The sequence below is a fragment of the Pistacia vera genome, unplaced genomic scaffold (assembly GCF_008641045.1).
Source record: "Pistacia vera cultivar Batoury unplaced genomic scaffold, PisVer_v2 Contig133, whole genome shotgun sequence".
Lineage (NCBI taxonomy): Eukaryota > Viridiplantae > Streptophyta > Magnoliopsida > Sapindales > Anacardiaceae > Pistacia > Pistacia vera.
In genome coordinates, this window is record NW_022195391.1 from 266,959 (window position 1) to 335,562 (window position 68,604).

The 68,604-nt window shown below is 41.0% G+C and overlaps 1 protein-coding gene, 1 long non-coding RNA gene and 1 pseudogene across 2 annotated transcripts; all 3 read right to left on the reverse strand.

Annotated features, from left to right (window-relative positions):
- Window positions 1-27,287: 27,287 nt before the first annotated feature.
- Window positions 27,288-41,254, reverse strand: LOC116122281 (annotated as a pseudogene).
- Window positions 41,255-43,696: 2,442 nt separating this feature from the next.
- On the reverse strand, window positions 43,697-45,737 carry LOC116122262. Its single transcript, XR_004126871.1, has 5 exons — window positions 44,824-45,737; window positions 44,656-44,725; window positions 44,364-44,465; window positions 43,952-44,216; window positions 43,697-43,815 (listed from the first exon to the last, which is right to left on the reverse strand). It is a non-coding gene; the product is annotated as an uncharacterized LOC116122262 (long non-coding RNA).
- A 237-nt stretch (window positions 45,738-45,974) lies between these two features.
- On the reverse strand, window positions 45,975-49,920 carry LOC116122282 (putative disease resistance RPP13-like protein 1). The gene is made up of 3 exons (XM_031408152.1): window positions 49,760-49,920; window positions 46,113-49,260; window positions 45,975-45,994 (listed from the first exon to the last, which is right to left on the reverse strand). The coding sequence occupies exons 2-3, from the start codon at window positions 49,243-49,245 to the stop codon at window positions 45,975-45,977; spliced, it is 3,153 nt and encodes a 1,050-aa protein (XP_031264012.1). The 5' UTR covers window positions 49,246-49,260; window positions 49,760-49,920.
- Between the last annotated feature and the right edge of the window lie 18,684 nt (window positions 49,921-68,604).

Here is a 68,604-nt window from a genome sequence, read left to right on the forward strand (position 1 = left end):
ACCACGAAATTGGAGACCACTAAATAAACAACAACAAAGCTACGGACACCAAAAAATTTGCACCGAAAATGTGTATCGGCCTACGTGTACCAGGCGCCTGATTTTTTTATCAATTTTTTTTCTAGTGAACGGCCGTCCATCAAATTTGGACGGCCGTTCACTCACATGGACTCCCGTCCATATTGTTAGTAAACGGTCCCATATATGCAGCGGAAACAAAAAAAATATAATACAAGGATCGTTTACATGAGCCAAGATCAAGGGTATAATTTTACAATTCATATTAAAGGAAGAATCTGCAAAAATTAATAATTTGTTTTTAGAAACCATATGCACGTTTGGAGGCTCCACCACGATTGTCTTTAACGTTTTGCTATCGATCCAAGTGTAGGATCGAACCCACGTAGTCCACACGAAGACAATCTCAAAAGAACCAAAGAGGGATTTGCTAGATCCTCTTTGGCTTCAAGATTAAGAAGAAAAGAAAAATCAATGAAATTGATTTTAGGCAAAAGTGTTTCTGCCGTGGGAGAAGAAAAATAGGGCTACTGTGTGTTTTGGTTTTACAAAGAAAAATCAACTAAATGAAAAACTTACTTTCTTTTACATTTAACTTTTCTTTTATAGTAAATCTTTAATGCCCTATTCCCATATGGAATAGGTTTGGGCTCCAACCCAAACACCCCCTAATTATATATTTTATTAATTTCATCATTATCTCAATTAAACTCAATTAATATATATATTAACATTTAAATATAATGATGATTTAATTAAATATATGCGAATACATATTTAAACGTAAATTCACTTATTTAATTTTTCTAATAAATTAAATAAAGGCTACGACCTCAACAAATTTAATTGCACTGTAAAATTACCAAAATACCCTTTCGCCTAAAAAGACAAAAACGCCGTTCTTTCTTCTTGGATCTTAAATTATCTTCTATGTGTGTGACCCATAGGCTCCTCATCATATCGGCAGTGTATAGTATCACGATTAACACCAATTAATCATCTCACTAATACACAGACCAAGATTGGCCCCTAGCAAGGCATCATGGCCACCCAATAGATTCAGATTCAGCAAAGTAGCTACCTGTCAACGATATGGTTACCGTGCAATTCGANTCACTGGCTACCCGAGATGAAATACAGAAGGTAGTGGATCAATACGCACTTAGCGTGGACATCTAACAGGATAGAACATATACAGCTCAAAATCCCCTAGAGGGAATGGTCATGATCTCTGAGGCAATTTTCAAATGTAGGGCGTTGATACCTTTCCACCCCTTCATTAGGTCGATCCTCGATCACTTCAAGGCCATACCTCTACAACTGACGCCCAACACTTATATGATAGTTGTTGCTATGTATATTGTGTGGCTTTAGCTAGTTGACTGCGCTGGAGCTTGCATGCTCCTATCACTTGAAGAAGAGCAAGGACAAAGACTCTTTTTACCTCTCAAAATGATATACGATCGAGGGAGACATATTTGGCTACCCCAATAATGTCAAGGCCTACGAAACCAAATTTTTCTTTTTTTAGTATGATGGTGTCTGCCAATTTAGGGAACCAAATAGGTTTTCCCCTCTTTTGCTTTGCAGATTTTTTCTTTTCCTTTAGTCTTTGCTTTCTAACGAGTTTTCTCATCTCTTTGTAGGAAACAAGATGACCAGGTTGTTAGCTCTAACTGATTTCAGCCGAATATTAGCATTCGATAATATGCCCGAGTAGAGTCGCGATGCGAGATTCTTGTGACTACCGCCAACCTAAGGAATACAGTTTCTTCAATTCTGAAGAGTCTCTAGAACCCTTAGTTCAAAAGTGTCCACGGACTTGAAAAGTTCTTTCTTTTGCATGCACTGAACTTTTTCACTAACTGTACTTTTATGCAGTGACCATGCCACCCAGAGTCCCAAGACTGTCAACAGGCAGGGGGTTTATTTTTCTCCAGGTTGCCCCCACTGAGCCAGTCGAGGTGATCTCTTGCGACACCCCATCGGAGGAGCATAGGTGGGAGCGCGAACACCTATAGAACGAGCAGGGGAAATTTTTTGGCCTGCGGCTACTCGCCCTAAGCAAAAAACCATGGGCAAAAAATCTAGGAAGAGAAAGCAGCTATAGGCTAAGGAATCAGAGTTCGAGCTAGAGGGTTGAGGGGTGTAGCCTTGGAGGTCGCAGCCTTACTAAGCCTTTCGCTGGGGGGCAACCATGAAGCGTAGACCTGGCGTTACAATAGTCCTAAAACATTCACGTAGGGGATAGGGGGAGGTCGCGACCCCAAAAGGAGAGTGGTTAAAAAGCCGGTTGGCACACGTATTGGACTCCATAGGACAACTTTCGGAACACTTGCAGCTGGTGGTGTATATCCTATTGGAGTGTCAACTTGCTAAGGCTTTTGAAGAGTTTATGGCATTCGACCTGCGGACTTGATTACTTCAGCGCTCCAGCTGCAAAGCCAGGTAAGGCAGCTCGTCTTCATCGAGGATTTTCCAATATCAGTTGGTTTTCATATCCTTTATGTTTTTTCAGAGAAATGGAGTTTAACTCTTAATTCCTTTCTCATGCAGTCTGTGCTCGCCCTACACTTGACCCAATAGAAAACTGACCTAGACACTGCTGAGGGGCTCCACGATTTGAGAGAAGAAAATGCGAAGCTGAAGCAGGACCTAGCGGCTATGGATACAGAGGCAAAGGCATACCAAATTCAGGCAAATCAATACCTGTTAGTGAGGAACTCTACGCTTTGCATAGCAGAGTTCTAGAAGATCAAGTTCAAGAAGAGAAGAGAAGAGATCAAGGAGCTCTCGAAGACAGTGGCCAGACTCACCAAAGAGTGTGGTAAGAAAGAGTAGGAGCTACAAGCAAACTCCAAACGAGCCATGAGGGTAGAGGAAGAAAGAGCTTGGTTGTGGGAAAACACCAAGAAGTAGAAAAGAGCACTGGAGGCAGACCTCAAATTAGCCAAAGGACGGGTTGTTTCATTAACTTATCAGATGAAGCAACAAAGCCTAGAAATTGAGAGGAAGGTCATTGAATGGGTGATTCAGGCAATCTATAGCTTGCGGCCAAGGAACCTGGGGATGGACCTTTTCGACCTCCTAAATGACTACCAGAACATCCTCACTTCCATGGCGAAAACTGATGATGACATCGAGGAGGAGGGACAAGAAACTTATCTAGACGGTGATCAGCTACAGGAATATGTCCCTCCCAGAGGTCCCAACAGCTAACCAGAGGGTTAGGACCAACTGGGGGATACTAAGGTCGCACCCTTAGGGTCTGAAGGTGGGCACCAGTGATCGCTTCTTCCTACTTCTGCATAACCTTGCTTTAACTTTATTTTTGTACTTCCTAATTTTCTCCATACTTACTTCTATTACATGAATAAAAGAAATATTTTCTAGCCATTTGTGAGAGCACTTATAATTTTACGTACTCTACAAATGTTACATATGCAACCAGAAAGCTTGTAAAAACATTGCAATGAACAAGATCATACAAGATAAATTTGCTTAAAAGCGATCATATTTACAAAGTTTAAAAGGAAATTTTTTACAAGGAAATTAAAAATTAAGAGCGAGTTCAGAATCACTAGTAATAGGGGTGAAGATACTCAGCATTCCAAGCTCGCGATATTTTGGAACCATTAAGTCTTTTGAGGTGATACGTCCCTGGCTATATCAATTTGGCAATGCGGTATGGGCCTTCCTAGTTCGGCCCTAATTCTCTCGTGCTCGGTTCCCTTATACCGAGAAAGACTTTTTTCAAAACTAGGTCACTGACCTGAAAGTCTCTTCTTCTTACCTTAGAGTTAAAGAACCTTTTTGTGTGCTGCTGGTAGGATGCTATCTTTAACTGAGCCTTGCCATGGTACTCTTCAACTAAATCCAGACTTGCACACAGAAGTGCTTTATTGTCTATTTCATTGAACAGGTCTCTCCGAAGTAAACTAGTCCCTACTTTTACTAGGATCATAGCCTTGTAGCCATATGCTAACGAAAGGGTGTTTCTGAAGTAAAGGTTCTCGAAATTGTCCTATATGTCCATAGGACTTCTAGTAGGTCGTCGACCCAATTACCCTTGGTAGCGCCAAGCTTATCCTTCAAAGTGTGCTTAATGGTCTTGTTGATAGCTTCAACCTGACCATTAGCTTGTGGTCTTGCCACTGAGGCAAACTTTTTATGGATCCCCAGCTCATCGCAAAACCGCTTGAATACCTTATTATCGAACTACTTCCCATTATCAGAGATGAGTGTATGAGGAATTCCGTGTCGGCACACTATATTTTTGAAGATGAAGTCTTTGAGCTTCTTGGTAGTGATTGTGGCTAATGGTGCAGCCTCGGCCTATTTGGTGAAGTAATCTACTGCGACCACAACATACTTGACCCCTCCCTTTTCAGCTATCATGGGTCTAATAAGATCAATTCCCCACATGGAGAATGGGCAAAAGCTGGTCATGGTTATTAGCTCGTGGGAAGGAGCTCGCGGTATATTCGCAAACCGCTGGCACTTATCATACTTTTTTACAAAGTTGAAAGTGTTTTCATGAAGTAGGGGACAGTAGTACCCTTGACAAACAATTTTGTTGGCAAGGAATAACGCGACAATGTGATTACTGCAGATCCCTTTATGTATCTCCCTCATGACATAATCTGTTTTCTCATCAGTTACACATCGGAGGAAAGGGGCGCTAAACCCTCGCTTGTACAACTAATCTCCTATGAGTGCGTAACGAGTAGTTTTGGTGCACAGGGTTTTTACCTCAATCTTGTCATTGGGAAAGGTCCCATCTTAGAGATACTGAATAATTGGAGTCATCCAGGAAATTGACTTTGTTGTGCCCATGGCCTGTTCTAACGAGCTGATACTAGGGATCTCTATGTATCGAACAAGAATACTTTCTGGCGCATTTTAGTTTAGCGACGAGGCTATTCTTGCCAAGCCATTTGCGACATAATTACTATCTCTAGGAATCCATGTGATTGTGAAGTGCTTGAAAGACTCGAGTGCAGCCTTAGCTTTCTTCAGATAACTGATCATGCTTTCTTCTTTGACATGATATTCTCCCAAGATCTGATTGACAACTAGCTATGAGTCACTGTTAATACTTATCATGCTTGACCCCATCTCTTTTTTTTATCACAGACCAGCAAACAGCACTTCGTGTTCGGCCTCATTGTTCATAGCTTTGAACCCAATTCGAAAAATTCCATGGATGCGAGTCCCTTTAGGACTGATAAGGAGAAAGACTGCCCTGAATCTCTTTTGGTTCGAGGAAACATCGACATAGAAGCTCTAGGTCAATAAGTTTTGAATGGTTTCCTCAGTGACTTTGCTAGTTTACTGCTCAGATTCTTGATTCAGTTGGTGTGAGAACTCCAAAATGAAATCTGTAATAGCCTGCCCTTTATTGGTTGTTTTCAATCTATAATGCATATCAAACTGACTTAGTTCCATTGCCCATTTGAGTAACTTACCCGAAGCCTCTGGCTTCTGAAGGACTTGCCTGAGTAGATAGTTGGTCAAGACACGAATTGTGTGGGCATGGAAATAAGGTCATAGCTTTCTAGAGCGATCAGCAAGGCATAAGCTAATCACTCCATTTCTGGATATCGCATTTTAGCATCCAGTAGTCGCTTGCTTACATAATATAATGGCCATTGGACTCTACTTTCTTCTCGAATGAGAGCTGCACTAACCAAATGTTGAGACACAGATAGGTAAAGAAGCAGAATTTCCTCGGGGAAAAGCTTGGACAGGAGAGGCAGCTTTCCGAGGTGCTCTTTTATGCTTTGAAAAGCCTGCTAACAGTTCAGAGTCCATTCAAACTTTTTCTTGGCCCTAAGTATATTGAAAAATGGCAAGCAACGATTTGTTGCCCTCTATATGAAACTACTGAGAGCCGTTATTCTCCCATTGAGACTTTGAACCTGTTTTCGGTTGGTCGGGCTTTTCATATCAAGGAGAGTTTGGATCTTCTTGGGGTTGATTTCTATCCCCCTCTAGTTAACCATATACCCCAAGAATTTTCTCGAGGATACTCCAAATGAGCACTTGAAAGGATTGAGCTTCATTCTATACCTTTGGAGTATACTAAACATCTCAGTGAGATGTGCTATGTGATCTAAAGCGACATATGATTTGACCAACATATCATCAACATAGACTTCCATCGATTTTCTGATTTGCTTGGAAAACATTTGGTTAACCAGCCACTGGTAAGTTGTCCCAGCGTTTTTCAAGCTGAATGGCATAACCTTGTAACAATACAATCCCCGATCTGTAACAAATGAGGTATGCTCTTCATCCGACGAGTACATCAGAATCTGATTATATCCTAAGTAGGCGTCCATAAAACTCAATAGTTCATGCCCGGAGGTGGCATCGACAAGCTGGTCGATTCTTGGCAAGGGGAAGTTGTCCTTTAGATAGGTTTTGTTGAGGTCAGTGAAGTCAACACAGGTTCGCCACTTGCCGTTAGGCTTCTTTACCAAGATTGAATTTGTAACCCAGCTCGGGTAAAGCACCTCTCAAATGGACCTATTCAAAATGAGTTTATCTATCTCGATTTTCAAGGTAGCATAACATTCAAGGTCCATTGCTCTTCTTTTCTAGCGAACCGGCTTGACCACATTGTCAATATTCAGTGCATGACATATGACATTTGGGCTAATCTTGATCATGTCAGCATGATTCCATGCGAACACATCGACATTTTCTTTAAGGAAACTTATCAGGTCTTTGATGAGCCGAGAGTTGAGATTACTCCCAATTCTCAAGACTCGAGTAGGCTCATTTTGGTCGACTGACACCTCGGATAAATCCTTGACCGGTCCACTATAAAGGCATTTTTGGATGCAAGGATCCATGTTATCCTTGACCGGGCCAGGCTGTGGCTCGATCCTACTGATCGCCATTGCTTGTTTAGAGATGCCAACTGATATTCCTCTTCCCTTGCACACCATTTACATTGCTCTTACATAATAGTCGCGAGATTTGCGTTGAGATCCATTTACTTCCCCTATCCCCAGTCAGGGTGGGGAACTTCATTTTCAGATGGTAGATAGAGGTGACTGCCCTGAAGCTTCTTAGGAAAGGCCATCCCAAAATTCCATTAAAGGCAAACAGATAGTCTACCACAAAAAATTCAGTCATTTTGGTCATTTCGTTGGTTTCTCCTAACGTGACCGACAGCGAGATCATTCCCTTAAGAATCATATATCCCCAATAAAACCATAAGAGGGATGGAGGCAAACTTCAGATTTGCCTCGTCCAATTGCATCTTCTCGAAAGCTCGTTGAAACAGGATATTCACCAACATCCTGTAGACTTCGCACCAGCCTATTTCAAGCGCGATGATGAGAGCATCCTTATGGGGATGATGCGACCGCACCGTATCTTTCTCAAAGAAGGTGATCTTCTCCTTTATGCAAGCCTTAGCAAGTTGCGGCACCGTGCTCATTACACATATAGGGTCATGACGGGCTTTCTGAGCATACTTCTCCTAGGCACCTTGAGAATTCCCCGCGAGGTGTGGTCCTCTAAAAATGATCCCCACACAATAGAGGCCTTTGCAACCACGACACTTCTTCCCTGGTTCCTTTTGATCTTTCTCCCAAACGGGAGTTGAGCCATCGACATATTCTTTAAAATGCCTCTACTTGATGAGGTCTTCAATTGCCTGCTTGAGAGCTCGACAGTCATCGATGTGATGCCCATTCTCCCTATGATAGCAGTAGTATTTTCTATTGTTTCTAGCTGAAGGAGGATTCTTCATGGGCTTTGGCTCTTCGAGCAAGCTTGCCTCCTCTGACTTATCCAAAATGGCTGATATTGAGGCGTTCAAAGAAGTGTATTGATTCCTATCACAATCGCAATGAGGAACTGAGGTATAAGATTTCTTAGGCTCAAACCACTGATTATTTCCTTTCCACTGATTGTCATTAGCCCATCTGCGACCAACCCTCTTAGTCTCCCCCTGGTCGAGGGTAATGCTCGAGGGACAGGGGTCATGGCCGATTGAGAGCAGCCACGGAATTTTCAATTCGAATGTACTTTTCAGTGAGGTTGTAAAAGTAAGTGAGGGAAACATCATCCTCGGATTGCAGTTCTTTCCACAAATCTATCTGCAGGTGAACTCCTGTGATAATAAGAGTCCGAACAAACTCTTCGGGAGTATGAGCCACTTTGTGGAGTTCCTTGTGAAATCTGTCTATGTAAGATTAGAGGGATTCATCCCTCTCCTGTCATATGTTGCTCAGATAGCTCAGCGGCATTGAAAACTTCTTGTTCACCTGGAAGTGTCTTAGGAATGATGAGCTCATTTGAGGCCATGACCTGACCGATCCTGTAGGGAGCAACTTGAACCAGCACTTGGTATGGACAATTAGGGTAGCTACTAAGCTACGACATTTAGCCAAGTCGGAGACTTAGTGGAGTTCCATGAGATTGTTGAATTCATATAGGTGATCCTGTAGATCTGAATTCTCAACGAATGGTCACATGTCGGGCATTCTGAATCTCTATGGGAGAGGAGTGGCTAACACTACTGGAGAAAAAGGAGACGCCTCTGTGAACTTCCCATGCTCATTTTGATTAGACTTAAGCTGATCCAATGCTCACTATAGTTCCTCAATCTAAGGTAATGGAGTTGCCTAGGGATCACTTTTCGCAATGTGGGTTCAACCCTCATGGTTGCGATTGAGGAAAGACAGTAAATTGGGCTCTTCCTTGACTTGGCTGGAAGCTCCGAAAAACCTTGACACACACTGGCTGGAGCCGAGTGATGGCATTGAGTGATTTGGGGAATTTTCTTGATCTTAGTGGTGGTACGAATCAATCCACAGACGATGGGGATATCTGGCATGACGATGATTGAGGTCGTCATTTCGGCAATATTGGGAATATCCCTGCCTTGCACTTTTATGGGAGTGCCCATGCGACGTGGCATGGAACGACTCATGCTATGACATGTCGCCGAGTCGTAGTGCTGCGGGTATTCTACCTAGTGCATGACTAGTGTTCGTTGGTCCCTCAAAGTCCTCTGGTTTGCTATTCCCCACTTGCTTTCCCTTTCTTTGACGCGCTACAGTACGCGCGGTGTGGGCTTTCGCCTTTTTCTGCTCTTTCACGTAACTTGCAGGCGTTTTTGGTGGTGGCACTGCCTCATTGGATTCAGGTGGCACGACCCAATCCATTCGGTCTAGCCTTTGCTAACCATTTGGAGAGTATTATTAAACCTTTCCAGGTAACTCATGATGGCTGGGTCGAGCCACGAGCTTGAAGGAATATCCACTATGATAATCTGTTGGACTAGCGGCACTTCAAGAGAAGTGTCCTCTTGTACTTGGGGGATTTCCTCATTGTCATAGTTGGTTTACTCATATTTGAAACCGTGAGCCATTTATTGATTGGTAGGATCAATTAGTCAGAGATTTCTAATGAAGAGCAGATACTAAATCAGGCCCTCTTTCTAGCACCAAATTGTTGATGCTTGATTTTGATAACAACGACTCCCACGCGTAAAGTGCTAAGCAGCCTTAGAAATCACACATGATAAGGGAATATGAAATGAATACAAAGAATGAGAAGCAATATTTAAAGTGGTTCGGATGCTCAAAAGCGAATCCTATGTCCACTGCTATTGTATTAATAGATGGATAAAATCAGGTCGCGTGCAACAAGATGAGTTATAATCTAAAGAGAGTATAAAGAGAGAGAGAGAGAGAGAGAGAGAGAGAGAGAGAGAGAGAGAGAGAGAGAGAATGTGTAAGCTATTTTAGACTAAGATTAGTCAATCCTCTAGACAAGAGGGATGTCCTCTATTTATAGTGGGAGAGTTCAAGGTAATGATTATAAGTCTGCAAGTGGGTAGGTGTCATGCAAATCCTTCTTTGCGTCCCATTAGTTATCGGCAAGAGAAATATCCTCAAATTGCGTAAGGCTTGGACAGGTGGATGATCTCTAACCACTAGCAAGTCTGGCACTCACCTACCGCGTTGAAAAGAACCATACCCCTTGCGTCACTGTGTGACGTGGCCGCGCCTGGATGGTATAAAACCTTTTTGAGCCCTAATTGGCTCTTGCTGACGAGAGTCCATGTCAGCCCTAACTTTTCAGGCACAACAACATGTTTCTAAACTTAAGTGATCCTCACAAAACTTTGTTTCTACTGCCAATGGTGAATCTAACTAGGTCATTGGGGAAGTATAATTAACCCTCAAAAACTCTTTACACTTTCATTGTCTTAGTTGTCCCATCCCTGAATTATAACTTGTTATCAGTCTCCAAAATAACCAAAGTCTTATCTTGTGTGGTGATTTTTTGGTCTGGATTTTGTGAGTTTAAGAGCATTCAAACAAAAATGACTATTTGTCCTAGTGTTAGACGGGTAACTATAACAGTTTAAGCATGATGATTAATTTTGAAGCTACTTTAAAATTATAAGCAATAATGATTGTTGTTATGCCTGAAGAATGCAGGGCTGAAGTAAGATCCAGTCAGCATGCAAAAGTCAGAACATGGGTACACCTGCAGCCGAGTCACGTGAGGAGAGGAGCAGCATGCTCCTGTCAGCGCAGTGGGTGCGCGCCAGACCAACCAGGAGCTGGAGAGCTTCCACGTGTCCAATTTTTGCACCAAATCACGTAAATCACTCTAGAAGGTGGGTAATGGGACATAAAGGAAGATTTGTACGGATAATCCCACTAACTCATAGATTTAGTAATCATAACCATAATCCATCCCACTATAAATTGATTCCTCTCTCAATTTGGAGATTAGCCAATCTCTCAAGAAACGACATATACTCTCTCTCTCTCTCTCTCTCTCTCTCTCTCTCTCTCTCTCTCATATTCTCTTGTAATCACTTTGTAAGTCAGCTCGTGGAACGCAACCTGACTGCTATCATTAATACTAAATTAGTGGACGTAGGACTTGCTTCCTTAAGCATCCGAACCACTTTAAAACTGTCTAGTCATTTCAATCGCTCTCATTTTCTTTCATTCAGCGTGTGCCTTCTGGGCCAGCTCAGCATTTCACATGTGCGTTTGGTTGATGTCAAAATCACGTATCAACAATTTGGAGCTAGAAGGAGGGCCTGATTTAGCATTCGTCCTTCATCAGGAGAATCTCTAACTTATCGGTCCTACAACAGCAAATGGCCTGCCGACTTGAAACTAAGCGGACCAACCAGGGTGCTGAGGAGATCCCCCAAATGCAGGAGGATACCTCTCCCGAGGTACCTTCGGTCCTGTTGAATGCCGTGGGGGATATCCTGTCAAGTTTACAACTTGACCCTGCCATCATGAACTACCTGGAGAGGATTAACGATACTCTCCAAACAATAAAGTAAACGTTGGACCATTTGGACCAGGGTGTGCCACCCAAATCGAATGAGGCAGTGCAACCGCCAAAAACGTCTGCAAGTCACACGAAAGCGTGACAAAAGGCAATAGCCCGTGCCACGAGCACTGCAGCGCACCGGAGGAAGGGTAAGCAAGTGGTGAAAAATGGGCCCAAAGGCTCTAAAGGGCTGGCGAACACCGACCACACCTCGAGTAGAATACCCGTTGTGTTAAGACTCGGTGAAAGGGTACAGCCCGAACCATCCCACGCCACGTCGTGTGAAAACCCCCATAAAAGTACTAGGTGGGGCGATTCTCATCACCGCCAGAGAAACAATCCTAATCATAGCCGTGCGGGAGGTTCCCACACTCTGCGGGGCAGTTCGTACCATTGCGGAGGTCAGGAAAATTCCGCGCACCAGTCATCACCATCACACGACTCTAGCCTGTAACGCCCCACCTAAGGTACGTAGTTATTGTTTCTTCTTTCGCTCTTATTTGAGTTGATTTTTGGTAATATTGTTTGATTGAGTGTTGTGTTGAATGCTTGCCCTGAAATTGGTTGAAAATAGAAGAAGTTCAGTGTACCAAGCTTCGCCGGGGCGAAGAAGAATCTTCGTCGCGGCGAAGAGGTGTTGAAACCACGGGGAAACTCTCTGGACAGTTTCACCGCGGCGACAGAAGCTTCTTCGCCGCGGCGACAGGCCGATTAAAATGTTTGTTAAGTTTTAGATATTTTCTTCCCTAAGGGCTATTTGACAATTCTACCCCCAATTAGCAGGAAAAGTGGGGAGTAAAATGTAAGGATCTTTCATGGAGAATATGTTGATATGGGGGTGTGTTTGTAATGAATCAAAGGATATAGATAGAATTCCCAAAGAAGAGTAAGGGCAAAATGGGAATGCTTGGGTATAAATTTCATTAAAAGGAATTAAGAGTTAGCAAACCCCTCATTCTTCTTCTCAAACGCAACTCTCCACTCTTGTTTCCTCTCAACTTCTCTTTCTTTTGATCAAGGAGTTCCAAGGGGTTTTTGAAGTGATTTGGGGTAGAAAATCAACCTAAGGCTTCCTAAGGTAAGGATTCTTACTTTGGTTGTGAAACTTTGTGAGTTTTAGCTTATATTGAAGTTTGAGGGTTTTTGTTCTTTTGGTTAAGAGTAGAGAAAAAGTCAAGCAAACCAAGTGAAAGGAAGAGTTGGTGAAGTCTCTCCATAACAAGGTAAGTAAATCCCAACCCAAGTTGAGATTTAAGAATTTTCTTGATTAGGGTTTTGATAGAAATGATGTATGTATGTGATATACATGTGATATGCCATGTATGGAGGCTTAAATAGAGATTTCTATGCCTTGTGATTGTTTATACCTTGCAAATATAAGAAATGAGTTGTGGGTTGGAAAGGTAGTTTGAGATGGAATTGAAGGGGTATTGTGGATCCCTTTTTGGAAGTGTTTTTATTTGGCAGGTTTTGTGGTTATGTGAAGGGGTTTCTCCCCATTTTGGATGGTTAGAAAAAGTTTTAGAATCATTGCTATAGTAGAGTTTTATAGTGCACATGAGTTGTTTGATGAAATGCCTAATAGAGGTTTGAGTATGAGTAGTGAACCTTAATTCTTGCAACATTGCATGTTGGCATTTCATAAGTGCATTGGTGGAGATGAACCATCCATAGGCACTAATTGTGCATTGAAAAGTGACCTAAGAAAGTGTAGGAAACTTGTGTATGCAATTACCCTATGAGTAGAGAACTTGGTGGATGCAACTACTCTAAGGGTAGAGAGAATGAAAAATGCTAGAATAGAGTGAATTAGAAGAGTAGTATAGATGGGTTGATGCTTTGTGATCATCACCCGACAGTTATGGGAATCGGGTTGATGCTTTGTGATCATCACCCGAATAGCCCTTAGAGATGGGTCGATGCTTTGTGATCGTCACCCGATGAGTAGTAGAAACGGGTGGATGCTTTGTGATCCCCACCCGGTTAGTCATTAGAGAAAGGGTTGATGCTTTGTGATCATCATCTGACATTTACTAGAGGTGGGTTGATGCTTTGTGATCATCACCCGACAGTGATTAGAGACAGGTTAATGCTTGGTGATCATTACCCAAAAGTCATGAGAAATGGGTAGGTGCTAGGTGGTCTCCACCCGATAGTTACGAAAATCGAGTATGTGCTTCGTGATCCCTACTCGGTAGTCACTAAGAATGGGTTGGTACTGTGTGAATTCCACCCGATAGTCATGGAGAGTGAGATGGTGCTGTGTGAACGTCATCCGGCCGTGCCTCCGGTAAGATAAGGCCATGACGTTTAGTAGAAACAGAAATAGTATAAGGAAAGAATTAAGTGTAATACATACGGGGACAGACAGATAGAGGGTTTTACTTACTGAGCATTATTTTGTGCTCACCCCGTTATTTTTCCTTTGTGGATGCAGGATCTAGGTGATGAGGCAGTCGGAGGGCGTCGGCAAGCGAAGGGCAATAGCTACACTGTTTCCCCTGTTTTGTCTTTTAAAATGAATTTTTGTAAACAATACTCTTTGTGTATAAAAGACATATGACTTATAATGAAAAGAAAGTTTTAGGCCCAATTTTCTATTGTTATTATGCATGCATTGTACTAGTTTGCAGCAGTTGTTACATAGCCAGCGTGTGTCGAGAGCCGTCGAGACTGCCAGTCGAGGCGAAGAGGAATCCGAACTCCAGACTTTTCTGAATCACAACCGCAAGGGTCGAACTCGTGCAGGTGAAAGCAATCCCAATATAACTCCGTTGCCCCAAATTGAGGAGCTGTAGAGAGCTCTAGACTAGCTAAACCCTCAGTAGAATGAGCAAAGGTAGGTCGTATCAATGTCTCCCTTTTCTGTGATAGTGTTAGCCGCCCCCTTCCCATCAAGATTCAGAATGCCCGACATACGGGCATTTGATGGAAATTCTGATCCACAGGATCACCTGTATGAATTCAACGACCTGATGAAGCTTTACCAGGTTTTGGATTTGGCCAAATGTCGTTGTTTGGCAGTGACCCTAGATGCTCATGCCAAACGATGGTTTAGATCGCTCCCAGCGGGATCGATCAGTTTGTGGTCTCAGATGAGCACGACGTTCCTGAGGCACTTCCAAGCAAATAAAAAATTCTCAATGCCTTTGAGCTACCTCAGTAATATAAGGCAAGAGAGGGATGAATCCCTCCAATCATACATCGATCGGTTCCACAGAGAGCTTAATAAGGTAGCTCACACTCCCAAGAGTCTGTTTGGACTCTCATCATAGCAAGAATTCATCCACAGACCGACCTGTGGAAAGAGCTACAGGCTGAGGATGATGTTTCCCTCACTCGCTTTTATAACCTTGCAGAGAAGTACCTCCATATTAAAAATTCCATGGCGGCGCTCCACCGCCGCAATCCCGACGCTTTAGGTAGTGCACCTGGTCGGGAGAAAAGCAGGAGAGTTGATCGCAAATGGGCTGTTGACAATCAACGGAAAGGGAACAAAGCGCGTTATGAGCCCAAAAAGTCTTACGCCCTAGTTCCTCGTCGCGATTGCGACAGAAACTAGTATACGCCCTTGAATGCATTTGTATCAGCTATTCTTGACAAGTCAGAAGAAGCCAGCCTGCTTAGAGAGGCCGAGCCCATGAAAAATCCCCCATCAGCCAGAAATAGTAAAAAATACTATCGCTTTCATCGGGATAATGGGCATCACACCGATGAGTGTTGAGCTCTGAAGCAGGTGATGGAAGACCTCATTAAGCAGGGGCATTTCAAGGAATATATTGATGACTTCACTCCCGCTCAAGAGAAAGGTTAAGGGGAACTAGGAAAGAAGTGATGTGATCGCAAGGGGGTATGCAGCCTTAATATGATCTTCAAGGGACCGTATTTCATGAGGAACTTGTGAGGCACCCAGGAAAGGTATGCTCGCATAGCCTATCACGACTCTATCAGTGTGATGAGCGTGTCGCAGCGACCACAAAAGGTTCGCAAAGAGGAGGAAATTACCTTCTCTGAAAAAGATGCAGTTTGATTGCATCATCCCCATGATGACGCTCTTGTGATCACACCCCTGGTAGGGCGCCATAACATCCACAGAATATTGGTGGATAACGGAAGTGCTGTGAACATTCTGTTCTAGATGACTTTCGAAACAATGAACCTGGATGAGGCTGATCTGAAACCCGCCTCTTTCCCTCTATATGGTTTTATAGGGGACCACCTAATCCCTAAAGGAACGATCTTGCTTCCAGTCACACTAGGTGACTTTGACGAAGTGACCAAGGTAACAAAATTCTTGGTAGTGGATTGCCCGTCTGCTTTTAATGGTATCCTAGGGTGACCTCTACTAAGAAACTTCAAGGCAGTCACTTCGATGTACCATCTGAAGATGAAGTTCCCCACCTCGATGAGGATAGGGGAAGTCAGCGGATCTCAACACGCATCTTGCGACTGTTACGTGAAAACAGTGCAGATGGCGTGCAAAGGGAAAGGTATTTCGCGTGGCATTCCCCAACAAGCGATTGCATTGGCGATCAGCCGGATCAAGCCACAGCCTAGTCCAGCCGAGGATAATTTGAATCCTCGTATTCAAGAATGCCCTTTCAATGGGCCAGTTGAGGATCTGTCTGAGGTATCAGTCGACCAGAGTGAGCCGAGCCGAATGTTAAGGATTGGGAGCAATCTAAATCCCCAGCTTTCCACCGAACTGACTAGCTTCCTCAGAGAGAACATTGATGCGTTCACATGGTCACATGCGGATATGGTCGGGATCAACCCGATTATAATATTCCATGCATTAAACATCAGCGGTGATGCCAAGTCAGTTCGCCAAAAGAGAAGAGCGATAGATCCGGAGCGGTATGCTACCTTAAAGCTTGAGGTGGATAATGTTAGAGTCATGAAAGCGACTCTATGTTGGTGATAAAAATACCCCATTTGTGATTAAATTGAAGTATATTGAGACAATTAAAGAATTTATGAATTTATGAATTTATTCATGAAAATCGCTTCCTAATATTTTTCTTATGAATTTAACGTGTTTGGAATGATTTTGGANGTTTCATTTGCTTTCCTTTTTAAGAATTTATTCTTTGTTAAATTTTATTTTGTTTTCTTTTAATTGCAAATTGCTCCCACAAATCCAAGATTTTCGGTTGCTTCAACTTGTTAACGTTAGGAAACTTAGTGCTTTGCTACCAGTCCTCGTGGGAACGATATCCTACCCATCACTTTATTACTTTTTGCGACTAGTATACTTGCTATTTTTGCATGTTGTAGTAAACACGCATCAGATTGCATCATCCCCACGATGACGCTCTTGTGATCACACCCCTGATAGGGCGCCATAACATCCACAGAATGTTGGTGGATAACGGAAGTGCTGTGAACATTCTGTTCCAAATGACTTTTGAAACAATGAACCTGGATGAGGCTGATCTGAAACCCACCTCTTTCCCTCTATATGGTTTTATAGAGGACCACCTAATCCCTAAAGGAACGATCTTGCTTCCAGTCACACTAGGTGACTTTGACGAAGTGACCAAGGTAACGAAATTCTTGGTAGTGGATTGCCCGTCTGCTTTTAATGGTATCCTAGGGTGACCTCTACTAAGAAACTTCAAGGCAGTCACTTCGATGTACCATTTGAAGATGAAGTTCCCCACCTCGATGAGGATAGGGGAAGTCAGCGGATCTCAACATGCATCTTGCGACTGTTATGTGAAAGCAGTGCAGATGGCATGCAAAGGGAAAGGTATTTCGCGTGGCATTCCCCAACAAGCGATTGCATTGGCGATCAGCCAGATCAAGCCACAGCCTAGTCCAGCCGAGGATAATTTGGATCCTCGTATTCAAGAATGCCTTTCCAATGGGCCAGTTGAGGATCTGTTTGAGGTATCAGTCGACCAAAGTGAGCCGAGCCGAGCCGAATGTTAAGGATTGGGAGCAATCTGAATCCCCAGCTTGCCACTGAACTGACTAGCTTCCTCAGAGAGAACATTGATGTGTTCACATGGTCACATGCGGATATGGTCGGGATCAGCCCGATTATAATTTTCCATGCATTAAACATCAGTGGTGAAGCCAAGTTAGTTCACCAAAAGAGAAGAGCGATGGATCCGGAGCGGTATGCTACCTTAAAGCTTGAGGTGGATAACCTTCTTTGAAATGGATCCATCCGAGAAGCACTCTATCTGACCTGGGTTGCCAACCCGGTTCTAGTGAAAAAGCCTAACGGCAAATGGCAGACCTACGCCGACTTCACCGACCTCAACAAGGCATGTCTAAAAGATAGCTTTCCCCTGCCTAGGATCGACCAGCTCGTGGATGCCACCTCGAGGCAAGAGCTACTGAGTTTTATGGACGCGTACTCAGGATACAATCAAATTCTGATGTACACATCGGACGAAGAGCATACGTCTTTTGTTACAGATCGGGGGCTGTACTGCTACAGAGTCATGCTCTTCGGCCTCAAGAATGCTGGCGCAACTTACCAGCAGTTGGTTAACCGAATGTTCTTTGAACAGATCAGCAGATCGATGGAGGTCTAAGTAGACGACATGTTGGTCAAGTCGCATGTCGCTTCAGATCACGTAGTTCATCTCACTGAGATGTTCGGCATCCTTCGACAGTACAGAATGAAGTTGAGCCCCCTCAAGTGCTCGTTCGGAGTATCCTCGGGAAAATTCCTAGGATACATGGTTAACCAACTGGGAATCGAGATCAACCCTGAGAAAATCCAAGCTCTCCTCTACATGAAAAGCGCGATCAACAAAAAGCATGTCATGAGCCTCAATGGGCGAATAGTGGCACTAAGTCGATTTATATCAAGGGCAACAGATAATTGCTTGCCATTTTTCAATGTCCTAAGGGCCAATAAAAAGTTTGAGTGGACTCCCGAGTGTGAACAGGCATTCCAAAGTATCAAAGAACACCTCGGGAAGCCACCTCTCCTATCCAAGCCTCTCCCGCAAGAGATCCTCCTCTTGTATCTATCCATCTCTCAGTTCACAGTCAGTGCAGCCTTAATTCGAGAAGAGGATAAGGTCCAATGGCTAGTGTATTACATGAGCAAGCGTCTGCTGGATGCCGAGATGCGATATCCAGAAATGGAACGATTAGTTTATGCCCTGCTGATCGCTTCCAAGAAGTTGTGACCTTACATCCATGCTCACACGATCCATGTAATGACCAATTACCCGCTCAGACAAGTCCTCCAGAAACCAGAGGCATCGGGTAAGTTGCTTAAGTGGGCCATGGAACTAAGCCAGTTCGATCTGAAGTACAGACCGAAAGCGACGATTAAGGGGCAGGCTATTGCCGACTTCATATCAGAATTTTCACATCACCCGGGGCATAAGTTAGAGCAACAACCCAGTGAAGTCATTCAGGAAACTGTCCAAAATTTATCAACTTGGAGCCTCTATATTGATGGATCATCGAACAAAAAGAGGGCCGGTGCAGGTTTTCTCCTTTTGAGTCCCGAGGGGGCTCACATTCATGACATTCTCCGATTCAGTTTTAAGACCACCAATAATGAGGCCGAGTATGAAGCTCTGCTCGCTGGACTGCGGTTGGCCAAAGACATGGGTGCAACCATGATCAGTATCCATAGTGACTCCATACTGGTCATTAACCAGATTTTGGGGGAGTACCAAGCCAACGAAGAAAACATGATCAGTTATCTGAAGACAGCCAAGGCCGCACTCGAGTCGTTCAAGCACTTCACGATCACACAGATTCTTAGAGATAGCAACTCTATGGCAGATGCCTTAGCAAGGATAGCCTCGTCGTTAGACTTAGAGGCAGCGGAGAGCATTCCTGTTCAATTCATCGAGACCCCCAGTATCAGCCCAATCGAACAGCCCGTGAATGTAATAGAATCAGATTCCTAGATGACCCCTATCATTCGGTAACTCAGAGATCGAACCTTGCAGACGACAATGTCGAGGCAAGAACAATCCGAACAAGATCTGCTTGTTTTATCCTCATCAGAGACCAGCTGTGCAGGGGAGGGTTTAGTGCCCCTCTCCTCCGATGTGTAAACAGCAAAGAAGTAGAACTACATCATGAGGGAGATACATGAAGGGATCTGCGGCAATCACACCACCGCATAATCCCTCGCTAACAAAGTTCTTCGTCAAGGGTACTACTGGCCCCTAATCCAAGAAGACGCCTACAACTTTGTCAAGAGGTGTGACAAGTGTCAACGGTTCGTGAACATACCGCGAGCTCTTTCCCACCAACTAATAACCATGACTAGTCCCTAGTCATTCTCCATGTGGGGAATCGATCTCATCGGTCCCATGCTAGCTGGTAAAGGGGGAGTAAAGTATGTCGTGGCCGCAGTGGATGACTTCACCAAGTGGGTCGAAGCAGAACCATTGGCCACAATCACTATCAAAGAGCTCAAGGACTTCGTCTTCAAGAACATCGTGTGCCGCTATGGAATTCCTCATACCCTTATCTCAGACAATGGCAAACAGTTGGACAATAAGGAGTTCAAGCAGTTTTGCGACGAGCTGGGCATTCACAAAAAATTTGCCTCAGTCACAAGACCACAAGCAAATGGTCAAGTTGAAGTTGACAACAAAACCATCAAGCACACTCTGAAGGCGAAGCTCGGCGTAGCCAGGACAATTAGGCCGACGACCTCCCCGAAGTCTTATGCACGCAAGTTTGGACCTAGTTGAAGAACATTGCGGCAAGGCTCAGCTTAGAGTAGCGGTTTATCAGCAACGCGCGAAGAGGTTCTTCGACTCTAAGGTTAAGAGAAGAGATTTTTGGGTCGACGACCTTGTTTTGAAGGAAGTTCTTCTTGGTACTAAGGAACCAAGTGCATGTGTATTGGGACCAAACTGGGAAGGTCCATACCGCATCTCCAAAGTGATAAGACCGGGGACTTATCATCTCAAAAGGTTGACTAGTTCCAAAGTACCCCGAGCTTGGAATGCTGAGCATCTTCGACCATATTATCAGTAATTCCGAACTCAGTTTTCCTTGTAAAGTATTTTTTGATCTTTGTAAATGTAAATAACAAGTGCATTATCTTGTTCATTTGTAATAGTCTTCGCATGTAATTTTGTTCATGTAAACATGTTAATTATGTTCGCATAGACTTATTCCAATGTTAAACAGTTAGAATGCGAACTTACGTATAATGAAGCGAACAGAAATTATAAAGGCAAAATTTCATTAATATGAAGAGTACAGCAGGCAAGACAATACAATTGATAGCCCTGGTCTAACTCCTAGAGGACCGACCTCATCGTCCTAAGGCTGGTCAGCCGCAGGCTTCTCCTAGGAGTGCCCCGAACCTTCTCCCTGATCGGATCTTCGGGCAGTCGCCGCTTCATCATCCTGCCATGCCATGGACATGAGAGTTTCCAGCCAGTACTCCGGGAGGTCGGACATATCAATATGCGGATTCTTCGGCCACAAGGCGTAGATGGACTCGATTGCCCATTCAGCGGTCTTCTCCTTGACCTCTGCTACCTGATTCTGCACCTCTTCGATCAGGGAAGTAACTTTTCCCTGACTTACTTAGAGTTCGGCCTTGAGAACCTGCATTTGCTTCTCGGAGGCCTCCCTCTTTTGTTCTGCTTGCAAGGCCCGAAGAGAGGTCGCTCTGAGCTCTTGGTCTCTCTCGTCGACCTCCTTGAAAAGTTTGGCTATGGTCCTCGAGCTCGACTTTTTGGAAGTCCATTGTGTGAAGAGCCGTTTTCCTTTTGCTCAGGTACCGGTTCGCCAACTCAGAAGATAGGTCTCTTTCTGCTTCGGTAGCTTCCAAGTCTCACCTGAGCTTTGCGTTCTCCTCCTTCAGCGCGACCTCCCCCTTAGCAGCTCCCAGCCGAACCTTCTGCAGGGACAGTTGCATGGAAAGCAGGGCCTGTGAACAAGAAAGAATGACAAGTTAGTTTTTCGAAAGGAGCAAAGAAGTCCTCGCCGAGGACAGTTCGTTTACCTTGCTTAAGTGTTGGAGCGATGTGGACATTAAGTCCACGTCACTGGAGCCCACGAACTCCTCAAATGTCTCCAAGAGTCTGCACTCCAACAAAGTGTAAACTATCGACTGCAGGTGTTCCGGTAGATCCCCCAGTGAGTCCATCTCTGGAGTTTCCTTCTCAACACCTTCAGCAGAGGTCGTGTCGCCTACCGGTTCCTTACCCGACCTCCTTCCGACGTCTGGCTGTGACCCCCTAGGTTGGTCGCCCTCAAGTTTGGATTCAGATTCCTTGACCTGAATTTTCTTCCTCTTCTTGGGTCGCTGAGCCATCGTCTTAAGCCTCGGGTGAACAGCCAAAGGCTGAGAAGCGCCCGAAGGTTGGACCGTGGTGCCCCGTAGCACCGGAATGCCCGATGTCGCCCCTTCAACTGGGGGAACGCTAGAGGCAACTTGGGTCGCCCTGGTAGTCCTCGCCCGGGAAAAGTTGAATTGCTTTTGTCGTGGCGGCTCTGACACCTTTGGAGGCATGGTCTCTGCATGCAAACATTGTTAGCAAAATTGGTTGCACGACTAGAAAAGACCCAGTTAGCAAGACTTATGCAATAGGGGCTCTAGGGATGCGTTTTCATTGAAGAAACCGTATTTTTGCAGGTTCGCGATCGTCACGAGCTTCCTCGCTTCACGGTTAGCTTTAGGCAGGAAGCCAAAAGCTACGATTCTATCTGGGTCGAAGAGCAGCCCCAGGTCGGTCAACTTGTTAACTGCCAGAAGAAAACAAGTCTTCAGAAAAAAAGATGTACAAATTTAATGAATTCATCAAGGGGAAAGAACCTACTCGGGTCTTGAAAGCGGCAATGGCTGTCATAACAAAAGAAGAAAAACTTCATTTTGTAGGCCCCCACGTTACTAGGGTAGCTGTGTATCCCATCGGCTATAAAAGGTCGCCTGGACAGGTAATAAGAATCCTTGTTCTTGCTCTTGCTCTTGCTCTTTTTTAAGTAATATGAGCAGCCGATCTACACCACGGTTAGCTCGCCTAGACCATTCTCACGACACGCGATGTACATGGCAACAACAATTACAATGTGAGTTGCATCAGCGCGATCCTGAAGTGATCCAGAATCGACCTGACAAAAGGGTGGAAATGGATCAACCCCCACCCTTGAAGATCTCCTCGGAGATCGCAACCATCCCACTTGAAGGATATCGCTATGAGCGTGTCCTATTGCAGAAAACCTCGATGCCGTACTGTTTTATTACCCTTTCGAGCTCTTCCCTGGTAAGTACCGAGAAGACCTCAAGAGGAACAGTCGTAGGAGCACCCTACGAAGACGAACCAGTTCCTTCCTCGGATCTGGTCGTTGAGGGGTCCATTCTACTGGTCTGCAAAAGCGACAAGCAGGGGGGTCATTTAGCCATTGTGCACTATTCCGTACGATGACGTGGAAGAAAACAAACTCCCTAAATCTTAAAGAAACCCTAATAAAATGAGTGGAGCAGCCATTCATGGCTCGAACTCGACATGAGCGTCTCATCTCCGATCAACTACCAGAAGACTAATGCCATTTACCAACCACTGGGAATAAGAAAATAAAAGCAGAGAATGATCCTCAACTTTCGGAATAAGAAAATGGCTTCTTCTACTCCAGATATTAGAAATGCGCTGGTTCGAAGGACAAAGAATCCAAGCTTGCAAAAGTCTCTTGCTCTCTCTAAAAAAGACGAATGTAGTGACATTGCCTAAGATGGATTTGAGCTTTTATAGCAAAGGAAATGGCGTTAGGTTTTTCCGAAATCAAAATGACGTTTGGGCAGAAAGATATCTCACCATTGATCACGGCCACGTGTCGCAGATTAGTGGGGAAGAGTGACCGTCATGACTCGAGAAAACCAAAACGTCATCCCTTTCCTTTGAAAAACTCAAGCGACGGCCCTCTCTCCCTTGGCATTAAATGCGCCTCAATCTGCATTTAATGTCCTGATAAGGGGTGTCGTTTCACCATATCACGCATTTAATGTTTTAATAAGCTGTATCGTTTCAACATGCCATGCATTTAATGCGCCTGGTTGGCACTTATTGTGCACTGGGCACGTCTGTCAGAGCAGGCGCTTTTCTTTATTAAATGTATCAATATTAAAAGTGCAACAGGTAACGCCTGACTAGGTCAAGTCGCTCGTCCCCAACAAGCGATAACCGTGCGAGGTCACGTTCACAAAAGCGTTACCTCGACCTCTTTTCAAACAGGTCGAATCACTAGAATTTCTCGAAGGCATCTAGTCACGGCATGAATTATAGTTTCCAAGGTTCAATCCTCAAACCTTAAAAACTAGGGGACTTTTGTTATGCCTGAAGAATACAGGGCTAACGTAAGATCCAGTCAGCATGCAAAAGTCAAAATATGGGTACACCCGCAGCCGAGTCATGTGAGGAGAGAAGCAACATGCTCTTGTCAGCGCAGTGGGTGCGCGCCAAACCAACCAGGAGCTGGAGAGCTTCCACGTGTCCAATTTCTGCACCAAATCGCATAAATCACTCTGGAAGGTGGGTAATGGGACATAAAGGAAGATTTGTACGGATAATCCCACCAAATCACAGATTTAGTAATCATAACCTTAATCCATCCCACTATAAATTGAGGATTCCTCTCTCAATTTGAAGATTAGCTAATCTCTCAAGAAACGACATATACTCTCTCTCTCTCTCTCTCTCTCTCTCTCTCTCTCTCTCTCTCTCTCTCATATTCTCTTGTAATCATTTTGTAAGTCAGCTCGCGGAATGCGACCTGACTGCTATCATTAATACTAAATTAGTGGACGTAGGACTTGCTTCCTTAAGCATCCGAACCACTTTAAAATTGTCTAGTCATTTCAATCGCTCTCATTTTCTTTCATTCAGCGTGTGTCTTCTGGGCCAGCTCAGCATTTCACACGTGCTTTTGGTTGGTGTCAAAATCACACATCAACAATTGCTTTGTTAAATTTCTGTACATTCAATTTTGAAAAGTGGCGGTGACATGAAGGTTGTTTTTCCTTACCTGAAATTTGTGATATGAGGGTCTTCTAGATTTCTTAACAATCGATTCTGCAAGCAATTAAGCACTTCTACAAAGCTTTACTGTTGCCAAACTGAATTTTCCCCCTTTTTTTATTTTTTTTGTTTGGATTTTAGTTTTAGTTGACCAATGATTTGGAAGAACGGATAATAGTATAAAGGAGGGTTAAGAAATGAAGAGATGGAAATTGGTGTTTGAGTTGTCTCAACTCTTAATAGTCAGGTGAATTTGTGATAAGAAATTAAAGGGGGAAATTATAGGAGACACAGAAATAATAGAAAATAAAAATAATTCAGCTCTCAACAACTTTGGTTTTAAAAGTCTTTGCTATTGGCTCCACCATATCAATAATTCAACTGCGTATTAAATGTTTACAAACCTAAAATCTTATCAATAATTCAACTCTCAAGTTATTGAACTGACCTACACATATAAGAAATTAATATCAATAAATAAAACAAGCAAAGAAAAAGACTTATATGGTTGGGCCAATAAGTCTATGTCCATTAACAATTCATTATGATGAAGAGACTTGGAAAATGAAAATTAAGTTGCAAATGATGTTCTCTCTTTAACATTTCATTATGAAGGATAAGGAAAAAAAAATGCCACTAAAGAGATAAAGGGTAAGTAACGAATAAATTAATCAACTTATAAATATTGTTCTACACTGAATCCCAAGAAAGAATGCATACATGTATGTATTTTTTGTCGATTTTTCCTTATACATGTTAACCAGACCCTTCAAAATAAAATGAAATTTGGTAAAATCATAACCTAAAAGTATACATTAGAGTCATGTGGTTCAAGCCAGTATGCCTACATCCACAAATTTAACGATGATTATAATCCACTATATGAAGAGAAAATACACACAAGTGCATAATATTCTCCCCATACACCCTCAAATATGCATGTATAAGGAAGATTATATGATACAAGAGCACACCCCCATCTTTAATTTTCTCTACTCATTTATATTTTTCGCTCCACTTACAAATAAAAAGAGAAATGACAATATATACGGAAGGTTACAAAATGAAAAAGACAACATTGTTCTTAATGAAGAAATTGACAAATTTAAGTTACAATACAACAGCGTCAACATTCCCACAACTTTTCTGAAAACATTTCTGTACTCACACCTCAGGAAGAACTTCAGGAACTAGTAACTAAGGAAGCCACTTGCTAAAACGCTTAAAAAAGCAACTGCGAGTACTAGGCCAGCATCTCAGAATCATCAAAACTCATCCCTCATGCAGTCTTTGTAGTGTCTACCAATACTGGTCTAAGATCATCTCAACTGTGCCGTATCAAGCAGAGTGTATCATTAACTGGAGAAAACTACAGCACATAGCCTTAAGGTCTAGAAAATCATACCTTTGAAAGGCTATAGTCGAATCTTCAGCAAAAATCCCATTACTTTCCAGTGGATACAATTCAAACACTCGAACACCAACTCCTCTGCTTTCTCTGACACTATCTGCAGAGTTTATGATCAACAAAATCAACTGGATCTTTTTTAGTAAGACCTAAAATCTTAGGCTGCTTGTTCACTGTCTTTGTTTTCCTTCATAGTGGTCCATAGTGTGTTTGGTTTAGAGAATTTCCAAGCACCAACCGCAAGTTATTGTACTGACCTACGTAATCCACCGCCAACTCTCCATGAAATTCACAAAACAGAATTCGGTGAAGTTCAAATCAATAATTTAATTAAAATTAATGACCTGGCTTCCAAGAATCAAGTGTTCAAATTGTTAAAAACTACTGAAGCAATACATATATGAATGTATGGATATTTTTAGTAAGGCCATCATTAGCACTAAAAAAATCAACCAATTTTGGCATTGAAAAGAAACTTAGCAAAAATAAAGTTAGACTTTTAGAGAGAGAAATTAAAACTTGGCAACAAAAATGGAAACTTTTAGAGAGAGAAAGTGACAATACCGACATTAATGAAAAAGAAGAGAGAGAGAGTTGGAAGAAAGAGAGATGTGTAATAGAGCTGTGAGTTATATATGACGGCTAAAAGAGAAAAATGACAGCGGTTTGGACAGAAGCCAAAGAGTTTTCTGTGATATAAAATTATAAAATTATAATTTCATAATTTTATATGCCAGATGATAGATCAAAGAATTTGACAACAAATCAGGATACATCTCCAGATCATAGATGGTCCATGTTGATCACAGCATTTTACCAATTTGAGATTAACTTAACTCTTCACAAGTTTGAATATTGCTCGGTACACTTCAGGCAAGTGGCTCCACCTGCATTTCTTTAAATGTATAATGGCCTAATGACACAAGCAGTTATTCTAAACTTCAATTTAAAACCAGAATTGCGTCTGATTCTAAGAGAAAATTGCATTGTCGTTGTCTCTTTGCTGCAAATTATAGCTGCCAAAACATTATTCAATCACCAGCAAGTTAGATCATCAAAAGTTCATATCAAAATACATTATTCAAACATCATCAAGTTAGATTCCATTATTCCAGATGAAATTGATTAATGGAATCTTTTCTACAATTACCAGAGCTAATCGAAAAGTCGATAATCTGAGTCAGAGCTCCTGATGTTAAAACATCAAAAGCAAAATCCTTTCAACAGGTTCTGTGATTCAAATGATTTTCAGAAATGATGTAGAGTGCACATCATCTGAAAAGAACATATAACAGATTAGTCCTGAAGTAAACAAGAAATATTGTGGAAAAAAGAATTAATCAAAGAAAAAAGGAGTATCTGACGAACCAAATAACAAGGCACTAGTGCTCCAAGTATATACTATGTGTGCTCAACCCAATTACATGGATTTTCTACTTGATCTGGCATTATTTTCTTCTCTTGTGACTAAATGATTTCAACTTTTGCAGCGCAATCATCAAGCCCTCATGCAAATGTTGAGTGCTTCCATCCCAATCCCAAGATATCATTTTCCTCTACTGTAAATTCTTTAAAAGCATTTCACCTTTTACAAAATTCTCCTCCTTGGAAATGGCATCAATGAGAACAGTATATGTGGTGGTATTGGGCCAAAGACCCCCTTGTTTAATCTCTTCATATAATTCAAGTGCAGCTATAACATCACCATGTGCACAAAGGCCCGAAATGAGAACATTGTATGCAACCACATCAAGCTTCACTCTGCAGCATTCCATTATGCCTTTCAACTTCAGGGCCTCTACAAAGTTAGCTTCTTTGCAGAACTTGTACATCAGAGTCGTAAAAGTAGCAACAGTTGGAACAAGTCTCATCCTTAGCATGCGATTAAGAACCAGCATTGCTTCTTCAACCTTCCCACATAGTGCAAGACCTCTTACGATTGCACTCTCAGCTACATCCCAGGGACTGACCTGAAGTGCCTCCACCTCATCTCTTAGCCTAAATGCTCCTTCTAGATCCCCCATTCTACACATACCATTAATTAAGGTAATACATTGCGTAAGTTTAGGTGTGAAACCCCTCTCTGACATGTCATGCACAACAGAATGGGATTCTTGGAAAGCAGAAACTCTGTTTAGTCCAGCTACGATAGCATCATAGGTATTTATATCAGGAAAAACTCCCAATTTATTAATAACATTCAGCAGATCAGAAGCCTTCCCCAACTCACCAGTTTTACAACACTCCATTATAAGCATGTTAAGAGTAAGCTGATCAACTACAGTACGTTATACTACCATCTTTTTCAAGAATTTAACACCTACTTCTAACATACCAGTCTCACAGAATCCAAGAATGAGAGAATGACACGTTAACTTGCCAGGCAAAAGGCCAGTCTTCATCATGATACTGTGCAACATAAAGCACATTAACAAATCTTTTTTCTTGGAAAAACCATGCAAGAGAATATTATATGTAGCCAAAGTAGGGCGCAGACCTCTGCTCCCCATTGTTGATAATCATATGCCTTCATCATTTTTCCCATCCTTGAGAATCCATCTATAACAGCATTAAGAGAAACAGTGTCAGGGAAGACACCTTCCTTCTCTATTGCATCATAGATATACAGAGCAGCCTTCGATTGACCAGCCTTGAAAAGGCCATTAACCAAGCAGGTAAGCATCACCCCATTTGGAACAGTACCTTTTGCCCTCACTTTGTCAAAGAAAAGAAGAGCAGAAACCGCTTTGCCCTTCCTACATAACCCAGAAAGAAGACTAGTATATGTATAACTATCAGGCAACAAATTATCCTGTACCATCTGATCAAGAAGGACCAGTGCCTCCCATAATTTTCCAGATTTGCATGCCTCAGAAATTGCTGTGTTGTAGGCAATAGTATCAACAGCAGAAGGAATGCAGTGAAGCCTATTCAAAAATTGTTTTGCCTCCTGCAAATTACCTCCTTTGCATAGTTCTTTAAGTAAACTACCATATGTGAAATGACTTGGGTGATGACCTAGTTTAATCATTTTGTCAAACACAGAAAATGTTTTTAACCCATTTCCCAACATTCCATGGCCATTTATAATACAATGATAAGTCACTGAGTTAGGGACAAGACCTATTCTGCTCATGTGATGCATAAAATCTTCTGCCTCACCAACTTTTCCAACTCTACATAGAGAAGCAACCAACACATTAAATGAAAACTTATCTGAATCATGACCATTGCAAAGACCTTCAATGCTTCCGCAACATTTCCCATCTTGCAGAAGTTATAGATTAATGTAGAGTATATGATGCCGTTAGGAACAAATCCAGCTCTATACAATTTACATAATAACTCCTTCACATTTTCAGTCTTCCCCACTCTGCAAAATCCATTTATAAGTACAGAAAATGTGATAAGATCAGGATTCAATCCATCCTTAAGCATATTATCGAGCAATTGCATAGCTTCATCAAGCATCCCATTTTTGCATAGTTCATCAATAATTGACGGCCAATAACCATTCCGTCAGTCCTTATTTTCTCCAGGAAACCCCTTGCTAAGTCAAACTTGGCATGTTTACATAATCCATTTAAAAGAGCCCCATAGCTGACTTCATTAGGTCTTAGTCCAACTGCTTCCATCTTAACCAAAATTCTCAAAGCTTCTTCAAAATTACCCTTGTTGCAGTGTCCATCAATTAAAGCATTTTAAGTAATACTATTTGGTGAAGGATTAAGCCTTGACATCTCATCAAAAACAAAAGTTGCAATCCCAATCTTTCCCTCCTTAACAAACCCATTAATAAGAGTATTATAAGTGACTTCGTTGGGAGATATCCTCCTCTTCCTCATATTTTTCAACAGTAAATAACCTTTTCAACTTCTATTGTTTCTGCACAAACCATCAATAAACATATTATATGTACATACATCAGCTTTGATACCCTTACACCCCACGTTATCAATCAGCTCAAATGCCGCTTTATACCTCCCCTTCTTGCAATACCAATTGAGCAAAGTATTATACGTCACTACATTGGGAACATAACCACCCTCCTCCATCTTTCTCACTAAATAATCGGCTTTCTTAAGATTCCCTTCCACACAAAACGTTTGTCAACACATTAAAAGTACCAACATTAGGACAAATCTTCCTAGCCAACATTTCCCTATAAACCAACCAAACTGACCCAATCCCACACTCTTTCTGCAAACATCCTAACATCACATGACAAGTAAAAATCGACGGATTAAACCCTCTAAAACCGATCAACCCAAACGTCTCAAACCCCTCCACAACCATCCCTTCTCTCATATAAACCCTAATCAACAATTCAAAAACAAAGGGATTTGAATTACAAAGAGGGTATGTGTTCATCAGAGCACCAAAAACGGAATTTTGACCAATATCTATGTGAGCTAACTGCCTAAATATCACCTTGGCATCATCATACATTCTAGCTTTAACAAGAACATTAGCTATTAAACAAAGTAAGTGAGTCGAGTGAGTTCCAAACCAGGGTTTTTCACGACCCAGTTGAGAAATCTCAAAGCAAGCTTCCCGTGAACCGGTCTGAGAGAAGCTAACTTGTAGTACACGTGGATAATATTACAATTATAACTTAATTTCACACACTTTTCTCACAATTTCAACATGTCAGCTTATAATAGAGTCTACTCAACTTGTAATATATCATACTTACTCAATTATAAACTAACCAATTATAAACTATCATATTGAGGTTGTGAAACGAGGCTTATAAGATTTAGTTGTGAGCCAAAATTTATTAATAACTATTATGACATCAGAATGTTATATAATTGTAACGATAGCATAACGTTAACTCACGATAACAGGAGGAGAACGTTTAATAAATTGCAACGGGCAGAAAAACGTCAATTAATGATAATGGGAGCATTGACTAACAGTATCAACTTTGTAATTTCAATTACCGACGATGGCAAATGAACGCTAAGTAACGATCATGCTAGTTAACAGGGACTTAACAGTTGCAGTGAATTAACAGGAATCACTAAATTGTAATAGTGAGTTAACGAAATTTCTGATTTAGGACCCTTGAGTTGATGTTTTCTAATTTAGAAATCATAGCATTTTCACAACTACACCTCAAAAGCTATTGAAAGCTTTAATTTCTGAAAATTATATAGCAGTTTTTGTTAGAAATTGTATTTGTCTTACATCACCACGTTGTTAGACTATTATAATAGATATACGTGATTAAAAGCTAATTTTTTGAAGTAAGTTCTATCCAAGTCCATTTATGAGTTTCAAACATAAAACACTATAGTAACAAAAAAAAATAATCAAAAAAACTATTTAGGAGGCCAGTAGAAGAAAGAGTGACTTTGACACTTGGCAGTAGAATCCAAGCACAATCTTCATTTAAAATTCAACAATTGAGCTGATGACTTGTTTCATTGCAAATATGTTCTCAAGTCTGATTCCGAAACTATTGCATAAATTTATTGTTCAAGTTTGTCTTTTTAGCATCTATCAGTGTTGGTTTAATGTCATTGAAGCTCCACCAAGAACAGTGTTTTACTGTCTTCCATGATCCGAATCAGTCCCTCATGTTTCATTTGGATTCAAGAGTTTAGGCTAACCTCTGCAGTAATAGCTTACAATAACTTCTTTGATCCATAACATAAACTGATACGGTTTAAGTGATGAAATTAATTGAAAGACCTAAAAATAGCAGAACGGTGAGTTGAGAAAATATTGGATTCAAGTCTCTTTTTTCGTTCATTCATTCTTTCTCGTCTGGATAATAGATGAACTTCGAACCTATATTAACACAAGTGATGCATGCTATCTTCAGCCAATGTAACTTAGTCTTATAACAAGAAGAAATATATATTATCAGCTTGTTTTCTGAGAAGAACAATAAACCATGGCCATAGGCATAGGCATAGCAAATCATAACCTTAGAAAGGCTTTAAAAGAATCTTCAGCAACAAAAATTCAGACATTTGAACCAATAACCCCAAAAACTACAAATCTTGATCAACAGGATTCCAGCATTTGAACACCAACACCAAATTGCAGAAAGTAGCAGCTAATGAATCCAATAATAGAAACTTAAAGAAAACAAAACAAAACTCTCATTACAAATAACTTCCGAAGTATTTATTTATTATTTTTATCTTCTTTTTTAGGGAACCTCGATGGTATGAGGAAATTTTATTAATTAAATATAAAAGATACACCTAGACAAGGGGGACATAATGAACTTACCCTTCTTGAAGAACCCTATTACAATAGGTAAATAAAGAAAATACAAATGCATGCAATTAGATAGAAATTAAAAAAATAAAAAGAAAAGAAAATATAATCCAAAGCTCTACCGAGAAGAGTGTATTGTTACTGTCCACGTCCGAATCAGCTCCATTTGTCTCATTAGAAGAAGGTCTACCTATCCACAAAACACAAACCAACTGGATGTTAATGAATCCTTGATAAAATTGCTCCATTTCTAAAGACATTAGACTACTGATATCAAGCGTACTCTTGGTCCCAAAACAAGACTAGAACATGTCCAAATATAAATTTTGTTAAGCTTGGGAAGAGTATATTGGCCCTCCAGAGTTGATCCAAGAGACTTGTAATTGTCAAAACTCTCTACCATTGACTCTGCCCTAGGTGATTGTCCTCCAGATAGTAACGTCCTGAGATTTCGACAATACCAAATTGTAAGCTCTTTGAGTGTTGGAGGTAACTGGTATGTCGATGGTAAGTGCGTAAGAGAAGCGCAGTGATATATTTCCAATTTGCAGAGAAGAGATGTGGTGGTATTGTCCAATGCATAAGAAGAAGATGGAGAAGAAGTGCCAGTATCCTCCCAAATGCACACCATTTTTTCACATTCGGCTATCGAAAGGGTTTTTAGTGATGAAGGTAGTTGGCCTTTCACAATGAATGATAGACAATTGCAACGGTAGACGCCCAAGTGCTCAACACGTGCATTGTTGTGCTTCAACCCCCCGTGTAATGATGTGATAGCATGACATCTACTAATTTCAACTTTTGTCGGAATGGAAAGCAAACCATCTGGAAACAAAACAAGATTCGGAAGCTCTCTCATGCATAGCTCTTTAAGAGAGGTGAAGCTCTGGGAACCTTGTAGTGGCTTCTCAAGAAAAATCTCATTTCCCCACAAATGAGTGAGCTCTTCCCAACCAACAATTGAAGAGTTTCTAATTTCTGAAATCCCTCCCTGGTCCAACTTCTAAACCCTGGAACATTTGATTCTTCATTATTTATTTCCAACGAGCGGAGCACTGGAAGGATTGAGAGAGAAATCCCTAATTCCTCACATTTATCAATCACAACAGTCTCCAATGAAGGAAGGGGGTTCAATGTTCGGGAGTCAATTGGACTATTGCATACCATGCCTTTGCATCTTTCTATTTCTAAACGGCAGAGTATTGGAAGGCTTGTGAACGAAACCACCAATTGCTGACAATCTCTAACCCCAAGTTTCTCTAATGAAAGAAGATGGTTAGGTAATCTTCCAGAGAGTTTAGGACATTGTGATATGGAAAGCTGTTTGAGACGAGAACCTTTCAGCATGCTCCTTTTCTTCAAAAGGATCCCAATGCTCCCATTCTGGCAGATTCTCAAAACGAAGAGTCTCTAGTAATTGAAAAGATTCTGAGCAACTCTCCCCATAAACCTCACAGCCTATTTTTTAAAGCATTTTCATCCCCTTGATGGTGAGGTTTTTAAGTGAGCCTAGTAGCCCAATCGAAGGCAAGGTCTTACAATTTTCACATCCATCCAATTTCAAAGAAACCATATTAGAGAATGATGGATCTCCTATCCAAGATGAAAATTTTTTGCCACAAAAGTTATTGATTGTGAGCTCCTTAAGATCTGTATGGGGTTGTAAAATGTCAAGAACAATTTTCTCTACTTTTTCATCTCGTGAGGCATTGGAAGAACTCCATTCTAACACTAACACTTCCAAATCCTTCTTATCACACAATATAATATCTCTTGTTTCATGACAATCAGTTGCATTCTCTAACCTTGAAATATAAAGTTTTCCACGCATAAACTTTAATTCTTTTAAATCTTTCAAACTAGATACGACACCTTCACCCACAACAAAATTAGATAAGGTTCGAATACATATCAGTTTTTTCACTCCCAAAGGCATTTCTCTTACAAGTCTTGCACCTCTAATATCAAGATGACGAAGATTGATCAAATCTCCCATTTGTAAAGGCAACTTTTTGAGATAAGAACAACTTCTTAACAACAAACTTTGTAAATTGAATAGTGAACTTGTTGACTCAGGTAGCTTTGTGATTTGAATTTGAGAAAGATTGAGATACCTTAAATGTTTCAAATCTCCAATTGAGTTGGGTAGTTCAATCGCACAATAGTTTGTTAAAGATAGTGATCTCAATTTTCTAATCTTTGACAATAAATTGGGAAAGACTGACGGACTTACGTAACTCATATCATATATCGACTCTGATGGCCCCAATATTCTTAGGAACGTTCGCAGCTGCTCAACTCCATGGAAGACTTTGAAATCCTTCTCAACTTCATACCTTCTAAATGGGTAAGAAGAGTGTCGAATCCTTTCACGTCTTTCTATTTGCATGACACTCGATTCATTCTCAAATCTAAAACTTGTTTCTAGAGAAATCCATTGGGCCAAATCATGGACAAGGTGTGCATCACAAATTTCAAACTATCATTACTCGATTGTTGAAAAAATGACCTTGAAAATAACTCACAAACATTCTCGCTACCTAGGTCTTCTAGATGCTTCTTATGATTTGATTGTTGAATAAGTCCTTATGCCATCCATAAAAGTACAAGTTCTTCCTTCTTGAATTCATAATCCTTTGGAAAAATTGCACAATAAACAAAACATATCTTAAGATGAGAGGGAAGATGATAATAACTTAATTTTAACACAGGAAGAATATTACTTAATTTCCTTTGGCAAATCCCAAATTTCGCTGTCCAATATATCCACCCATTCATTATATTTTTGCTTAGAGCGTAAAAGGCCAGCCAACGTTCTTGCTGCCAACGGCAAGCCTTTACACTTTTTAACAACCTTCTTCCGAATTAATTCCATATTCTTTTCTGCAGCAACAAACTCTACTCCTAGATAAATGCTTCTCAAATATGGCCCAGCAGGCATCTTTTAGCATAAGCTCCAAGTTATAACATGCTTCTAGTTCCACTGTCGATGCAACATCTTTGTTGCGTGTAGTTACAATTATTTTGCTTCCTGGTGCTCCAGCTAGGAATGGAGACTTTAGGGCTTCCCACAAATCATAATCCTTACTCCAAACATCGTCCAAGACTAGCAAGAATTTTTTCCCTGCTATCTTATTTTTCAGCTGAACTTGCACTTCGTTTAAGTTCGTTAGAGTACAAGCTGATGCAGTGATTGATTCAAAAATAGCCTTGGAGATACGCAAAACATCAAAATCATCTGAGACACACGTCCATGCTCTCGGATTGAAATCTGCCACTGCCTTTGTATACCTGCCGAGCAAGTGTTGTTTTGCCAACTCCTCCTAGCCCAACAATGGGTAGTACATGAAAGCTGCCACCAGTCTGTTTATCGCTTAACACCATTTCAAGTATCTTGGCTTTATCAGCATCTCTTCCAATAACTGCTAGTTCAATTGGGACCCATGTACTAGGTGGTCTTTGCCATGCAATAGTAGATGAGCCTCCGGCAACCTCTTTGAGACCAAGATCATTCTTTTCTTAACAGAGATCTTCTAAACGTCGAGTTATCTCTTCTGTCTTGGACTTCATATCAGCCTGGGAAATCAGAGCACTTAGAGTCCAAGAAGAGAAATAATCAGCAATTTTTTTTGTCGGTTGTTCCGTCATCAATTCCCGCTCTAGAACCTGAGTGGCATACTCATCCAGGATGTCCTCCACATCATAAGCCAAGTCTTGGAGATCGTCCAACCACATTTTCACAGCCTCATTCTTCAGTTGCTTCTCCTCGGCATCGTTGAGCACTGCCTTGATCATTAAAAACTTTCTCTTCCACTGCTTCAACTCTGAACGTATCCCATGTTCACATGGAAAGAGCGACAGCTTACTCGGTGCCAATCTGTCGAACAACACCTGAAGAAAAGCACAGCATGGTTTTGACTACGTAGGAAGAAATGATAAGAATGAATTAAAATTCTCATACAGAGAAGGATGATAATCACATGAAGAGCAACAATCAAGAAAGAGAATGATGGTAATAAAAAAGACATTTGATATTACAGTTGTACGGAATTTTAACTTTCTCTGCCTTATCTTCTTCATTTCCTCTACAATTGAAATAATTAACAGAAAAATGATATTTACTCTAAAAGCAAGAGTTAATAAATCAAAATTCCAAATATAATTTGTTTCAAAAATGTTTAAGCTTCTAAGAAATGCAATTAAGAGATGATTTGAATTACAGTATATGGAAATATGTTTTAGATGAATTTATTTCACATCACTTATAAATTATATAATATATTTTCTATGTTTATCTGTGAGAATAATTTGTCTCTAAAGCTATATAGCATTGCAAACTCGGTAAATAGTCATTTTTATTATCTAATTTTACTATAAAAATATTCATTTATTGATTTTTTTTATTTATTTAAAAAAATAAAACATAGACTATATTAATAAAAAAATTTAAAAATTTAAAAAAATTAATAATATCAATTAAAATAATTTAACATACATGTCCAGTAGTGAAGATATAATCCTAAAAGGATTAAACAACCTATCTGTTTCATTTTAAAGGATCCTTGAAGATATAAGCATAAAAGGATCCTTAAACTATTTGAAAAGTGGTGGTGATATGAAGGTTGTTTTTCCTGACCTGTAATTAGTGATATGAGGGGCTTCTGGATTTCTTGACAGTTGATTCTAGTAGCAAGCACTGTCTGCAAGATGAAGAGATGGAAATTGGTGTTTGAATTTGTGATAAGAAACTAAAAGAAGAAATGAGGAGAGTTTAGGAGAAGAAGAAAGAGACTCAGAAAATGAAAAGTTCGAGAGGTTTCTTCCTTCCCTCTCAACGCTTCACTATGATTAATTAAAGTGGAAAATGGACATCCAAGAGTCAAGTGCTCATAAAGGATAGGTCTTTGGTTTTAAAAGTCTTTGGCGTTGGCTCCACCATTTCAATAATTCATCTCCAAATTTAATGTATACACACCTAAAATATTTGGCTACATTCAAGCACCGACACCTCTCAGAAAGCTGCAGAAAGCAGAGTTCAGCAAGCCAACAGCAGAAACTTTCAAAATAACAATTGTAGTAGGCCAGCAAGCTTATTGTAAATAACGTTTTGAGTAAAACTTGTACCATTCCTTATTGTAAATAACTCCAGAAATTCATCCTTCACGCATATACCTTATTGTACTAAAATCAGCTGGAGCTCCACCAAGCTTAGTGTACCATTGCTTCCTACATCTAGATCGAGCTCCATGTCTTAACAAAACCTTAACATCTGCTCAATGTCCAAAGAGTTTANAGAAAGAGCTCTCCCACAGGCATGGTGATTGGTTTTTTCTGTTAGAAAGAAAGGAGTTAAATCAAAAGGATCGATTATCGATCACACAAACAGAAGAGTGAGAGTGAAAGCAAGAGAAACTGGTTTTCCGCTATGGATTGTAAAAAACTCAATTGCAATAAACTATAACACTTTAAGCATGATGACTAATTAAGAGGGCTTAAACCTGATAATTAATTCTGAAGCAACTTTAAAATTATAAATAATAATTTAAAAAGTGGTATTGATATGAAGGTTATTTTTTCTCACCTGAAATGAGTGATATGAGGGTCTTCTATATATCTTAACAGTCGATTCTGCAAGCAAGCACTGTCTGCAAGATAAGGAGATGGAAATTGGTGCTTTAGGAGAGTTTTGGGAGAAGAAGAAAGAGACTCAGAAAATGAAAATTTCGGGAGGTTTCTTCCTTTTTCTCTCAACAGTTCACTATGAACAATAAAATGGAAAAAAAAGAAGTAAAATGGAAAATAGACAGCCTACTCATAAAGCAGAGAGTCCAACTGTCTGCAACTTTGGCATTGAAGTCCGGGCTCCACCGTTGCAATAATTCAACCACAAATCAAATGAAAAGAGCTTTTTTAATGTCTTGTTTTTTCTTCCTAGTGGTCCATGGTGTGTTTGTTTTAGTAAATTTCCAAGCATCAGTGGGCACCCTCCATGAAATTACATAAAAGAAAATTGAATGATAATCCAATCAATAATTAGATCGGTGTTTGATTAAAATTAGTTACTTGATTAATTAGTTTAACAAAACTCAAGAGATTAAGGGTAAGTATAGGACAAATTGATCAACATATAAATATTAATTGTTTACACTGACTTCCAAGAAGCAATACATATATGTATGTATGCGTTTTTTGTCGATCTTTCCTTATATATATTAACCAATTCCTTCAAAATAAAATGAAATCCGGTAAAATTAGAACTCAAAAATGTACATTAGAGTTACATGGTTTAGGCCATTATGCCTACATCCACAAACCATGATTATAATCTGCTATTTGAAAAGAGGAAACATAAGTGCATAATATTCTCCCTAGACACCCTCAAACAATTTTTGGGAGTTGCATGACACAAGAGCACACCCTCATCTTTTTCTCTACTAAGAGGGTGTTTGTCTAAGCTTATAAGCTGGTCAAACTAGCTTATAAGCTCTAAAATTAAATTGACCTGTTTGTTTATAATTTTTTTGAGCTTATAAGTTGAACTTATAAGCCAAAAAAAATAAGTTAGGGGGGAGGTACTTTTTTTTTTGGCTTATAAGCACTTTGCTTATAAGCTAGTTTGACCAAGTATATTACCACATTATCCTTGTTTAATTTTAAAATTCCATAGTATGCCATTGTTTAATTTTAAAATTCCATAGTATGCCATTGTTTAATGTAATACCTTTTTTAGTAATTTTATAATAAAATGTACTTATAAGCCACATTTTACCAAACACGTCAATTACTTATCAGTCACTTATAAGTACTTTAACCAAACACGTAATTGCTTAAAATTTCAAATGCTCATAAGTTAATTTTAGCTTATAAGTAATGGTTGCTTATAAGCTAATTTTCATAAGCTTAGACAAACGCCCCCTAATTTGTATTTTTTCACTCCACTTACAAATACAAAGACAAATGACAATATATACGAAAGGTTACAAAATGAAAAGACAATTTTGTTCTTAATAAAGAAATAGACCAATTTAAGTTACAATACAACAGATTCAGTCAACATTCCCTCAACTTTTTTTTGCAAACACTGCTCTACTCAAACCTCATGAAGAACTCCAAGAACTAGTAGCTGACGAAGCCAGTTGCTAAAATGTATAAAAAGGCAACTGCGAGTCAGAGGTAAGCATCTCAGAATCATCAAAACTCACCCCTCATGCGTAGTCTCTGTAATGTTTGTTTAATAAAAAGACAAAAAAGTTAAATCAAATTGTTTCTTTCCTATTCTCTTTATCAGACCGTGTGGACACCACCATGCACCGTCCACAGAAATTTTCCAAACACTTTGATAAATCATAATCATAGTACAGGAGAAATTAAGAGACATAATTGTCTAAAGAAGAGATAAGTATCAAAAGCATAACAAATGGACAAGGAAGAAAAGGGGGGAGGACCTGAAGCAACCCAAGAGTCCTAATTGCGTTTCAGAAAATTTCAGAATTAATATTGTTATCCTAATCACGAAAATAATACATATTTTTCATTCAATTGGATGAATTAATTTGTGATCAGAAAATAGGAGAATAAATAAAGAGCTAGGCAGAGTTTAGGAGATGAAGAGACCTAGAAAATGGAAAGTTTGAGAGGTTCCTTGTTAGTGGTCATAATACTGTTTGTTTTAGTAAATTTCCAAACACCAGCCAAAGTCATTCTACAAGCCTACAAGTTTCACAGAATAGATAAAATCAATGAAATTGAAATCAATAATTTGATTAAAATTGATGACTTGTTTAGTTTAATAAAACTCCGGTAGAGATAACGGGTAGATGCAGAACAAATTCATCTAGTAAATATTTTAAGCTGATATTCTACAAATATTTGATTTTCTCCTTATGTGGAATGGGACCCAAATTTTATTGTTCCATTTTTGCTTAGCCCATCAATAATTGATGTATATGCTACATGGCCAATAACCATTCCGCCAGTCCTCATTTTCTCCAGGAAACCCCTTGCTAAGTCAAACTTGTCATGTTTACATAATCCATTTAAAAGAGCCCCATAACTGACTTCATTAGGTCTTAGTCCAACTGCTTCCATCCTAACCAAAAGACTCAAAGCTTCTTCAAAATTACCCTTGTTGCAGTGTCCATCAATTAAAGCATTGTAAGTAATACTATTTGGTGAAATATTAAGCATTGACATCTCATCAAAAACCCGAGTTGCAATCCCAATCTTTCCCTCCTTAACAAACCCATTAATAAGAGTATTATAAGTGACTTTGTTAGGAGATATCCTCCTCTTCCTCATATTTTTCAACAGTAAATAACCTTTTGAACTTCTATTGTTTCTGCAAAAATCATCAATAAGCATATTATATGTACATACATCAGCTTTGATACCCTTACACCCCATATGATCAATCAGCACAAACGCCGCTTTATACCTCCCCATCTTGCAATACCAATTGAGCAAAGTATTATACGTCACTACATTGGGAACATAACCACTCTCCTCCATCTTTCTCACTAAATAATCGGCTTTCTTAAAATTCCCTTCAACACACAAAACGTTTATCAACACATTAAAAGTAGCAACATTAGGACAAATCTTCCGAGCCAGCATTTCCCTAAAAACCAACCAAACTGAGCCAACCCCACACTCTTTCTGCAAACATCCTAACATCATATTACAAGTAAAAATCAACGGATTAAACCCTCTAAAACCCATCAACCTAAACGTCTCCAACCCCTCCACAACCATCCCTTCTCTCATATAAACCCGAATCAACAAGTCAAAAACAGAGGGATTTGAATTACAAAGAGGGTATGTATTAATCAGAGCACCGAAAACGGAATTTTGACCAATACCCATTTGAGCTAACTGCCTAAATATCACCTTGGCATCATCATACATTCTAGCTTTAACAAGAACATGAGCTGTTAAACAAAGTAAGTGAGTCAAGTGAGTGAGTTCCAAACCAGGGTTTTTCACGACCCAGTTGAGAAATTTCAAAGCCAGCTTGCCATGAACCGGTCTGAGTGAAGCTAACTTGTAGTCCATGTGGTTCAGCGACTCCCAACAGTCTATAGTGAGAAGGTTATAGATACTGTTCTCCATTTGAGAAGCTCGAAGCTCATGATGATGGCCATTGTTTAATGGTTTGGTTTGAGGTTTGTTCTGAGAAAAGGGTTTAAATTTGGGGAATTTGTGGGGGATTTGAGAGATTCTTTTGGCGGTGGAGGAAGTGAAGGAGGACATTAGTGAAGTGATTGTTCGTTACTTGTGTATACTGTCATGGTTTTTATTTGGGGAAACGGCTAATACCTACCCAAGGTTTGGAGAAATACCGATTGGTACCCAAAAGGTTTCAAAACGACAAACAGGTACCTTTTGTTAGTAAAAAGACTAGAATACCCTTTGAGAAATATTAGTTTATTTTTTAATTACTTTTAGACCCCTTAATTTTATTAATTCCATCAAATACCCCTAGAAAAAAGTTTAAAAATTAACAAAAATACCCACACTCACCCATACTTGCCAGATTCCGATGGCCACTGCTGGTGGTAGTCGAAATCTGTCACAATGGTCTACACCATCATCGAAAATGGTCGGTAATTCACTGATCTGGCCTTTCCGGCCAGATCCACCACAGATATGGCTGAAAAAGACACGAATATGGCCGGAAAAGGCCATATCTAGCCGTAGACGGCCGCAACACTCCATCTTTGGCCGTCAGCGAGGGCCAAAGATGTGACCGTCGTTGTCTGTCAACGATGACCATTTCTTTAGCTGTCACTTTCCGACCAGATTTGGCCTTTTCATGTCAGATCTAGTCTTTTCCGGCCAGATTCACTATAGATCTGGCCGGAAAAGGCTAGATCGGTGAATTGCTGGCCATTTACGGTGGTGGCCGTTGGAATCTAACAAGTATGGGTGGGTGGGGGTGTTTTTGTTAATTTTTAAACCTTTTTCTGGGGGTATTTGATGGAATTAATAAACTTAAGGGGTCTAAAAATAATTAAAAAATAGACTAATATTTTTCAAAGGGCATTCTAGTCTTTTCACTAACGGAAGGTACCTGTTTATCATTTTGAAACCTTTTGGGTACCAATGTTGTTTAGCCAAACCTTGGGTAGGTATAAGTCGTTTGACCTTTTTCTTTTCAAGAACTAGCAATTGGAGAAGGAGAAGAACAAGAAGCGATTTTGGGAATGAACGACTGACGTTTAAAAACGGTGATAATTGTTAAATGTGTAACGGCGATAAACAATAAGTTAAATAAGGATAGTGACAGGAGAACTTTATATAACGGTAACGACAGAAGAACGTTAAGTAACGAAATAGGAGAAGAATGTTTAATAACCTTAATGGTAGAAGAACGTCAATTAACGATAATGACAACGCCATGAGAGCGTTAACTAACAGCAACGACTTCGTAATTTCAATTAACGACAACGCCAAATGAACGTTAATTAACGGTTTAGCTAGTTAACAGGAAATTAATGGTTGCAGTAAGTTAACAGAAATTACTAAATTGTAACGATGGGTTAACGGGAATACTAATTTAGGACGCATGAATAGATGTATTCTGATTTAGAAAGCACAACAATTTTCACAACTAAACCTCAAAAGCTATTAAAACTTCTACAATAGTTTTTGTTAGAATAGAAGTTGTATTTGTCTTACATTGCTAAATTAGTGGACTGTTATGAAGAATATATAAGGTTAGAAGCTAGCTTTTTAGAGTAAGTTTTACCCAATCTCATTTATCACTTTCAACATAAAACACTATAATAATTATAAAAAAAAAAAATCAAAAAACTGTTTAGGGGGCTAGTAGAAGAAAGAGTGATCGTGACACTTGCATTGGAATCGAAGCACAATCTTCATCTAAAATTCAACAATTGTGCTTCATTAGAAGAAGATCTGCCTGCCTATCTACAAAATACAAACCAAATGGATTTCAGAAAACATTTATAATTGGTCTATGTCTAAAGAGTTAGGCCAGTCTCTGCAGTTACGGCTTACAATAACTTCATTGATCCATAACATGAACTGATACGGTTTACGTGATGGAAAAAATTGACAGACCTGAAACTAACAGAACGATTAATGGAGAAAATATTGGATTCAAGTCTCTTTTTTCGTTTGAGAGATCAAGTGAAGTTCATTCATTCTTTCTCGTATGGATTATAGATAAACTTCTAACCTATATTAACACAAGAGAGGTGTGCTATCTTGAACCAAAAGTAACTTAGTCTTGTAACAAGAAGAATTATCAACAGCTCGTTTTCTGCAAAGATCAACAAACCATGGCCAAAGGCAGAGCAAATCATAACCTTAGAAAGGCTTTAAGAGAATCTTCAGCAACAAAAATTCAGACATTTGAACCATAGTACAACCCAAAAACTGCAAATCTTGATTATTGCAAGGCTAAACAGGATTCCAGCATTTGAACACCAACACCAAATTGTAGAAAGCAGCAGCTAATGAAGCCAATAATAGAAACTTTCAACAAAACAAAACTCTCGTTACAAATAACTTCTAAAGTATTTATTTATTATTTTTATCTCCGTATTTAGGGAACCTTGACGGTACGAGGAAATTTTATTAATTGATTAAAAAATATACACCTAGACAAGGGGGGACATAATGAACCTTACCCTTCTTGAGAAATTCTATTACAATAGGTAAATAAAGAAAATGAAAATGCATGCAATTACATATAAATAAAAAAAGAAAAGAAAAAGAAAATATATATATATATATATAAAATCCAAAGCTCTACTTAGAAGAGTGTATTGTTGCCAACCACATCCGAATCAGCTTCATTTGTCTCATTAAAAGAAGATCTACCTATCCACAAAACACAAACCAACTGGATGTTAATGAAACCTTGTTAAACTGCATCATGTCTAGGACTTTAGACTGCAACCATAGTATCAGAAACTTTATTATTAACTAAACTTATAATCTATTTTTCTGTAATTACCTTTTAACCCTGAATATTTCAGAGAATCAATGAGATGAAGAAGCAGTTAACTTCAGCAAAAGAGATGAAACTTTCATCAACATCTATGCTTAATTCATCATAATGCGGCAAGCATGAAGTCTTAAATTCTGACTGGAATTTGTATTCCAATTCTGGATTAAATTGCCCACTTGCTTCAAAATGACTACACTGATTTCAAAATGATACATTCCATCCCATGAAAGATTGAGCTCCACCCATTATTAGAGGAAAGACTACCTGTCAACTGAGCACAAATCAACTGGATCTCTTTAATAAAACGTTGATGTTGCCTAACCTCTAAAGAGTTTCGGCCACTATTTTATAGGAAACTTTGCAGAAAGGTGCGAAGAAAGGAATCAGAAGAAACAGGACTAAAAGAAAAAAGTTTTACCTTTGCCATCGCAGCTTCTCTTAAGATCACTCACTAATAACATGAAAAGCTTTTAAGACTCAGATTCTGAAAGAATGATGTACTTCAATCATCTTCTTCCCACTGAAAAACAAAATATTAATAACGGGGAATACAACCTAATTAGTTGCAAGATGAGTGAAAGGTTAATTCACGCCACTTCAAATAACAATTTATGTGCAATGTGGTGAGCTCTGTTATTAGCCTCTGTTCTCACAGAGCTGAAAAATAGTAAAACCTATAAAACTGCTAGAACAACATTTTTACTAATTACCTCACTTTGAAACTTTGTACACTGCACTGCCACTCATGGCATCCCGGAGTTGAGACTGTTTGGTTGGTCCCTGCAAGAACAACATAATTGTTAATGAACACTCTGTTTTATGAAAATCTAATTGTTTTGATAAAATCTAATGTTGTGGGGTTCTAGAAATTGACAGACCTGAATGGCTCATAGGAATGAAATGAGGTAATTGACAGATTCAGCCTTTTTCATTCTGAATGCAAATTGACTTCATTCTTCTTCCTCTGGACCGTAAATGTACTTGGAATCTATCATAACGCAAGGGATGTGGGTTATCTTGGGCCACTCTTGTCCTTTATCCCTTTTGCAACGTTGTTTCAGCAAAGGACAATTAAAAACATTTAGTGTCAGAAGCGAGGATGGAAGGTCTGGTAAGGATGTGAGATTTTGGCAACTACGAATTTCAAGTAACAGAAGCGAAGATGGAAAATCTAGCAAAGCTGTGAGATTTGGGCAATCCTGGATCCACAAGCATTCAAGAGAGATGAGATCTTGGAAACCCATGGGAAATAGGTGCTTTAATTTTGGGAATCCATCAACTATGAGGCTTCTAAGAGAGGATGGCAACTTCATTCCCATCTCCTCCTCAGGGAAAGACACTGCATTTGGGTATCCCCCAATTACGAGTCTTCTAAGAGAGGTGAATTTGTGGAAGCCCCACCCAGCCAGTGAGTTGTAGATTTTGGGTTCACCAACATAAAGTGACGTTATATTGTCGGGAATATCTTCTTCTGGAAACAATGCCATACTTGGACATTTCGATATGGTTAAGTGTCCAACAGATTTGACGGTGTGCATGCCGCTTGGTAGTGCTTGTATCTTCTCACATCCAGAGAAACAAACTGCTGAAATATTGTTAGAAAGCACAATTTCCCGGCCCAAAACAAGACTGGAACAGTTCCAAAAATAAATTTCATTAAGATTGCGAAGAGTGTATTGGCCCTCCAGAGTTGATCCAAGAGACTTGTAATTGTCAAAACTCTCTACTATTGACTCTGCCTTAGGTGACTGTCCTCCAGATAGTAACGTCCTGAGATTTGAACAATCCCATATTGAAAGATATGTGAGTGTTGAAGGTAACTGGTATGTCGATGATAAGTGCGTAAGAGAAAGGCAGAAAAATATTACCAATCTGCAGAGAAGAGATGTGGGGGTGTTGTCCACATCTTCCTTGTGCATCAATGCATAAGAAGAAGATGGAGAAGAAGTACCATTATCCTCCCAAATGCAAACCAATTTTTCACATCCTTGTACCGAAAGGGTTTTTAGAGATGAAGGTAGTTGGCCTCTCACAATGAATGATAGAGACCTGCAAACATAGACTTCCAAGTGCTCAACACGTGGATTGTTGTGATTCAACCCCCCGTCTAATGATGTGATAGCATTACATTCCTTAATTTCAACTTTTGTTGGAATGGAAAGAAAACCATCTGGAAACAAAACAAGATTCGGAAGCTTTGCCATGTACAGCTCTTTAAGAGAGGTGAAGCTCTGGGAACCTTGTAGTGGCTTCTCAAGAAAAATCTCATTTCCCCACAAATGTGTGAGCTCTTCCCAACCAACAATTTTCAGAGTTTCTAATTTCTGAAATCCCTCCCTGGTCCAACTTCTAAACCCTGGAACATTTGATTCTTCACTATTTATTTCCAACGAGCGGAGCACTGGAAGGATTGAGAGAGAAATCTCTAATTCCTCACATTTATCAATCACAACAGTTTCCAATGAAGGAAGAGGGTTCAATGTTTGGGAGTCAATTGGACTATTGCATACCACGCCTTTGCATCTTTCTATTTCTAAACGGCAGAGCATTGGAAGGCTTGTGAACGAAACCACCAATTGCTGACAATCTCTAACCCCAAGTTTCTCTAATGAAAGAAGATGGGTAGGTAATCTTCCAGAGAGTTTAGGACATTGTGATATGGAAAGCTGTTTGAGACGAGAGAACCTTTCAGCATGCTCCTTTTCTTCAAAAGGATCCCAATGCTCCCATTCTGGCAGATTCTCAAAACGAAGAGTCTCTAGTAATTGAAAAGATTCTGAGCAACTCTCCCCATAAACCTCACAGCCTATTTTTTCAAGCATTTTCATCCCCTTGATGGTGAGGTTTTTAAGTGAGCCTAGTAGCCCAATCGAAGGCAAGGTCTTACAATTTTCACATCCATCCAATTTCAAAGAAACCATATTAGAGAATGATGGATCTCCTATCCAAGATGAAATTTTTTTGCCACAAAAGTTATTGATTGTGAGCTCTTTAAGATTTGTATGGGGCTGTAAAATGTCAAGAACAATTTTCTCAACTTCTTCGTCTTGTGAAACATAAGAAGAACTCCATTCTAGCACTAACACTTCCAAGTCCTTCTTATCACACAATATAGAATCTCTTGTTTCATGACAATCAATTGCATTCTCTAACCTTGAAATATAAAGTTCTCCACGAATAAACTTTAGTTCTTTCAAATCTTTCAAACTAGATACGACACCTTCACCCACAACAAAATTAGATAAAGTTCGAATACATTTCAGTTTTTTCACTCCCAAAGGCATTTCTCTTATAAGTCTTGCACCTCTAATATCAAGATGGTGAAGATTGACCAAATCTCCCAATTGTAAAGGCAACTTTTTGAGATGAGAACAACCTCTTAATAACAAACTTTGTAAATTGAATAGTGTACTTGTTGACTCAGGTAGATTTGTCATTTGAGTTTGAGAAAGATTGAGGTACCTCAAATGTTTTAAATCTCCGATTGAGTCGGGTAGTTCAATTGCACAATAGTTTGTTAAAGATAGTGATCTCAATTTTTTCAGCTTTGGCAATAAATTGGGAAAGATTGATAGACTTATGTAACTCGGACCATATATTGGCTTTGATGGCCCTAATATTCTTAGGAACGTCCGTAGCTGCTCAACTCCATAGAAGACTTTGAAATCCTTCTCAACTTCGTACATTCTATATGTGTAAGAAGAGTGTCGAATCCTTTCACGTCTTTCTATTTGCATGACACTCGATTCATCCTCAAATCTAAAACTCTTCTGCTGACAAATCCATTGGGCCAAATCGTGGACAAGGTCGTGCATCACAAATTTCAAACTATCATTACTCAATTGTTGAAAAATTGACCTAGACAATAACTCACAAAAATACTCGCCGCCTAGGTCTTCTAGTTGCTTCTTATGGTTTGATTGTTGAATAAGTCCTTCTGCCATCCACAAAAGTACAAGTTCTTCCTTCTCGAATTCATAATCCTTCGGAAAAATTGCACAATAAGAAAAACATCTCTTAAGATGCGACGGAAGATGATGATAACTTAATTTTAAGACTGGGAGAATATTACTTTCCTCTGGCAAATCCCAAATTTCACTGTCCAATATATCCACCCATTCATCATATTTTTGCTTAGAGCGTAAAAGGCCAGCTAGCGTTCTTGCTGCCAATGGCAAGCCTTTACACTTTTTAAGAACTTTCTCGCGAAGTAATTCCATATTCTTTCTTGCAGTAATAACTCTACTTCCAGATACATGCTTCTCAAATATGGCCCAGCAGGCATCTTCTGGCAGAAGCTCCAAGTTATAACATGCTTCTAGTTCCATTGTCGATGCAACATCTTTGCTGCGTGTAGTTACAATTATTTTACTTCCTGGTGCTCCAGCCAAGAATGGAGACTTTAGGGCTTCCCACAGGTCATAATCCCTACTCCAAACATCGTCCAAGACTAATAAGAATTTTTTCCCCGCTATATTGTTTTTGAGCTGAACCTGCACTTCATTTAAGTGTGTTAGAGTGCAAGTTGATGCAGTGATTGACTCAAAAATAGCCTTGGAGATGCGCAGAACATCAAAATCATCTGAGACACACGTCCATGCTCTTGTATTGAAAACTTTGATAACCTCTTCATCATTGTAGACCTCTCGAGCAAGTGTTGTTTTACCAATTCCTCCCATACCGACAATGGGTATAACACAAAAGTTGGCTTCACTTGATCCCTCACTTAACACCATTTGAAGTATCTTGGCTTTGTCTTTCTTCCTCCCAAAAACAGCAGGCTCCATTGGCACAGATGTACTGTCCGGTCTTTTCCATGCAGCATTTGATGTGGCTCCATCATTTCTCTCCAACCCAAGCTCAGTTCCTTGTTTGCAGAGATTCTCCAATCGGGTAGTAATACCATCTATCTTGTTCCCCATGTTGATGTTGAACTTCACAGTACTTGGAGTCAAAGCATTGCAACAAGCAGGGATAAATCTGCGTACCTTGCTAGTGCTAGCACCATCTTCTGCCTCCACCTCGTCCCCTATAGCTTCCGTCGCAAACTCATCCAAAATGTCCTCTGCATCATAAGCCAAATCTTGGAGATCATCCAGCCACATTTTCACAGCCTCGTTCTTCAGTTGCTTCTCCTCTGCATCTCTGAGCACGGCCTGAATCATTTTCAACGTTCTTTTCCACTCTGTTAGCTTTGAATCTACCCCGTTCCTACGCACAAAATTCAGCAACTCTTTGGACGCCAATCTGTCGAACAGAACTTGAAGGAAAGCAGAGAGAAAAAGCTCTGCCACAGGCATGGTGATTGGTTTGGTCTGTTCGAACGAAAGGAATTACATGAAAAGGATTATCTATCCAACAAAGGGAAGAATGAGAGCCAAAGCAAGAGAAACTAGTTTCGTTCAATAGATATGGTTGAACAGTCTTAAAACTGCATATCTATGCCATCAATAAACAGTAATTTTCTTTAGGCATGCGTTAATTAAAAAAAAAAATTGAATAATACATAAAAATACAAGAGTAAGTTCCATTGATAATTATTAAGAAGAGTGAGAGTGAAAATAAGAGAAACTGGTTTTCCGCTACGGATTCTTGAACTGTTACAAACTCAATTGCAATAAATTATAAAACTTTAAGCATGGTGATTAATTAAGATCGCTTAGACATGATAATTAAAAGTATAAATAATATGAAAACAGTAATTTAGAATTTCAAAATTATAAATTATAAAACTCAATCGCAAATACATTAAAAATGATTGTTTTGCGATTCAATTTGAAAAGTGGTGGTGGTATGAAGGTTGTTTTTCCTTACCTGAAATTTGAGATACGATGGTCTACTGGATTTCTTAACAGTCAATTCTACTAGCAAGCACTGTTTACAAGATGAAGAGGTGGAATTTGTGGTAAGAAATTAAAAGGCGAAATTAGGAGAGTTTAGGAGAAGAAGAAAAAGACTCAGAAAGTGAAAAGTTTGAGAGGTTTCTTCCTTTTTTCTCTGAACACTTTAGTACTTTACTACGAATAATAAAACAGAAAAACGGACATGCAAGAGTCACGTGTCCATTATGAGAGATGAAGAAAAAGTAAAATGAAAAATGGACAGTGTACTCATAAGCAGAGGGTCCAGATGTCTGCAATTTTGGTTTTAAAGTCTTGGCTCCACCATTGCAATAATTCAACCTCGAATCAAATGAAAGAGCTAAAAGCTTTGGTTTCTTTTTTGATGTCTTGTTTTTTTCTTCCTATTGGACCATAGTGTGTTTGTTTTAGTAAATTTCCAAGCATCAGCCGGGCATCCACCATGAAATTTCACATAAGAAATTGAACGATAATCCTGAACGAAATAGAGGTAGGAGCAAGAACAAAATATAACAGTAAAACAAATTATACAGTAAACAAAGAAAATAATATGCATGATTTGCGCTGGTTAATGTGGGTTATATTCAACTGAGTCAATATTATTGTAATATACCTCACCTCTTTCGTTTACAATGAATGAATTACCCTATAATTTGTTATCACACTCATAACAAGAGAAAAGTATGTTTATATACTAGGTTTAAGAGACTAAACCTAGTTTTACAAGAATTCCTATTCCTAAGTCCAACCCAATAAGGAATTAATAACTTAAAAGAAATCATACAGCGGTTATATATGAAAAAGCCCAAAACCGCCTACGGACTCAAGGGCGCTGCCCCTGCAACCCCCGCCCGCTGACTGTGGAGCGGGACTCCCACCCACTGACTGGGCAACGGGACCCTCGAATGCGTCTGTATGACCCATTAATGTTGAAGTAGTCGACAACTCTAACAAATCCAATCAATAATTAGATCGGTGTTTGATTAAAATTAATGACTTGATTAATTAGTGTTTTGTATGTTAATACAATTTTTTTTTAACCAATTGTCGCAACGCTGCTGTCGAGACCTTGAAATGGCCACCCAAGCATGGCTACATCATGTGCCAATTTTTGGCTATGGTGTTTGGTTATAAAACCACCATATGACCACCATCCCAATCACAAGAATACAACAAACAAAACCTCTGAATTCTTTATTTATTTATTTATTTTATTATTATTATTATTTTTTTATTTATTTTTTTGTTATCGGGGTATCTAGTTCAGCTTACGATGTATACCTCGACTAATTCTCTGACCATAAACCAGGCTAGCCTTGCAAGACAAGCAAGCAGTATTTGCAAGACGAAGGGATGGAATTTGGCGTTTGAGTTGTTGAATTTGTGATAAGAAATGAAAAGGAGAAATTAGGAGAGTTTCGGAGAAGTAGAAAGAGACTCAGAAAATGAAAAGTTTGAGAGGTTTCTTCCTTTTTCTCTCAACACTTCACTATGAATAAAGAAAAAGTAAAATGGAATATGGACAGCGTGCTCATAAAGCAGAGAGTCCGACTGTCTGCAACTTTGGTTTTAAAGTCTTGGCTCCACCATTGCAATAATTCAACTTCATAGTGGTTGCTTTTTTAAAGTAAAAGTTCATCCAATCAATAATTTGATTAGTGTTTGATTAAAATTAATGATTTGATTAATTTGTTTAACAAAACTCAAGAGATGAACTTATAAATATTGTTTCACACTGACTTCCAAGAAGCAATAATATATGTATATATGTGTTATGCCTTGGAAAATGAAGGGCTGACGTGGGAAAATCGTGTGAAGAGCGACCTGCTCCCGTTAGAGCAACACGCACACGTCAGACCTGCCACATGATATGGAGCTCACATGCGTCCATTTTTCTGCAGCAAATCGTGCGAAGTCAGCTTGGGAAGAGGGAAATGGGACGTAAAACCAGATTATATCTTGACAATCACACCAACCCATGGATTTAATGATGATTACACGCTTCAGTTTGATATAAAATGAAGAAGACCCCTTCATTAAGGGGATTCGGCCATTCTTTACATGAAATAAACTCTCTCTCTCTCCTGTAAAAAACACTTACTTTTCATAACTCTTATGTACGTCAGTCCGCTTCGCGACCTGACCCACACCAACATCAATATAAATCAGTGGACATAGGATTTGCTATCTTAGCATCCGAACCACTTTAAAAGTCTTCTTTGCATTTATTTCACTTCATATACCCATTATCACGTGTGGTAATTCATCAAATAGTAATATCTACGTGACAATTGGTTGGTGCCAAAAATGAGCATCAACAGTTTGGCACTAGAAAGAGGGCTGATTTAGTGTCTACCCTTCATCAGGAGAATCTTTGACCTACTGGTCTCACAGCTACAATGGCCAGCCAATCTGAACCTGAGCAGGTGAACCAGCATGCTGAAGGAGTCCCCCAGGCCCAGAGGGACACCCCTTCCAACATACCTCCAGTTTCGCAAAATGCCGCTGGGAATACCCCAGCAGCTCCGCAACTGGATCCTGCTATCAGAAGCTACCTGGAGAGGTTCGACAATACTCTCCAGACGGTCAACCAGAGGTTGGACCGTTTGGACCAGGGCATGTCATCTACGACAGCTGGAGCGGTACAACCGCCAAAAACGCCTGCAGGTCGCGCGAAAGAGCGGCAAAGGGAAATAGCCCGTGCCGCGAGCACTGTAGCGCGTAAGCGCAAGGGTAAGCAAGTGGCAAAAAATAAGCCTACGGGCTCCCAAGGGCCAGCGAATACAAAAGGCGCCCCGAGCAGGGTGTCGGCGAAGCTGAGACTCGGTGAAAAAGTAAACCCCGAGCTGTCCCATGCCACGTCGCAGGCAAACCCAAGCGAAAATGCTGGGCGCAATGATTCCGATCACCACCAGCAGAACGATCCCGATCGTTCCCATACGGGTGGCCCCCACATCTCGCGGGGCGGTTCGTACCACCGCGAGGGTCGTGAAAATGCCCCGCACAACACATCGCCTTCACACGCCTCTAGTCAGCGTGTGTCAAGCGCGGCTGGAAATACCGGTCGAGGCGAGGAGGGATCCGACCTCCGAACTCTCCTGAACCGCAATCGGGAAGGTCGGGCTCGCATGGGTGAAAGCAACCCTGGGTTGGCTCCGTTACCACAAATTGAGGAGTTGCAGCGAGCTCTAGACAGGTTAAGGGAGCAGCAAAACGAACAGGCGCAGGTCACCTCAACATCCCCATTTTCTCCTGAAGTGCTAGCTGCACCACTTCCACCAGGGTTCAGAATGCCAGATATGCGACCGTTTGATGGAAATTATGACCCGTAGGATCATTTATATGAGTTCAACAACCTGATGGAGCTCCACCAGGTTTCGGAGCTCGCGAAATGCCATTGTTTGGCCGTGACGCTGACTTCTCACGTCAAACGGTGGTTAAGGTCGCTCCCAGCGGGATCGATCAGTTCGTGGCCTCAGATGAGCACGACGTTCCTGCGGCATTTCCAAGCCAACCGGAAATTTTCAATGCCTTTGAGCTACCTCAGCAACATAAGGCAAGAAAGAGACGAATCCCTGCAGTCTTACATTGACCGCTTCTACAAGGAACTCAACAAAGTGGCACACGCTCCAGAAGAGTCCATCCGAACCCTTATAATAGCTGGAGTTCGCTCGCAAACTGACCTGTGGAAAGAACTGCAGGCTGAGGACGACATTTCCCTCACCGGGTTCTATAACCTGGTAGAAAAGTATCTCCGGATAGAGAATTCGCTGGCGGCACTCCGCCGTCGCGATCACGGCACTTCTAGCAGTACACCTGGTCGGGGAGATAACAGGCGAGCTGATCGCAAAGGAGACACTACCGATCAGCGAAAAGGGAAAAAACCCCGCTATGAGCAGAAAAAGTCCTATGCTCCTGTTCCTCGTCGCGATCACGACGGGGCTCAATATACTCCGCTGAATGTGTCCGTATCTGTAATCCTCGATAAATCCGAGGAGGCCAGCCTGCTCGGTGAGCCCGAACCCATGAAAACCCCTGCTACGGCCAGAAACAACAAAAAGTACTGCCGTTACCATCGGGATAATGGGCACCTCACTGATGAATGCCGAGCTCTAAAGCAGGCTATCGAAGAGCTCATCAAGAAGGGGCACTTCAAGGAGTACATTGACGACTCCCCAAAAGAGAACCAAGGGGAACGAAAGAAAAAGCGCCGTGATCGCAGCGGGTATGATAGTGTTAACATAATTTTCGGAGGCCCGCACCTCGCTGGAAACACGCGAGGAGCGCAAGAAAGATATGCTCGCGAAGCGCACCACGACCCGATCAGGGTAATGAATACTTCGCAGTGACCTCAGAAAGCCAGAAAAGAGGAACCAATCTCCTTCTGCGAGAAGGAAGCAGCTCGCTTACACCATCCTCACGAGGATGCTCTGGTAATCACGCCCCTGATAGGGTGTCATAATGTCTGCAGAATGCTTGTGGATAACGGAAGCGCTGTGAACATTCTGTTCAAATCCGCTTTTGATAGAATGAACCTGGCCGAGGCCGACCTGAAGCCAGCCTCGATGCCTCTGTACAGTTTTACAGGGGATCACCTGATCCCCAACGGAACAATCCAGCTCCCAGTCACGCTCGGCGACTACGACGAGGTGACTAGGGTTACAGAATTCTTGGTCGTAGACTGCCCATCGGCCTTCAATGGAATCTTAGGGCGACCTCTACTAAGAACTTTCAGGGCAGTCACTTCCATCTATCATCTCAAGATGAAGTTCCCCACTCCAACGGGGATAGGGGAGGTAAGCGGATCGCAAAGCGCATCTCGTGAATGCTATGTAAAATCGGTCTAGATGGCCGACAAGGGAAAGGGCATTTCGCGGTGTGCACCCCGCCAAGCTGTGGCGATCAGCCGGATCGAGCCACAGCCTAGTCCGGCGGAGGATAACATAGATCCGCGAATTCAGGAAATCCCCCCGAGCGGCCTGGTGGAGGATCTGTCCAAAGTTTCGGTTGATCCAAAAGAGCCGAGCCAAGTGCTAAAGATCGGAAGCTGTCTCAATCCTCAGCTCGCTTCCGAGCTAGTAAGCTTCTTGAGGGAGAACATTGATGTGTTCGCCTGGTCGCATGCAGATATGGTCGGGATCAGCCCGAACATTATTTTCCATCCGTTAAACGTCAGCAGTGAAGCCAAGCCAGTCCGCCAAAAGAGGAGGGCGATGGATCCGGAGCGGTACGCCTCATTAAAATCAGAAGTGGAGAACCTTCTCCGGAATGGATCTGTTCGCGAGGCACTCTACCCAACCTGGGTTGCCAACCCGGTCCTGGTAAAGAAGCCAAATGGCAAGTGGCGGACCTACGTGGACTTCAGCGACCTAAACAAAGCTTGCCCAAAAAACAGCTTCCCCCTACCGAGAATCGATCAGCTCGTTGATGCCACCTGGGGGCACGAGCTGTTAAGCTTCATGGATGCATATTCGGGATACAATCAAATCCCGATGTATAAACCGGATGAGGAGCATACGACCTTCATAACGGACCGGGGGCTGTACTGTTACAAAGTCATGCCCTTCGGCCTTAAGAATGCAGGAGCGACCTATCAGAGGTTGGTCAACCGAATGTTCTCCGACCAGATCGGGAGGACAATGAAGGTCTATGTGGACGACATGCTAGTCAAATCCCAGGTCGCCTCAGAGCATATTACGCATCTCGCTGAGATGTTTGACATACTCCGGCTCTACAGGATGAAGCTGAACCCTCTCAAATGTTCGTTCGGGGTATCGTCAGGGAAGTTCCTGGGATATATGGTCAATCAGCGGGGCATAGAAATAAACCCCGAAAAGATCCAAGCTCTACTCGATATGGAGAGCCCGACCAGCAAAAAGCAGGTCATGAGTCTGAACGGGCGAATAGCGGCACTAAGTCGCTTCATATCAAGGCTAATAGACCGCTGTTTACCATTCTTCAATGTTCTGAAGGCCAATAAGAAATTCGAGTGGACTTCAGAATGCGAGCTGGCATTCCAAAGTATAAAAGAGCATCTTGGGAAGCCACCTCTCCTCTCTAAGCCTCTTCCACAGGAAATCCTGCTCATCTACCTGTCCGTGTCTCAGTTCGCGGTCAGCGCAGCTTTAATACGGGAAGAGGAAAAAGCTCAGTGGCCGGTATATTATGCAAGTAAGCGTCTATCGGATGCCGAGATGCGGTACCCGGAAATGGAGCGACTAGCTTTTGCCCTGCTGGTCGCGTCCAAAAAGCTGCGACCTTACTTCCATGCCCATACAATCAACGTAATGACAAGTTACCCTCTCAGGCAGGTCCTCCAGAAACCGGAGGCCTCGGGTAAACTGCTTAAATGGGCCATGGAGCTGAGCCAGTTCGACCTAAAGTATACGCCCAGGTCGACCATCAAAGGGCAGGCTGTTGCGGACTTCATCTCGGAATTTTCCTATCTCCCGAACGAGCAACAGTCTAGCGAAGTTGGGCAAGAAGCTATTCAAAACCTGTCGACTTGGAACCTCTACGTCGACGGGTCATCAAACAGGAAAAGAGCAGGTGCGGGTCTTCTCCTGGTGAGCCCCGAGGGGGCTCGAATTCATGGTATTCCAAGGTTCGGGTTTAAAGCGACTAACAATGAGTCCAAATACGAAGCTCTGCTCGCCGGGTTGCGACTTGCCAAAGAAATGGGTGCAACCGCGATCAGTATTTATAGCGACTCTATGCTGGTCGTCAACCAGATCCTAGGGGAATACCAAGCTAAAGAAGAGAACATGGTCCGCTACCTGAAAGAAGCTAAGGTCTTTCTAGGGTCGTTTAAGCACTTTGAAATCACTCAGATCCCCAGGGAGAGTAACTCTATAGCGGACGCCTTGGCAAAGATAGCCTCGTCATTAGATTCTGAGGCTCCTGATAACATTCCTGTTCGTTTTGTCGGTTCTCCGACTATCAGCTCGAGCGAACAGGCCGTGAGCACGGTTCAGTCAGATTCCTGGATGACTCCCATTGTCCAGTACCTCAAGGATGGGACCTTGCCTAGCGACAAGGTTGAAGCAAGAGTCCTGCGAGTAAGGTCTGCTCGTTTCACACTCATCGGGGATCAGCTGTACAAGAGATGATTCAGTATCCCTCTCCTCCGATGTGTAACCAATGAAGAAGCAGACTACATCATGAGGGAAATTCATGAAGGGATCTGCGGTAACCACATAGCAGCTCGTTCGCTTGCGAACAAGGTTGTTCGTCAGGGATATTATTGGCCCCGAATCCAAGAAGATGCGCACAACTTTGTCAAGAAGTGCGACAAATGCCAGCGGTTCGCGAACATTCCGCGAGCCCCATCTCACGAGCTGATTACTATGACCAGCCCCTGGCCATTTTCCATGTGGGGGATCGACCTTATCGGCTCCATGCCAGTAGGAAAGGGAGGGGTTAAGTATGCCGTGGTCGCGGTAGACTATTTCACAAAATGGGTCGAAGCCGAGCCAATAGCCGCGATCACGACCAGAAAGCTAAAAGACTTCGTTTTCAAGAACATAGTGTGCCGCTACGGAATTCCTCACACCCTCATCTCAGATAATGGGAAGCAGTTCGATAATGAGGAGTTCAAGCAGTTCTGCGACGAGCTGGGCATCCATACAAAATTTGCCTCAGTCGCCAGACCGCAAGCGAATGGCCAAGTTGAAGCAGTTAACAAGACCATCAAGCACACTCTGAAGGCCAAGCTCGGGGCAGCCAAAGGAAATTGGGCTGACGACCTCCCCGAAGTATTGTGGGCATACAGGACAACTCCAAGATCCTCCACCTCGGAAACCCCATTTTCGCTAGCCTATGGCTGCGAAGCGATGATCCCTGTAGAGGTCGGAACTGGTTCTCTTCGGAGGGACTTGTACGATGAGGTCGAAAACGAAGTGCTTATGAGGACAAGTTTGGACCTGGTCGAGGAGCACCGCAACAAGGCTTCGCTAAGGGTAGCAGCTTACCAGCAGCGAGCAAAAAGGTTCTTCGACTCAAAGGTCAGGCGAAGAGACTTCCAGGTCGGAGACCTTGTGCTAAAGGAAGTTCTCCTCGGGACCAGAGAGCCAAGTGCGGGGGTACTAGGGCCTAACTGGGAAGGTCCATACCGGGTCGACAAAGTAATCAGACCGGGGACCTACCATCTCAAAAGATTGAATGGCTCCAAAGTACCCCGAGCTTGGAATGTCGAGCACCTCCGTCCATACTATCAGTAATCTCAAACTCAGCTCGATTTTTGTTAATTTCTTTTAAGTATTACTTTATTCGCTCGAAACAGTTCGTATGTGTTCTGTTCGCATGTAATAATTCGTAGACAATTGCTTATGTAAATCGCGAATTGTAAATTGTACATACAATATATAAAAAAAGCGAACTGCAAATTGAAAAGATTGTTCCATTCATTTACAAAGTCAAAAGACCCGATTACAACGGGGACAACTCATTACGCTTAAGGCTGGTCGGGGGGATCCTTTGATCCAGAACCCCCTGCCTGGTCGGGTTGTTGGGCGCCTGCGGCCTCCAGATCGTCCTCTTCGGCCATGATCCGCAAAGTCGCTTGCCAACTCTCCAGGAGGTCGGACGTGTCCAAATCCGGGTTCCTTGCTCGCAGGGAGTAGATAGACCCGATTGCCCAGTCCGTGGCCTTTTCTTCCAGGTCCTCTGACTGGTTCTGCATTTCTACAGTCAGGGAAGCGATTTTGTCCTGACTCTCTTGGAGCTCGGCCTAAAGAGCTTGCCTCTCTTGGAGCTAGTTCGAAGGTCGCTTGGAGCTCTTGATCCTTTTCCCCAACCTCCTTGGAGAGCCTGGCGGTTGTCCTTTGAAGTTCTCTGACTTCCTCCGCACGCCGGTCGAGCTCCGCCCTCTGGAAGTCCACCGTTCGTTGAGCAGCGTCCTTTTGGTTTAGATACGTGTTCGCCGCTTCGAACGCTTGGGTTCTTTCCGCTTCAACGGACTCCAAACTTTGCTTCAGCTTTGCGACCTCCTCCTCCAGGTCGCTTGTCCCCTTTGCGGCCCCAGCCGCGTCTTTTCCATGGCCATCCTCATCGCAAGTAACGCCTGCGAACAAGATATAAGTTAGTGGAATAAATCAGAATGAAGTCTTGAGTCCAACTCGTTTACCTTGCTCAGATGCTGGAACGACCTGTCCATCAGGTCGTCGCCCATGTCAGCGAACTCGTCGTATGACTCCGTTAGCTCGCACTCGAGCAGGCCATAGACTATCGACTGCAGGTGCTCGGGCAGACTCCCTAACGAGTCTAGAACCGGTGCATCCTTCACCTTGCCGACAGCGGCCGCCTCGCTCGCGAGCTCTTTGCCCGACCTCCTGGATTCTTGGCGCGTCCTCAGAGGTTCCTCCTCGGATTCGGTTTCAGACTCTTCGGCCTGGACCTGTTTCCTCTTCTTGGACTTTTGGGCCGGAGCCTTCTGCCTGGGGCGAGCAGACTGTGCCCGAGCGACCTGTTCTGTCCTGGTCACTTCTTGTGCAGGGCGGGGCTGCGAAGGCGCAGAAGCTCGCAGCGGTTGTGCCGGAATAGCACGGGCAGCTTCGGTCTCCCTCTCCCTCCTCGATCGAGGGAAAACAAATGGTGCTCGGCGGGACTGCCCGGACTCCTTTGGGGGCATGGTCTCTGCATTTAAGCTCGTCAGTAAGGGAATTTATTCCACGACTAGAAAGGGACCAATATAACTCACCTTCCAGGGGTTCTAACGACGCCTTGTTGGTGAAAAAACCGTACTTCCGCAGGTTCGCAGTTGTCACAAGCTTCCTCGCGTCCCGCTGCTCGTCGTCCAGTACCCCGAAAGATATAAGTCTGTTTGGGTCGGCGAGTAGCCTCTGCTCGGTCGTTCTATTAACTGCAAAAGAAAACAGGTCGTTACAATGGATCAAGCGAGCAGATAAACAACCCAGTGAAAGAAAACCTACTTGGATCCTGAAAATGGCAGTGGCCATTATAAAAGAAAAATAAAAACTTTGTCTCGTAGGCCCCCGCATTGTTGGGATAGCTGTGTATCCCCGCAGTAATGGTAGGTCGCCGAGACAAATAGTACAAGTCCTTGTCCCTACTCTTCTTAAAGTAGTAGGCGACACCGAGCTCGACCGCCGTTGGCTCTCCCAAGCCGTTCTCGCAGCACGCGATGTACATCGCGACCGCGATGACATACGCGTTTGGCGTTAACTGCATCGGTGCGATCCCGAAATGATCCAGGACCGACCTGATGAAAGGATGGAAGGGAATCCTCCCCCCACTCTTGAAGATCTCCTCAAAGATCGCGGCAAGGCCGTCGGCCGGACGCCGTGACGGCCTAGTATGGTCGAGGAACACCTCCGCGCGGATGTCGAACTGCTTCTTTATTCTAGCATATTCCTCGGGGGCGAGAACCGAGTAGACATCGAGAGCTGCGTCCTCAGGAGCTCCCCGCGAGGACGAGCTGGCTCCTCCCTCGGTCCTGGATGTTGACGGTTCCATTCCAGTCTGCAACATCAACAGACACAGTCATTTAGGCCCTCGTGTTTGCCCTGTGCGGCGGCAGGGGACAAAAACTTAAAACCCAGCGGTGATTCAAGCCGCCATCCACGGCTCGAATCCAATGACGGCATCGCGACTCTGATGAAACACCGGAAGACCCAACGCCGTGGTTCAACCAAACCAGTGCAAAAAAAGAAAGAAGGGAAAAGGAGAACCTTACTCTGTGGGATATGGAGCTGGGGCCGAAACTGGTTTTGGTTGCCTGAAAAGCGCCGATCGGGAAAGAATGATTCTTGGTTTGCAAAAGTTTGTCACCCGAAGCGAAAGAAATTTCGGTGACCTCATCTGGAAAATACAAAGTTTTTATATGGATTGCGAATCGACGGTTACCGCCCCTCGGAACCGAAACGACAGTTCTCTCTCTCCCTGCATTAAATGCGCCCCATGTCGCATTAAATGCCGTGAAAAGGGGCGTCGTTTCAAACCCACGTCGCATTAAATGCAGTAATAGGGGTTGTCGTTTCAAATGTGTTACACAATCAATGCTGTCAAAACGGCGTCGAGTCATCCTACAACGCATTTAATGTGTCTGACAGACGCTGTAACGCGTGCAGAGCGCCTGACAGCGCAGAGCCAGGTTCATTGAACCTCTAAGGTACGGAAAGGAGCGTCCATCAAGTCCAGGTCGCTAGGATGAAGATTGTCAGGTCGCTTAGGCAAGGGATCGCGCGAGATCGTGTTCGCTGCGAGTCCTGAGCCGAGCTCGTCCCATCCAGGTCGGAGCGACCAAAGCCTCCAATGTGACTTAGTTTCCAAGGCTCGATCCTCAAACCTTACAAACTAGGGGGCTTCTGTTATGCCTTGGAAAATGAAGGGCTGACGTGGGAAAATCGTGTGAAGAGCGACCTGCTCCCGTCAGAGCAACACACACACGTCAGACCTGCCATATGATATGGAGCTCACACGCGTCCATTTTTCTGTAGCAAATCGTGCGAAGTCAGCTTGGGAAGAGGGAAATGGGACGTAAAGCCAGATTATATCCTGACAATCACACCAACCCATGGATTTAATGATGATTACACGCTTCAGTTTGATATAAAATGAAGAAGACCCCTTCATTAAGGGGATTCGGCCATTCTTTACTTGAAATAAACTCTCTCTCTCTCCTGTAAAAAACACTTACTTTTCATAACTCTTATGTACGTCAGTCCGCTTCGCGACCTGACCCACACCAACATCAATATAAATCAGTGGACGTAGGATTTGCTATCTTAGCATCCGAACCACTTTAAAAGTCTTCTTTGCATTTATTTCACTTCATATACCCATTATCACGTGTGGTAATTCATCAAATAGTAATATCTACGTGACAATTGGTTGGTGCCAAAAACGAGCATCAACAATATGTATTTTTTGTCAATCTTTCGTTATCCATGTTAACCAATTCCTTCAAAATAAAATGAAATATAAAGTCAAGTGATTTAGGCCAATATGCTTACATCCACAAACGATGATTATAATCCACTATTTGAAGAGAGAAAACAGGTGTATAATATTCTTCTTATGCACCCTCAAACAATTTTTGGGAGTTATATGACACAAGAGTACAACCCCATCTTTTTCTCTACTCATTTGTATTTTTTAACTCCATTTACAAATACAAAGACAAATGACAATATATACAGAAGGTTACAAAATGAAAAGATAATATTGTTCTTAATAAAGAAATAGACAAATATAAGTTACAATACAACAGAGTCAACATTCCCACAACTTTTTTGCAAACATTGCTCTACTCACACTGACAACTCAGGAAGAACTCCAGGAACTAGTAGCTAAAATGTTAAAAAAAGGATCGGCAATTCTTAGGCAAGCATCTCAGAATCATCAAAACTCATCCCTCATGCATGGTCTCTGTAATGTCTACCAGGTTTGCAGAAAACTACAAACAACTTGTTTAATAAAAAGACAAAAAAGTTAAATCAACTTGTTTCTTTCCTATTCTCTTTATCAGACCGTGTGGACACCACCATGCACCGCCTCCAGAAATTTTCCAAAGACTTTGATAAATCATAATCATAGTACAGGAGAAATTAGGAGACATAATTGTCTAAAGAAGAAATAAGTGCCAAAAGCATAACAAAAGGACAAGGAAGAAAAGTGGGGAGGATCTGAAGCAACCCAAGAGTCCTAATTGCGTTTCAGAAAATTTCAGAATTAATATTGTTATCCGGCCGAACGACTTATGCATACCCGAGATTTGTTAAAACGATCAGTTGGTACCTAAAAGGTTTTGAAATAACAAATAGGTACCTTCTGTCATGTTCTGTTAGTGATTTTCATTTGATAATAGTAAAAAGACTAAAATGCCCTTAAAAGTTTAATATTTTAGATTTTTATAAATTTAAAAATTTCTAAAAAACCCCCTAGGTTTGCTAATTTGACTAAATACCCCAATATATAAAAATTTTATAAAATAACAAAAACACCCCCGTCACCCGCAGTGCCAGATTCTGGCCACCACCGTCGGAATCTGGCCGGAAAATTGCGTTACGACACAGACCCATCGGATCTGTGTCGTAACGCGTAGATCTTTCATTTTCCGGCAAGATCCGTGGCTGATCTGGCCGGAAAAGGCCAGATCTACAGCCAAATCTGGCCGTCAAGACCAGAAACTTGCCAAAAAAATGTGTTACGACACAGACCCATCGGATCTGTGTCGTAACGCGTAGATCTTTCATTTTCCGGCAAGATCCGTGGCTGATCTGGCCGGAAACGGCCAGATCTACGGCCAGATCTGGCCATCGAGACCGAAAACTTGCCAGAAAATTGTGTTACGACACAGACCCATCGGATATGTGTCGTAACACATCGATCTAGCATTTTCCGGCCAAATCCGTGGAGGATCTGGCCGGAAAAGGCCACATCTGGCCGTCGAGGCCGGAAAAGGCCAGATCGGTGTGTTACGACACAGATCCGACGGGTCTGTGTCGTAACACAATTTTCCGGCCAGATTCCGACGGTGGTGGCCGGAATCTGGCACTGTGGGTGGCGGGGGTGTATTTGTTATTTTATAAAATTTTTATATATTGGGGTATTTAGTCAAATTAGCAAACCTAAGGGGTTTTTTAGAAATTTTTAAATTTATAAAAACTAAAAATTAAACTTTCAAGGGCATTTGAGTCTTTTCACTATTATCTAACGAAAATCACTAACAGAACATGAAGGAAGATACCCATTTGTCGTTTCAAAACCTTTTAGGTACCAACTTGTCGTTTCGACAAACATTGGGTATGTATAAGTCGTTCTCCCTTGTTATCCTAATCACGAAAATAATACATATTTTTCATTCAATTGGGTGAATTAATTTGTGATCAGAAAATAGGAGAATAAATAAAGAGCTAGGCAGAGTTTAGGAGATGAAGAGACTTAGAAAATGGAAAGTTTGAGAGGTTCCTTGTTAGTGGTCATAATAGTGTTTGTTTTAGTAAATTTACAAGCACCAGCGTAAGTCATTCTACGAGCCTATAAGTTTCACAGAAGAGATAAAATCAATGAAATTCAAATCAATAATTTGATTAAAATTGATGACTTGGTTAGTTTAATAAAACTCCGGTAGAGATAACGGGTAGATGCAGAACAAATTCATCTAGTAAATATTTTAAGCTGATATTCTACAAATATTTTAAGTTAAAACATAATACAAATTCAGCTGACCTCCCCTGACTTTTTCTTAAACTCATACATAATTTAATATCATCAATACATGGATAAACTATCAAATATATTAAGAAAATTTTGATAACTGCTCAATGTCTGAATAATTTTAGGCCAATTTCGACATCAAAAATAAAAAGTTTGAGAGGTTTCTTCCTTTTTCACTCAACAGTAATAAAATGGAAAATGGACATCCAAGAGTCAAGTGTTTATTATGAAAGATAAAGAAAAAGTAAAATGGAAAATGGACAGTGTACTCATAAAGCAGAGAATCCAAGAACTATCTGCAACTTTGGTTTTAAAGTCTTGGCTCCACCATTCCAATAATTCAACTTCATGGTGGTTGCTTTTTTAAAGTTAAAGTTTTGGTTGTCTTTTAATGTCTTTTTTTTTTCTTCCCATATAGTGGTTTATAGGTGTCTGTTTTAATAAATTTCCAAGCATCAGCCCAAGTCAATTGACTTCTGCTAGCCTACATATATAATCAGCCGGGCACCTTCCATGAAATTTCACAAAAGAAAATTGAATGATAATCCAATCAATAATTTGATTAATGTTTGATTAAAGGTTAAGTAAAGAACAAATTGATCAACTTATAAATATTGTTCTGCATCGACTTCCAAGAAGCAATACATATATGCATGTATGTATGTATTTTTTCTCTATCTATATATGTATGTATGTATGTATTTTTTCTCTATCTTTCCTTCAAATCAGAACTTAAAAATACATTAGAGTTACGTGGTTCAGACTCGTATGCCTACCTCCATAAACCATGATTATAATCCACTATTTAAAGAGAGAAACACACAAGAGCGTACAATACAATTGAGACTGAGTTGACTCAGTTAAAGAGTTTTACCTGAATGCTCTTGAAGAGCTAAGTAGATGACAATAATGGGTCCGTTTAGTTCATTATTTTGGATATGATTTTTGATATTTTTAGAGTTGGGTGAGAATAACGAGGTAAAATTTAAAAATTAACAAAAATACCCCTCTATGTTTGCTAATTTACTAAACACCGCAATATATAAAAATTTTGTAAATAACAAAAACACCCCCACCTACAGTTGCCAGAATCTGGCATTACAGCCCATGACCGGCCAGAACTAGCCGTTCGTGTGCCGATATGGACTTTTCCGGTCAGAACTAGCCGTTTGTGTGCCGATATGGACTTTTCCGGCCAGATCCACCACAGATCTGGCCGAAAAATGCTAGATCTACAGCCATTTCTGGCAGTCGATGGCTAGATTTGGCCATCAGCGACGGCCAAAGATATGGCCGTCGTTGACGACCAGCTACGACCAAAGATATGGTCGGAAAATGATAGATCGGCACACTACCGGCCAGATCTAGCCGACAATGTGCCATTATACTAGATCCCGGCCACCTTCTGGTGGTGGTGGTCGGAATCTGACAAATGTGGGTGGGTGGGGGTATTTTTGTTAATTTTTAAACTTTTTTTCTGAGGGTGTTTAGTTAAATTAATAAATTTAAGTGATTTAAAAATATTTAAAAAAATATAATAGTATTTTGAGGATAATGAAAAAAATAGTTATTTTGAGGATAAGATCCAAAATAACAAAACAAACGAACCCTGTATGCTATATTTTCTCGATTAATTTTGAATTCAGAATTACTAAATTGTCTCTACAAGTTATGTGATGCACACATGAGCTTTGATATAAGTGCTATATTTTGTCATTATCTATTTTAATTTTAAATGATTAATAACTTTAATATCTTTTAGTTGTACTTTATTTTGTATTAATTTTGTTATTTATTTGATTTGAAATAATTAATTATTAAGTTTTTTCTAAAAACAATTTATTTAAATAATGTATTAATTATCTTTTAATGTTTAGTCCAAATCCTGTATGCTATATTTTCTCGATTCAACATTTAAAACTTTAAAAACTTTATATTAATTATTCAAAATTGATGAATTAACAAATTAAAATTATTAAAAAAAAATAAAATATAGGTTTTGAATGTTATTTTGAGTCAATTACCACAGACCCCCCGAGGTTTACCTTTTAAACAGGCGCCTAGAGAAGATAATGAGGGTAACAGGGAAGCCCCAACAATTAACAACAGTTAAAGACAAATTTATCAGAGTAGAGGTTTTTTGGACTATATAAAGACTATTTTACCCTTGAAATTGAATATTAAATAATCATCAAAGAAAACACAACCCCGTCCCTTTATTTTCCCCTCCCCATTGTGGCACTTTCTCACCCTCCACCTCTTCCCCATCACTGCCACACGCTACCCAACCCCACCTCCTGATTTCTCTCCCCGTCACACTTTCTCCTCCTCAGCCCCCACCCCTCAAGATTCGGCTAACCTTATTGTCATGAATGAATGAAGTATTAATCTTAGTTATATTATTATGAAGAAAGATTTAATCTATGAGTTGTGAGCTGTGGCATTGATATAAGTTTTCATGTTTATAACACGGACATTGGCTAGTGTTGAACTCCATAACGGTTCTAAATCAGAGGCTGTCATAGTTTGTGTTAAAAAGAGACACTATTGATCCTACAGTTGATTCAAGTGATTTTGTGAATATTTTCACTTCATAAATTTCACCTGAATCCACTCAATTATGTACTAATTAACACCTCAGGAAGAACTCCAGGAACTTGTAGCTAATGCAGCCAGTCGCTTGAACTTTTAAAAGAGCAACAGTGGTCGTAGGCCAGCAACTCAGAAAATCATCCAACTCATAGCAGTAGAATCTGAATACGATTAAAAAAAAATCAAAGCTGTAAAATACTCCAGAAATTCATCCTTTGAGCATAGTCTTTGTAGTGTCTACCAGCATTGGTCTAAAATCATTTGAAGACCGCCCAATTAATCAGAGTGTATCATTGCCTTCCCATTCAAAATAAAACTCCATGACATATTAGAGGAAGAGCACCATCAATTAAACCTCTGCAATTACAGCTTCCTTAATTTTAGTCCACTCATCGATAACATCAACTGATCATCTGGAAAGAACACCAAATGTGGGACCAAAGCATGAAGAAGCTTCACCATCCATGAAAATATGTATATAAAAGGTTGGAAAATATCAGAATTTGACTAATTCTGGAAATTTCTTTTAATTACCTTCCAAATTACAACAGTTCAAAGGATCAATGAGGTAAAGAAGCAGTTCATTTCAGGTTGAACTATGCTTAAATCAAAATTTCTTTTGATTACCTTAACTTGCATATTATCCAGAATCCGGTGAGCTCTGTTGTTAGCCTCTGTCTTCATTTCGCTGAAAAATCATAAAATTTGTTCAGTAGAGTAAACATCAATGACATGTTTAGGCCATGTATTAAAGTGGAACGGTTTTATCATATGCATATCAAACTGAGCATAGTGCAGTGTTTATAACGCTTAAACTGTCATTGCAATGTTGACATACTGTATCCTAAAGTTGGTTGCTTCGAACAACTGTGAAATAATTAACACTCTGTTTCTTAAAAATCTGGATCATTGTGATAGTAATTGATGGTATAGTCTAGCTGCTAGAAATTGACAGACATGACAAGAGCATGAGGGGGAAAAGAGGTGATTACCGGCTTAGTCTCAATTTTTGAATGACAGATCAAATGGAGTTCATTCTTCCTCGTCTAGATTATAGATAAACTTGTGGCTTACGAGAAGTAGGCTATCTTGAACACTCCTATCCCTCATCCTCTTTGCACTGTTTTTTTCTGCAAAGCATAATCAATTATATGTAACCTCACCGGTGAGGATGATAGACTGGGGTATAGTAAGGACAATCAGTCATATCAGTACAGTAACTTACACAAGTAACACTACCAAACATGGGCATAGGCCTGGCAAATTTACCCTTTAGAAGTATTTCCTGTTGCGATGATTCCCATTTTAACAAATTCTACCAACTAGCTTAGCAATACATCAAGTTTTTGAAACTAAGCTCTGATGAAATTAGCTAAGGAATCAATACTCGTCGGATTCTTCAAATCAAGTTGGTGAAAAGTTACATCAGATAGTCTTTAATTATGAAGACTTTTGACAGCTTCATATGGCCTCTCTTATCAGCCCTAGCTGCTAAAACCACCTTGACCCCATTAGAAGCCAGCTGCCTGCATATCTCTAAACCAATGCCTTTATTGGCTATTGTTACAATCAGGGACGTGGCCAGAATTCTAAGTCAGTGGGTTCAAAATATCAAAGTTAAACATCATTTTACCTTGTAATCCAAAATAGTAGTCTTTCTTGAATATCCAACCAAAATGAAAAATATAATTTGAGAGAAAAGGAGAGGAAACGAAGAGAAGAGAAAAGTTAAAAAAGTAAAATTAATAATTCATTTTGTGAGGTCAACATAAAATTAAGTGTGGTTAAAATTGTAAAATCTATAAAACATTAATACTTTTTTAAACTTTTTAAAAGTTGAGTGGTTCAATTGAACCCACAAGTCTCTATGTGGCTATGTGCCTGGTTAGTGGTTACAACTGCAATCCTGAAAATCAAACAGAAATAAACACGAGAAAATTTTAAGAGATTTAGCTTAAACTTTTGGAGAAGCATAAGCTACAAATAATATGAAATTGAAGAACCTTTTTGTGGAAGGAAATGTATGTA

What these genes read in the sequence shown, in the direction of transcription:
- LOC116122282 (XM_031408152.1), bottom strand. Translation starts at nt 49,245, where the DNA reads ATGCCTGTGGCAGAGCTTTTTCTCTCTGCTTTCCTTCAAGTTCTGTTC. An exon ending in TCTTGTTTTGTTTCCAGATG is followed by an intron (nt 45,995 to 46,112) that starts GTTTTCTTTCCA and finishes CTATGTTTGCAG; the next exon opens with GTCTCTATCATTCATTGTGA.